At 54.6% G+C, this 71,477-nt stretch overlaps 2 protein-coding genes across 2 annotated transcripts in view; both read right to left on the bottom strand.

The window, feature by feature from the left end:
• lpcat3 (lysophosphatidylcholine acyltransferase 3) overlaps positions 1-20,185 on the bottom strand; it is a 90,768-nt gene extending 70,583 nt beyond the window's left edge. Inside the window, exon 1 of the mRNA XM_063040205.1 lies at positions 19,906-20,185. Within this exon, the coding sequence (XP_062896275.1) occupies positions 19,906-20,080 (175 nt within the window). The 5' untranslated portion in view covers positions 20,081-20,185. The remainder of the gene's footprint in view (positions 1-19,905) is intronic.
• Positions 20,186-40,328: 20,143 nt separating this feature from the next.
• LOC134342245 (complement C1s subcomponent-like) lies at positions 40,329-63,635 on the bottom strand. Its single transcript, XM_063040206.1, has 7 exons — positions 63,403-63,635; positions 60,109-60,325; positions 57,301-57,463; positions 55,953-56,072; positions 52,875-52,994; positions 47,383-47,460; positions 40,329-41,191 (listed from the first exon to the last, which is right to left on the bottom strand). Exons 1-7 carry the CDS (start codon positions 63,618-63,620, stop codon positions 40,413-40,415), a joined length of 1,695 nt encoding a protein of 564 aa, XP_062896276.1. The 5' UTR covers positions 63,621-63,635; the 3' UTR covers positions 40,329-40,412.
• Positions 63,636-71,477: the final 7,842 nt, after the last annotated feature.

The following is a 71,477-nucleotide window of genomic DNA, read 5'->3' as shown; positions in this document are numbered from 1 at the left end:
CTCACACACACAGTCCGTCTCTCTTTCACACACACTGTCGGTCTCTGTCTCTCTCACACACACAGTCCGTCTCTCTTTCACACACACTGTCGGTCTCTGTCTCTCTCACACACAGTCCGTCTCTCTTTCACACACACTGTCGGTCTCTGTCTCTCTCACACACAGTCCGTCTCTCTTTCACACACACTGTCGGTCTCTGTCTCTCTCACACACAGTCCGTCTCTCTTTCACACACACTGTCGGTCTCTGTCTCTCTCACACACAGTCCGTCTCTCTTTCACACACACTGTCGGTCTCTGTCTCTCTCACACACACAGTCCGTCTCTCTTTCACACACACTGTCGGTCTCTGTCTCTCTCACACACACAGTCCGTCTCTCTTTCACACACACTGTCGGTCTCTGTCTCTCTCACACACAGTCCGTCTCTCTTTCACACATAAGCACACACACACACACTCTGCCTGTGTGTCTGTCTCTCTCTCTCTCTCTCTCTCACACACACACACACACACACACACAGTCCCCCTCTTTCTCTCACACACAAACAGAAACACACATTTGTCATTCAAACTCTGTGGCCAAGTTTTTGGACAATACGAAGAGAGTTGGAGGAAAGGCAGGGAGCCCACATCCTGTTACTGCTGTCCCGTTCTGCCTCGACGTACTGTATCACGATCGGACCTGTGTGAACAGCGTGCAAAACAAGCTTTTTGCCGGCTGCCGTTCCCTGTGACCGCGGTACCAACCGTGCTCGTCCGCGGTCTCCCTTACCGCGAGTCTCAGAGCGCACAGCGGGGCCAGGTCCTTTAATAAACTGGAAAACCTCCTCCACCCCACCCCACACTCGTCAAGCGTCTCCCCGCAGCTTGCGTGGGGGGGGGGAGGGTCGGCGGGAAGGGAGGGGGTTGGAGGGAGGAAGCAGGGCTGGTGAAACCCTGGTACTGCAAACTGAGAAGCTCTCTCCATAACCTCTCACCACCCCCCCCCCCCACCGTAACTTCCTCGTCGATCCCACCCCTGACGCTCCTCCGAGACGCGGTCGGGTCTGGAGGCCCGCGTGCCTCGATGACCCGGAGAGGCGCGTCGGCTGGAGTCGGGGCCCCTGTGCCCTGTCTCCTCGTCGGGTCGCCCGCGCCAAACGGGTGAGAGGGTAGGCGGAGGCCAGACCACCCCCACCCCCCAGGGACCTGCGGCATTCTCCCACACCCTCTCCCTTCCTCGACCCTCGCAACGACCCGAACTGGACAGAACACGCCCAGTGCAGCCTGCTGAGAAGATGCCAGAGGACACACTCATCGATGGGAGGGGGATTTTGTACTTTCAGGGGATTTAAACCCAGACCCAAATCTGGGCCGTACCCTCCAAATATCCGGGCCTGCCTCTCAGTATTTTTTTTTTGCACTACCTTAAAACTTTCTATTTTCCATTTATGATTTATAACCCTATAACAATTACAGCACGGAAACAGGCCATCTCGGCCCTTCTAGTCCGTGCCGAACTCTTACTATAATTATATTTATAAATTTAAATTTTTAATGTTTACTATCGATTTGTACTCCAGGGAGTGGGAAGCGCAGGATCAAATATCGCTGTGATCATTGTACGTTCTAGTACGTGTTGTTTGGCGGCTATAAAGCATAAATCCCTTCACGGTTGCCTCTTCCCTGCGACAGGGCCGTTAGGGGCCACGACGTGCCCTGTGAAAGCAGGAACTCAAGAACGGTACAGTATAAAACAGGCCACTCGGCCCGCAATGTTGTACCGACCCTCTAACCTACTCCAAGGTCAATCTCGCCCTTCCCTGCCGCATAACACTCCCTTTTCAATCGTCCTTGTATCTACTTTATTGTCGCCAAACAATTGATACTAGAACGTACAATCATCACAGCGATATTTGATTCTGCGCTTCCCACTCCATGGAGTACAAATCGATAGTAAATCTTAAAAATTTAAATTATAAATCATAAATAGAAAATAGGAAAATGGTGTAGTAAGGTAGTGCAAAAAAACCGAGAGGCAGCTCCGGATATTTTGTGGGTACGGCCCAGAGTTTCTCAAATATCCTGAATATATCTGTCTCCAACATCGGCCCTGGTAGCACATTCCACGTATCGCCACTCTCTGTGTAATTAGTCATAGTCATACTTTATTGATCCCGTGGGAAACTGATTTTCGTTACCAAGAACAGAGTATAAATATAGCAATATAAAACCATAAATAGTTAAATAGTAATATGTAAATTATGTCAGGAAATAAGTCCAGGACCAGCCTATTGGCTCAGGATGTCTGACCCTCCAAGGGAGGAGTTGTAAAGTTTGACGGCCACGGGCAGGAATGACTTCCTATGACGCTCTGTGCTGCATCTCGGTGGAATGAGTCTCTGGCTGAATGTACTCCTGTGCCCACCCAGTACATTATGTAGTGGATGGGAGACATTGTCCAAGATGGCATGCAACTTGGACAGCATCCTCTTTTCAGACACCACCGTCAGAGAGTCCAGTTCCATCCCCACAACATCACTGGCCTTACGGATGAGTTTGTTGATTCTGTTGGTGTCTGCCACCCTCAGTCTGCTGCCCCAGCACACAACAGCAAACATGATCGCACTGGCCACCACAGACTCGTAGAACATCCTCAGCATCGTCCGGCAGATGTTAAAGGACCTCAGTCTCCTCAGGAAACTTCATGAGTGTATCTGCCTCCACCACTGACTCAGGCAGTGCATTCCACACACCAACCACTCTGAGTAAAAACCCTTCCTCTAATATCCCCCTTGAACTTCCCACCCCTCACCTTAAAACCATGTCCCCTTGTATTGAGCAGTGGTGCCCTGGGGAAGAGGCGCTGGCTGTCCACTCTATCTATTCCTCTTATTATCTTGTACACCTCTATCATGTCTCCTCTCATCCTCCTTCTCTCCAAAGAGTAAAGCCCTAGCTCCCTTAATCTCTGATCATAATGCATACTCTCTAAACCAGGCAGCATCCTGGTAAATCTCCTCTGTACCCTTTCCAATGCTTCCACATCCTTCCTATAGTGAGGCGACCAGAACTGGACACAATACTCCAAGTGTGGCCTAACCAGAGTTTTATAGAGCTGCATCATTACCTCGCGACTCTTAAACTGTATCCCTGCACCTATGAAAGCTAACACCCCATAAGCTTTCTTAACTATCCTATCCACCTGTGAGGCAACTTTCAGGGATCTGTGGACATGTACCCCCAGATCCCTCTGCTCCTCCACACTACCAAGTATCCTGCCATTTACTTTGTACTCTGCCTTGGAGTTTGTCCTTCCAAAGTGTCCCACCTCACACTTCTCCGGGTTGAACTCCATCTGCCACTTCTCAGCCCACTTCTGCGTCCTATCAATGTCTCTCTGCAATCTTCGACAATCCTCTACACTATCTACAACACCACCAACCTTTGTGTCGTCTGCAAACTTGCCAACCCGCCCGTCGCAAACCCTTTGCACAAAAGGGCAGGGTGTCCCCCCGGGGGGAGTTCGACAGGACCCCGGATGGGGTTGAGACGCAGCGGGAGACGGCGACCGGGCGTGGCCCATCCCGGTCAGTGCACGTCCCCCCACCCAACCAGCTCCTCAGCCGCGCACTCGACCGCCCTCATCCTCCCGCTCTCGCCCTCGCCGGCCAGCGGTCCGGAGGTGCCTTGCAGCTTCCTGCCCAACTCTCTCCACCCCCCCACAATCCTCTCCTCAGGACCCCCCCCCGCCCCCGTTTCCTACCCTCCCCCAGCGGCACGCAAAACCTGAGGGACGCGGGCAGAGGGGCGCTCCGCCCCAATTGAGGGGAACCGGCCTGCCAGAGGGGCCTCCGCAGTCTCCGTGTGCCCACCGGCTCTCGAAAGGCCCGAATTTATCTGCCTCCTGCACCACCCCAGGCAGGGCATTCCTGCGTCAAAAATATTCACCCCCTCTTCCATCTATACAAGATTCTGACCTGTCAGACATTACTTTAAAAATCAACCCTCCAGTGCAAGGTTTTATGGGGAAAATTTATAATTTACTATTTTACAGCAGGATAATTATCCTCTATTTAAGATTAAGCAAGATTGGGAAAGAGAGCTTAACATGACCTTGATAACAGAGACGAGAGGAAGTCTGCCGATGCTGGAAGTTCAAGCAACACACATCAAAGTTGCTGGTGAACGCAGCAGGCCAGGCAGCATCTCTAGGAAGAGGTACAGTCGACGTTTCAGGCCGAGACCCTTCGTCAGGACTAACTGAAGAGTGAGTAAGAGACACTTGATAACAGAGGATTGGTTGCGAATTTTGAAGTGGGTCAACTCTTCTTCGATTTGCGCCAGTCACTCTCTGATTCAATTTAAAATTGTACATCGTTATTATTTGGCAAAGGAGAGACTGTCTAAAATATTTCCTAATGTTAATAGTCAGTGTGGTAAGACGTAAAACTGAGATAGCTACATTGACACATATGTTTTGGTCGTGCTCTGTATTGAAACAGTTTTGGAAATCTGTTTTTTCTACAATTTCTAAAGCTTTAAAAATTAATTTACAACCTGATAAATTGACGGTTTTGTTCGGTATAATTCCTCAATATATTCATGGTATTTCTATATCAGACCAACATGTAATTGCATTTATCGCATTATTGGCTAGAAGGGCTATGGAAAGACACCTCTGCTCCCACTTTGATACAATGGTTCTCTCAGCTGATGTTATGTCTCAGTTTGGAAAAAAATTAGAAGCCAAACTTTCGATCCGCGATTTGACTTTGAGAAAAGGTGGGGCTCGTTTGCCCGCGAGTATCATTTGATTTGAGTTCATTAAGATGGTCCCCTTCTGATTCTTGGGTAAATGGATTTGGTTGGCCGATTGATGTCTTTTTTTGTGGAAGTTTGTATGGCGTATGGCTCCAGGGTTGTGCTCCAAATGGGTTTCTTCTCCTCGTTTTTTTTGTTAGCTGGGTTTTTTTTTTAAGTTAGTAGGGGTTCTTTTTTTCCTTTCTTTCTTTTTTCCAAAAAAAAGCTTCTTAATTATTATTATTGATATATTGTTTAGCTTGGTTAATAGTTTGACTCTTATTATCAATATTGATATAATAACTTGATTATTTCAATGTATTTTTTTTGTTATCGATTTTCAATAGTTAATAAAAACATTTAAAAACAAAAATCACTCCCCCTCATGTCCCCTTTGAGGCTACCCCCGCTCCCCTTCAACGCACGCCCTCTAGTAGCACGCATCGCAACCCCAGGAAACAGATACTCCCTGCCCTCTCATCACCTAACAAACCTCGATCGGATCCCCTCTCAGGCACCCCCCACCCCGCCGAAGGTGCAGGGAACACAACCCGGGTTTGGGTAGGTCACGGTCTCTCATCCACAATCGGCCACCACTCCTGTCACCCGGCCTCCCCGCGGTGGGGCAAGACCAGGAATGTGACGCGATACCCCAGACGCAGCCCGGCCAGAGTCTGACGAAGTTGCCGCGCGGCTTCCTGGCTTCCGAACTCGGCTCGCCCCGACTGACGTCGGCGAGCGAGCCCTACGCCACCCCGGCCGGCCTGCGCGGCCACGATCAGGGAAATCATCTCCGAGGACGGTGTGCGTTTATTAAAAACTCTACCTCAGTGTGCGCGACAGTAATCGACCGATTACCAATGAACCGACAGCCGTTCACTCTGGTTCGGCGTCGAGGTCGGGAGGACGGGTAAAACCCACGGAATGAATTACTGGGTCCCCCCCACTGCCCCACAACTCGTGACATTTACATCAGAAGACACAAAAGCAGAACGCGGCCGTTTGGCCCGTCGAGTCTGTTCCGCCGTTTCGTCATGGCTGATCATTTTACCCCCTCTCGGCTTCACTCTCCAAACTTCTCCCCGTGTTCTTCCACGCCCCAACTCATCAAGTATCTATCAAGCTCTGCCTTAAATATAGCCAGTGACTCGGCCCCCACAGATTCACCCACACTCTGGCCAAAAAAATTCCTCCTCATCTCCATTCGAAATGGACGTCCCTCTGGTCCCAGACTCCCCCACTACAGGAAACATCCTCTCCACATCCACTCTATCTGTGTCCTCTGGTCCGAGACTCCCCCACTACAGGAAACATCCTCTCCACATCCACTCTATCTGTGTCCTCTGGTCCTAGACTCCCCCACTACAGGAGACATCCTCTCCACATCCACTCTATCTGTGTCCTCTAGTCCGAGACTCCCCCCACTACAGGAAACATCCTCTCCACATCCACTCTATCTGTGTCCTCTGGTCCTAGACTCCCCCCACTACAGGAAACATCCTCTCCACATCCACTCTATCTGTGCCCTCTGGTCCTAGACTCCCCCACGACAGGAAACATCCTCTCCACATCCACTCTATCTGTGTCCTCTGGTCGTCGACTCCCCCACGACAGGAAACATCCTCTCCACATCCACTCTATCTGTGTCCTCTGGTCCTAGACTCCCCCACTACAGGAAAGATCCTCTCCACATCCACTCTGTCTGTGTCCTATGGGCCAAGACTCCCCCCACTATAGGAAACATCCTCTCCACATCCACTCTATCTTTGTCCTCTGGTCCTAGACTCCCGCACAATAGTAATCATGCTCTCCACATCCACTCTATCTGTGTCCTCTGGCCCTAGTCTCCCCCCACTACAGGAAACATCCTCTCCACATGCTCTCTATCTGTGTCCTCTGGTCCTAGACTCCCCCACTACAGGAAACATCCTCTCCACATCCACTCTATCTGTGTCCTCTGGTCCGAGACTCCCCCACTACAGGAAACATCCTCTCCACATCCACTCTATCTGTGTCCTCTGGTCCTAGACTCCCCCAATACAGGAAACATCCTCTCCACATCCACTCTATCTGTGTCCTCTGGTCCTAGACTCCCCCACTACAGGAAACATTCTCTCCACATCCACTCTATCTGTGTCCTCTGGTCCTAGACTCCCCCACTACAGGAAACATCCTCTCCACATCCACTCTATCTGTGTCCTCTGGTCCTAGACCCCCCACTGCCGGAAACATCCTCTCCACATCCACTCTGTCTGTGTCCTCTGGTCCTAGACTCCCCCACTATAGGAAACATCCTCTCCACATCCACTCTATCTGTGTCCTCTGGTCCGAGACTCCCCCCACTACAGGAAACATCATGTCCACTCTATCGAGACCTTGCACCATTCAACACAGCTTTCAATGAGATCCCTCCCAGATTCCAGTGAGTACAGGCCCAGGGCCATCAAACTCTCCTCACACGACAAAACAAGGGAAGATCCAGCTGGAAACCCGAGCCACACACGCAGAACGGTTTCGGCCCGAAACGCTGACTGCGCTTTTTTCTCCCCCCACCCCCCCCCCAAAGACGCTGCCTGGCCCGCCGAGTTCCTCCAGCATTTTGCGTGTGTTTTACTCCTCACGGGACAAGCCTTTCGACCCCTGAATCGTTTTCGTGATCCTCCCCCCGGACCCACTCCGACGCCAGCACGTCCTTTCGCCTCAACGTCACATCCTCCTCTTTAACACCCTCCCCCTTCCGGGAACGCTGCACGCGGAAGGCCCCGGGGCACCGCCGAGGGGAAGGTACGGGAGCATCTGGGCCGGGATGGCCAGGCTGGGGGGGGGAACTGGCTTCTTCCCTTGGGACGGCGAGATCAGTGAAGGCCCTGCCGCCACCCGGGACAGCGGGCTGCTCCCCGTTGACCCGTGCTCAGCTTTCCCGCATGCATTTTGAATTACATTCCATTAAATCATCGATGCGCTGTTTCACGATCTCCGTTCAGTGGGTGCGATGCGCCCGGAAGCCAAGTGGAAGATGGCGGGGCGCGTGCGGCCTCTCCGGTGGATGAATATCCGTCATCTGTCAAGTCGGGGACCGCGCGCAATCCTGATTTGATGGAGACGGACGTGAGAGTACAGAGGAACATCTGGAAAACTTCTGAAATGCCTGCTTCGCTGCTGCTGCTACCGTGTGGTGACCAGAATCTCCAGAGCAGAAGGCCCTGAAATCCTCGGCTTTGCTTGTTTCAGCAGCCGGGGATAAGTCGAAGGCGCTCGGCAGAGGCTGGCGCTCGCGAGGCTGTATTGGAGGGGCTGGTCGGAGGCTCGAAGTTTTCGGACGGATGGACTCAGTGTCGGCTGTGGTCGGCTGCTTCCAAGGCATCGGCAAGTTGACGGTGCCTGGAGGTTTATGGCAGGGAGTTTCTCCCTTTTGCCGCCTGCTATCGGGGACTCGGGAGTCGATCGACTCCGGGACTTTGAGACTATTTTTAACCGTGCCCATGGTCTGTTCTTCATCAAATTATGGTATTGCTTTGCACTGCTGTAACTATATGTTATAATTACGTGGTTCTGTCAGTGTTAGTCTTTGGTCTGTCCTGTTTTCTGTGATATCACGCCGGAGGAACATTGTATCATTTCTTAACGCATGCACGCATTTCTAAATGACAATAAACGAGGACTGAGTGTTCTCTTAATCTAATACTGGCTCTTAAAGGCTGTTAGAGACGGGGTTGGGACTGGGGACAAGCCCCCACCGCCTACTAAAAGCTCCCGCTGGCGTGCGGCTCAAATCGCAGCCACCCCACCCCCCGACAACCAAGTCCAGCTCCCGGCCTTCGCACGTGGCTTAGCTACCCAGCCTGGGGGAACCGTTCCTCATGACGGGAGACGGGGCGAAGGCGGGTTACCGGCGCCTTAAAACCAGTCGCTTCTGGCAGACGGGGCTCGTCCGGGAGAAGGAAAACTCCGATCTCCAATCTCCGCTGCCCTGAGGCTAGACCCGATCACGGGGGAAGGCTTCGGGAGCAAACCCCCGAGGGGTAAAAGCTTTAAGTTCCTCGGGGTCAAAATCACAAATGACCTGACTTGGTCCAACCAAGCAGAGTCCACTGCCAAGTAGGCCCACCAGCACCTTTACTTCCTGAGAAAACTAAAGAAATTTGTCCTGTCCCCTAAAACCCTCACTAATTTTTATAGATGCACCGTAGAAAGCATTCTCCTAGGGTGCATCACAACCTGGTGTGGAAGTTGTCCCGTCCAAGGCCGGAAGAAGCTGCAGAAGATCGTGACCACGGCCCAGCACATCACACAAACCAATCTTCCGTCCTTGGACTCACTTTACACCGCACGCTGTCGGAGCAGTGCTGCCAGGATAATCAAGGACACGACCCACCCAGCCAACACACTTTCCGTCCCTCTTCCCTCCGGGAGAAGGCTCAGGAGTTTGAAGACTCGTACGGCCAGATTTGGGAACAGCTTCTTTCCAACTGTGATAAGACTGCTGAACGGATCCTGACCCGGATCTGGGCCAAATATCCGGACCTGCCTCTCGGTCTTTTTGCACTATCTTACTTCCCATTTTCTATTTTCTGTTTATGATTTATAATTTAGATTTTTACTATTTACTATCGATTTGTACTCCAGGGAGTGTGAAGCGCAGAATCAAATATCGCTGTGATGATTGTATGTTCTGGTATCAATGGTTTGGCGACAATAACGTAATGTACAGTAAAGTAAAATCTGGAGCTGGGCACCCTACGTAGAGTTCAACGCCGACGGGCAACTCCCAGTGCTGAACCGTATCGGTCTCCACTGTTCCTTCGGGTTCATCAGCTGCGTGAAATCCAGAGCAACACACGCACGAAACGCAGGAGGAACTCCGCAGGCTGGGAAGCCTCTGCGGAAAAGAGCGAGCAGGCGACGTTTCGGGCCAAGACCCAGGCTGCCGGTCGCAACCCACGGGTTCCCTTCTCGAGGAGCATTCACGGCTCGTTTCTCAGCAATACTCCTATCTGCGCGGTCCGCCCTCTTCTGCACAGCGGTTGCCGGTCGGTCTAGATCCAGGCGCGGCTCGCCGTGAATCCTGTCGTGTTTCTCTGCTTTTCCTTCCCCCTGCACGGAAACAAACCTCTGGGGCAGCTTACGGCGCTGTGCGAGGGTCTTGGCCATGCGTAGATAGGCCGCGGGGGAAAAAAACGACTTTTATGACGTACGTGAGCGATGGTAAACCTGATTCTGATACGGGTCCCTGTTCTGGACTGAGAGTGGGAAAAGGGGACAGGGAGAGGGGAATCGTGGCTGGGAACAGGGAGCGGGAAGCACCAGAGGGACACTCTGTATTGATCAATAAACGACTGTGTTTGGAAATCAGATGACCTTGCCCGGTGTCTCAGAGCTGGGTGCATCTGCACCCGTCCCCCACACCGCCCCCCTCCCTCGCCATTCCCAGCATCCCTCGCACCCGCCAGACAGAGCCCTCCGCGAAAGCCCGAGGCGGGTGAGAGACGGAGAGCCCTGCGCGGCCACCGCGTGCCGGGTTCCGACCGCGGGTCAGAGGACCTTTGCTCCCTGCGCCACGTCGTGCTGTTTCTTCTCCCCGGTCAAACATTAACCCGGTGTCGACACTCACAAGCGACCTTGGACTCGTGTCGCACGGTAACTGCTTAAAGCAGCAAAAGATCAGACAGGGCTTTATCACCAAAGGGTGCTGAGCAGAGGCGGGAGGAAAACGTCCCGTCAGAACCAGGCGCGTCCCGGTTCGGGACGCAAACCGTCCCGCCCGTGATGGGGTCGCGGACACGGCTCAGCACGTCGCAGCCTCCCGGGACAATTCTTATCGGGCAGGAGATACAGGAGCCCGAACGCCCGTCCCACCAGGGTCAGGGACGGCTTCTAACCCCACAGCGATCGGACCATCGGACCGCTCCCCCCCCCCCGCCAGGACGATCAGCTGGACTCCTGACCTCACGATCCACCTCGCCGCGGCCCCCTTGCGCCCGATCGCCCGCCCCGCCCCGGCGCACTCTCTCTGTAACTGCGACTCTTCATTCTGCTCCCCGCTCCGCCTCGGCGTACCGGGTGACGACCTGGTCTGCGCGGGGCCGTGCACAATCCTGATTTGATGGAGACAGACGTGAGAAGCACAGAGGAACATCTGGAGGAACTTCTGAAATGCCCGCTTCGCTGCCGCTGCTACTGTGCGATCGAGAATCTCCGGAGGGGAAGACCCCAAATCCTCGGCTTTGCCTGCTGCTGGCGGCCGGGGCTGGGGTCGAAGCACTCAGCAGAGATGGTGCTCGGTGTCGGAGGCTCGAAGTTTTCGGACGGACTGAGAGTCGGACCGTGGACGGGTGCTTCCAGGGCGATGCATTGGCAAGTTTGCGGCACTGGAAGCTCATGGCAAGGAGAGTTTTCTTCCTTCTCCCGTCTTCTCGAGAGACTTCAAACTTTTTTTTTTTACCGTGTCCATGGCCTGTTCTTCATCAAGTTACGGTATTGCTTGCACTGTTGTAACTATAAAAGGCATCAGTTCGCCTTGCGAGACCATGGATCTGCGCCTGGGAAGTCTTCACTCCCCAGGGCGCAGGGCCTGGGCAAGGTTGTATGGAAGACCGGCAGTTGCCCGTGCTGCAAGTCTCCCTTCTCCACGACACTGATGTTGTCCAAGGGAAGGGCATTAGGACCCAGATGTTGTCCAAGGGAAGCGCACTAGGACCCAGATGCTGTCCAAGGGAAGGGCACTAGGACCCAGATGTTGTCCAAGGGAAGGGCATTAGGACCCAGATGTTGTCCAAGGGAAGGGCACTAGGACCCAGATGTTGTCCAAGGGAAGGTCACTAGGACCCAGATGTTGTCCAAGCGTAGGGCATTAGGACCCAGATGTTGTCCAAGGGAAGGTCACTAGGACCCAGATGTTGTCCAAGGGAAGGGCATTAGGACCCAGATGTTGTCCAAGGGAAGGGCATTAGGACCCAGATATTGTCCAAGGGAAGGGCATTAGGACCCAGATATTGTCCAAGGGAAGGGCATTAGGACCCATACAGCTTGGCACCGGTCTCGTCGCAGAGCAATGTGTGTGGTTAAGTGCCTTGCTGAAGGACACAACACCGCTGGGGCTCGAACTCACGACCTTCAGATCGCTAGTCGAAAGCCTTAACCACTAGGCCACGTGCCCACTATATGTTATAGTTATGTGGTTTTTGGCAGCTTTTCAGTCTTGGTCTGTCCTGTGTTTCTCTGATATCACACCGGAGGAACAGTGCATCATTTCTTAATGCCTGCATTACCAAATGACAATAAAAGAGGACTGCGCGTCCTCATAATCTAATCGTATCCGCCGTTTCTGCCCTGGGGAAAATGCCTCGATCCACGCCTCTCGTCATCGTGTGCTCCTCTACCAAGTCACCTGCGCTCCAAACGAGAAAAGCCCCAGAGCTCGCTCTGCCTTTCCACGTAAGACGCGCTCTCTAATCCGGGCATCATCCTGGCTGAATCTCAAACACAAGAGATCCCGCAGACGCCAGAAATTCCAGAGCAAAATGCTGGCGGAGCTCAGCGGGTCAGGCAGCATCTACAGGGAGGGGGGGAATAGATAGCTGGCGCTTCGGGACCGGGTAAGTCTCCTCTGCACCCGCTCCAAAGTTTCCGCGCCCTGATCTATCTGGACGGTTGGCAAGGCACATTTCTAAACCCTCTCCGTTTCCAACGCCGACTTCGCGGTTTGCTCCCCCCGGCGGATGCTCAACCGCCGATCGTCGCGGCTCAGCTTAAACCGCGCAGCCCCCTCCAGGAAAGGTCAGTGACCCTTCCCAAAAGTTCAAAGTTATCGGAGGGCCCCCCCGTCAGGCACACCCGCTCGCTGCCGCAAAGCCCTCAGCGGCCAATCACGTGGCCAGCAGCCCGACGCAGGGAAGCACGCCGGCGTGGGCAGGAGGTCCAGAAGTAGTGGCTCGGACCAAACGACGGAATGGGGGTGGGGGGGGGGTTTGCGGGGAAGAGACGGGATCGAAGTGACCACGCGGTGCCAGATGGGGTGGTTCGAGTACGCCAGAGACTGCTGGTCGCCTGGGACCGCCGCTCACACCGGTCCCTCGAGTTTACGGCGGACGGTGCGAGGGACAGTAAAACACCCGGCGAGCTGCAGTTCTGTGGGGGGGGGGAGGGCGAGGGGGAAACACCCCGTGAGTGAGAGAGGTCGGAGGAGAACGGCAGCCAGATTGGTTCAGGCTGACGGGAAGGCGACAGCAACTCAAATAAGCGCCCATTACAACAGCAGCGTGCAAAATGGCATCTCTAAACTCACAGTACATCAGACCCACACCACCAGGCTCAGGGACAGTTATCACCCCTCAACCATCAGGAAGGAGGTACAGGAGCCTCAGGACCCACACCACCAGGTTCAGGGACAGTTATCACCCCTCAACCATCAGGAAGGAGGTACAGGAGCCTCAGGACCCACACCACCAGGTTCAGGGACAGTTATCACCCCTCAACCATCAGGAAGGAGGTACAGGAGCCTCAGGACCCACACCACCAGGTTCAGGGACAGTTATCACCCCTCAACCATCAGGAAGGAGGTACAGGAGCCTCAGGACCCACACCACCAGGTTCAGGGACAGTTATCACCCCTCAACCATCAGGAAGGAGGTACAGGAGCCTCAGGACCCACACCACCAGGTTCAGGGACGGTTATCACCCCTCAACCATCAGGAAGGATGTACAGGAGCCTCAGGACCCACACCACCAGATGCAGGGACAGTTATCATCCCTCAACCATCAGGAAGGAGGTACAGGAGCCTCAGGACCCACACCACCAGGTTCAGGGACAGTTATCACCCCTCAACCATCAGGAAGGAGGTACAGGAGCCTCAGGACCCACACCACCAGGTTCAGAGACAGTTATCACCCCTCAACCATCAGGAAGGAGGTACAGGAGCCTCAGGACCCACACCACCAGGTTCAGGGACAGTTATCACCCCTCAACCATCAGGAAGGAGGTACAGGAGCCTCAGGACCCACACCACCAGGTTCAGGGACAGTTATCACCCCTCAACCATCAGGAAGGAGGTACAGGAGCCTCAGGACCCACACCACCAGGTTCAGGGACAGTTATCACCCCTCAACCATCAGGAAGGAGGTGGTACAGGAGCCTCAGGACCCACACCACCAGGTTCAGGGACAGTTATCACCCCTCAACCATCAGGAAGGAGGTACAGGAGCCTCAGGACCCACACCACCAGGTTCAGGAACAGTTATCACCCCTCAACCATCAGGAAGGAGGTACAGGAGCCTCAGGACCCACACCACCAGGTTCAGGGACAGTTATCACCCCTCAACCATCAGGAAGGAGGTACAGGAGCCTCAGGACCCACACCACCAGGTTCAGGAACAGTTATCAGCCCCTCAACCATCAGGAAGGAGGTACAGGAGCCTCAGGACCCACACCACCAGGTTCAGGGACAGTTATCACCCCTCAACCATCAGGAAGGAGGTACAGGAGCCTCAGGACCCACACCACCAGGTTCAGGGACAGTTATCACCCCTCAACCATCAGGAAGGAGGTACAGGAGCCTCAGGACCCACACCACCAGGTTCAGGGACAGTTATCACCCCTCAACCATCAGGAAGGAGGTACAGGAGCCTCAGGACCCACACCACCAGGTTCAGAGACAGTTATCACCCCTCAACCATCAGGAAGGAGGTACAGGAGCCTCAGGACCCACACCACCAGGTTCAGGGACAGTTATCACCCCTCAACCATCAGGAAGGAGGTACAGGAGCCTCAGGACCCACACCACCAGGTTCAGAGACAGTTATCACCCCTCAACCATCAGGAAGGAGGTACAGGAGCCTCAGGACCCACACCACCAGGTTCAGGGACAGTTATCACCCCTCAACCATCAGGAAGGAGGTACAGGAGCCTCAGGACCCACACCACCAGGTTCAGGGACAGTTATCACCCCTCAACCATCAGGAAGGAGGTACAGGAGCCTCAGGACCCACACCACCATGTTCAGGGACAGTTATCACCCCTCAACCATCAGGAAGGAGGTACAGGAGCCTCAGGACCCACACCACCATGTTCAGGGACAGTTATCACCCCTCAACCATCAGGAAGGAGGTACAGGAGCCTCAGGACCCACACCACCAGGTTCAGGGACAGTTATCACCCCTCAACCATCAGGAAGGAGGTACAGGAGCCTCAGGACCCACACCACCAGGTTCAGGGACAGTTATCACCCCTCAACCATCAGGAAGGAGCAGGTACAGGAGCCTCAGGACCCACACCACCAGGTTCAGGGACAGTTATCACCCCTCAACCATCAGGAAGGAGGTACAGGAGCCTCAGGTCCCACACCACCAGGTTCAGGAACAGTTATCACCCCTCAACCATCAGGAAGGAGGTACAGGAGCCTCAGGTCCCACACCACCAGTTTCAGGGACAGTTATCACCCCTCAACCATCAGGAAGGAGGTACAGGAGCCTCAGGACCCACACCACCAGGTTCAGGGACAGTTATCACCCCTCAACCATCAGGAAGGAGGGACAGGAGCCTCAGGACCCACACCACCAGGTTCAGGGACAGTTATCACCCCTCAACCATCAGGAAGGAGGGACAGGAGCCTCAGGACCCACACCACCAGGTTCAGGGACAGTTATCACCCCTCAACCATCAGGAAGGAGGTACAGGAGCCTCAGGACCCACACCACCAGGTTCAGGGACAGTTATCACCCCTCAACCATCAGGAAGGAGGTACAGGAGCCTCAGGACCCACACCACCAGGTTCAGGGACAGTTATCACCCCTCAACCATCAGGAAGGAGGGACAGGAGCCTCAGGACCCACACCACCAGGTTCAGGGACAGTTATCACCCCTCAACCATCAGGAAGGAGGGACAGGAGCCTCAGGACCCACACCACCAGGTTCAGGGACAGTTATCACCCCTCAACCATCAGGAAGGAGGTACAGGAGCCTCAGGACCCACACCACCAGGTTCAGGGACAGTTATCACCCCTCAACCATCAGGAAGGAGGTACAGGAGCCTCAGGACCCACACCACCAGGTTCAGGGACAGTTATCACCCCTCAACCATCAGGAAGGAGGTACAGGAGCCTCAGGACCCACACCACCAGGTTCAGGGACAGTTATCAGCCCCTCAACCATCAGGAAGGAGGTACAGGAGCCTCAGGACCCACACCACCAGGTTCAGGGACAGTTATCACCCCTCAACCATCAGGAAGGAGGTACAGGAGCCTCAGGACCCACACCACCAGGTTCAGGGACAGTTATCACCCCTCAACCATCAGGAAGGAGGTACAGGAGCCTCAGGACCCACACCACCAGGTTCAGGGACAGTTATCACCCCTCAACCATCAGGAAGGAGGTACAGGAGCCTCAGGACCCACACCACCAGGTTCAGGGACAGTTATCACCCCTCAACCATCAGGAAGGAGGTACAGGAGCCTCAGGACCCACACCACCAGGTTCAGGGACAGTTATCACCCCTCAACCATCAGGAAGGAGGTACAGGAGCCTCAGGACCCACACCACCAGGTTCAGGGACAGTTATCACCCCTCAACCATCAGGAAGGAGGTACAGGAGCCTCAGGACCCACACCACCAGGTTCAGGGACAGTTATCACCCCTCAACCATCAGGAAGGAGGTACAGGAGCCTCAGGATCCACACCACCAGGTTCAGGGACAGTTATCACCCCTCAACCATCAGGCTCCTCAACCAGATAACTTTACCCACCGCAACTCAGAACCGATTTCACAACCTGCAGGCGCAAGTCTCAACGACTCTGAACAACCCTCCCCACCCCCCTCGCTGTTATTTCCTTAATCTGCACATTTGCAGTTTTTCAGACTTTATCTGCAGCTTTTCAGAAATGTTATCTGCTTTCCTGTGAACGCCTATCTCTGAACCTCGAGGCAGCGAAGTCCCTGGCCTCCTGCCGCCGCGGCCCGTCAGGTCCAACCAGTCTGGCCGTTCTCCCCCCACCCCCGACCTCTCCCACTCACGGGGTGCTTTCGCCCACAGAAGTCTCGCTCACCTCCCCTCCCGTTTCCCGCCCCATTCTCCGTAAACCCCTTCTTTAAATGCCGCGGAGCGAAAGCTGGGAATCTCCCCCCCCCCAGTGAAAGTAAAGCGGATCGGCTGCAGCGATGGACCCCGAGGTGGATGCTGGGGAATGGGGGTGGGGGGGCGGGGGGACCGGCCCTGTCGGGCTGTACCCTCCTGCGATGGACGCAGATCGCGTAGAGCAGCGGTCTCCAACCACCGGGCCGCAGAGCATGTGCTACCGGGCCGCGAGGGAACGATACGAGTTCATTCCCCATCACGCACTGTTGAACCTGAACGTAGGGCTGCCAACTGTCCCGTGTTAGCCGGGACATCCCGTATATCGGGCTAAATTGGTTTGTCCCATACGGGACCGCCCTTGTCCCGTATTTCCCCCGCTCAGGTAGAGCGTCCCTATGAAACCGTTCGTAAGCCGAAATGGCGTAAAGTGAAGAAACAATCACCATTTGATGTACCATAAAATTTTTGAGCGTTCCCAGACTCAAAAGATAACCTACCAAATCATTCCAAATAACACGTAAAACTGAAAATAAATAACACTAACATATAGTCAGAGCAGGAATAATATGATAAATACACAGCCTATATAATGTATAAGTACTCTACGTACTGTATAGTCAGGAAGATTAAGCGCAAACCAATTTGTGTGGGAAAAATATCTGCACTTACGCACATAGACACGTCACGCATGTGCACACAGGTGCCCGCGCAAGGCTTCATGGTCGCGGTAGTCTTTCTCGGGATAGACACAAGTGTCCCGGGATTTGACGGCTACTTTTGTCTCTTATTTGGGAGTGAGACAGTTGGCAACCCTATCTGTAGAAGACATGTTGAGGTGAGTTTAACCCGATTTGAACAACCTCCCCGACCCCGGTCGGCCGGCCCGCAAGAACATCGTCAATATTAAACCGGTCCGCGGTGTGAAGAAGGTTGGGGACCCCTGGCGTAGAGGGCCAGAATCTTCCTCCCCCACACCCCCAATGCTCAGTTTATGGCAAGAGGCACGAGTTTTTACTTTACCGTGATTACGAAGCACTTACACGGGGTACTTAAACGAGACACACACACACATACTCAGCGTCCACGGTGTCAGGCGCACCTGCGCATCAAAGCAAGTATCAAACCGGCCAATCGCGGGGCAGCAACTCGACGCGGGACAGCACGCCCACACGGTCACTAGTTCCAGCTGTCGCTCAGACCAAACATCAGAACGGTGGCCAGGGAGGGTGTGGTGGTGAGGGGGGGGAATGTGGAATGAACCCGAGTATCTCGGAAACCGCTCACCGCCCGGGAGTTCCACGCCACGGCGGTCTCCGGGGTTTACGGAGGACGGTGCGAGCCAGACAGCGAGTAAACGGGCCCCCGCCGGCGGCAGCTCCGTGGGCGAAAGCGCCCCCGTTAATGAGGGAGGGAGGTCAGAGGGGAACAGCCGGACGGGTCCCAGCTGACGGGACGGGGTCCGGGACTCAAATAACCGCAGCAATGCACAGACGGGGCATCTCTGAGTGCACCGAGACGAGTGAAATTATTTCCTTAAATGGGGGGAATATATTTCAACTACTCCTTCAAATTAAAGTGCAAAACATTTTTGAATTACTTCCTTCAAAGCAGGGTGGTACACACATCCTAAATTAAAGGGAAACATGGATCTAAATTACTTTCTGACTATGGAGAGGAAAATATGATTACGTTGTTTACTTATAAATAAAAAGGCAAATGTCAGTTGCTTAAAAGAGGCTTTAAAATGCAATTAAACTCTTTACAGCAAATTAAATGGTTTTTTTTTTGAAAATTATTCACCCCAATGAAGAAATTTCTGAAAGAAATAAGTTACACAAACTTAAATGCTTTATAAATTAAATTATCGGTTCAAATTCTATTTTGGCAACATATTCAGAGAGGAAGCAGAATTGGTTCAGACATTTGCTTGGTAGCTTGTTCTATTTATCCAGGAAAAAGTTCATGGCACTGGGGTGCAGAACCGTACTGGCTCCATAATTCTCCCCTCACCCCCCCTTCCCTATCCCCTTCCACTTTCCCCTCCCCCTCAATATGCCTTCCGCTTTCCACCCCCAGCCTCACCTAAGGTCCCCATCCTATCCAACTCCCTTCCTTTTTCCAATCCCCTCCCCTTCCACTCCTCCTCAACTTGGCTTCCTCTTCATCCCCCTCCAACCTTGCCTGATGTCCCCACCCTCTCCCTCCTCCCTTCCTTTTCCCAATTTCCTCCCTTCCTGTCTCCCGTCTCCCCCTCACCTTGCCTGATGTCCCCACCATCTCCCTCCTCCCTTCCTTTTCCCAATTTCCTCCCTTCCTGTCTCCCGTCTCCCCCTCACCTTGCCTCGCCTGATGTCCCCACCATCTCCCTCCTCCCCTCCTTTTCCCAATTGCCTCCCTTCCTGTCTCCCGTCTCCCCCCACCTTGCCCTCTCCTGCTCACCTTGCCTTCCCCTCTCCACCCCAGCCTCGCCTGATATCCCCACCCTCTCCCCCTCCCTTCTTTGTCCCAATCCCCTCAACTTTTGCCTGTCTCCCCCTCTAACGTCGCCTGATGCCCCCACCTTCCTCTCTCCCCCTCACCTTGCCTTCCCCTTCTTCCACCCCTAACCTCGCCTCATCCCCCCACCCTCTCCCCCCCCCCTTTTCCCAATCCCCTCTCCTCCAGTCCCGCTGAAGGGGCTGGACACGTCTCTCCATTGCTGCTACTGCCTGGCCTGCTGACTGCCTCCGGCATTTTCCGTGTGTTGCCTCTCCTCCACCTGCCGCCCGCTCCTCCCCTCCCCCTGGGGGAGGGGAGGGCACTTTGGAACAAGGACCAAGGAACAGGCTCACGGTGCGCAGAATCCGAAATGCCGGCCGCCGGCGCCTCCACGAGAAACCCCGAGCGCGCAGACTCCCCCGGCAGAAGCCGGGGCACTGAAACCCACCGCGCATCCTCCGTTCCCGGCGCGCCGCCACTGCGCAGCCTCCCCGCTGCCGGCATTTCTTCTCCTTCGCTCTCTCTTCGCAACCCACTCCCTCCCTTCCCTCCAGCAGCGCCGCCGCCTGATGTCCTCACCGAGGATGATGGAGACGAAGAGCTTGAGCGCCGGTTCCGAGGCGCCGAGCTGCACGGCCGCCTCCTCCAGGCTCCACCAGCCGCCCGGCGCGGCGGCCCGGGAAGCCGCCGCTCCTGCTCCTTCCTCCGCCGCTGCCATTAACCTCGCGTCATCGTCAGTGCCGCCCAGCAGCATGGCAACGGGACCGGGCAGCAAGCCGCGGCCCGATTGGACCGCACGGAGACGGCTCTCGCGAGTGCACCCCGCCTCCGAGGGGAGAAGGGGGGCGGTTCCCGGAGGACCCAGAAACGGGCGGTGACTGGAGGACCAGCGAAGCGGCTGGTGATTGGATAGCCAAGGCAAGAGGGCGGGGCCTGGAGGACAAGCGGCCCGCGGGGGCGGGGCTTGCAGGGCAGAGGGTTACTTGCGGTTAAAACCTCTTAAAGCGAGGATACCTCGCCCTGACCTCTTAAAGCGAGGATGTGCCCAGTCAGGTTCTGCTTGGTAACATCTCCACCACTTCTGTGGTTTTTAACAAACCAACAATGCGTGGGCAGCCCTTTTTTTTATTTTAAAAGGCACCGTCCTTCTGGATCCCTGGAAAAAGGAGGAAGCTGTCGGAACTGGTTTTAAGTGTTAATTCGAGTTTATTGACGCGGGACCGGGTGCAAAGACCCAGAACATCGGAGACACCAGGAAAACAGCAGTTAGTAAGATCATACGAACATAGCAACAGGTTTCGCATTAGGGTGACTCCCCCAGTACAGGAAACATCCTCTCCACATCCACTCTATCTGTGTCCTCTGGTCCTAGACTCCCCGACTACAGGAAACATCCTCTCCACATCCACTCTATCTGTGTCCTCTGGTCCGAGACTCCCCCACTATAGGAAACATCTTCTCCACATCCATTCTATCTGTGTCCACTGGTCCTAGACTCCCCCACTACAGGAAACATCCTCTCCACATCCACTCTATCTGTGTCCTCTGGTCCTAGACTCCCCCACTACAGGAAACATCCTCTCCACATCCACTCTATCTGTGTCCTCTGCTCCTAGACTCCCCACACTACAGGAAATATCCTCTCCATATCCACTCTATCTGTGTCCTCTGGTCCTAGACTCCCCCACGATAGGTAAACGTCCTCCCCACATCCACTCTATCTGTGTCCTCTGGTCCTAGACTCCCCCACTACAGGAAACATCCTCTCCACATCCACTCTATCTGTGTCCTCTGGTCCTAGACTCCCCCACTACAGGAAACATCCTCTCCACATCCACTCTATCTGTGTCCTCTGGTCCTAGACTCCCCCAATACAGGAAACATCCTCTCCACATCCACTCTGTCTGTGTCCTCTGGTCCTAGACTCCCCACACTACAGGAAACATCCTCTCCATATCCACTCTATCTGTGTCCTCTGGTCCTAGACTCCCCCACTATAGGTAAACGTCCTCCCCACATCCACTCTATCTGTGTCCTCTGGTCCTAGACTCCCCCACTACAGGAAACATCCTCTCCACATCCACTCTATCTGTGTCCTCTGGTCCTAGACTCCCCCACTACAGGAAACATCCTCTCCACATCCACTCTATCTGTATCCTCTGGTCCTAGACTCCCCCACTATAGGAAACATCCTCTCCACATCCACTCTCTCTGTCTCCTGTGGTGCTAGACTCTCCCACTACAGGAAACATCCTCTCCACATCCACTCTATCTGTGTCCTCTGGTCCTAGACTCCCCCACTACAGGAAACATCCTCTCCACATCCACTCTAACTGTGTCCTCTGGTCCTAGACTCCCCCACTACAGGAAACATCCTCTCCACATGCACTCTATCTGTGTCCTCTGGTCCTAGACTCCCCTACTGCAGGAAACATCTTCTCCACATCCACTCTATCTGTGTCCTCTGGTCCTAGACTCCCCACACTACAGGAAACATCCTCTCCATATCCACTCTATCTGTGTCCTCTGGTCCTAGACTCCCCCACTATAGGTAAACGTCCTCCCCACATCCACTCTATCTGTGTCCTCTGGTCCTAGACTCCCCCACTACAGGAAACATCCTCTCAACATCCACTCTATCTGTGTCCTCTGGTCCTAGACTCCTCCACTGCAGGAAACATCCTCTCCACATCCACTCTATCTGTGTCCTCTGGTCCTAGACTCCCCGACTACAGGAAACATCCTCTCCACATCCACTCTATCTGTGTCCTCTGGTCCGAGACTCCCCCCACTACAGGAAACATCCTCTCCACATCCACTCTATCTGTGTCCTCTGGTCCGAGACTACCCACACTACAGGAAACATCCTCTCCATATCCACTCTATCTGTGTCCTCTGGTCCTAGACTCCCCCACTATAGGTAAACGTCCTCCCCACATCCACTCTATCTGTGTCCTCTGGTCCAAGACTCCCCCACTACAGGAAACATCCTCTCAACATCCACTCTATCTGTGTCCTCTGGTCCTAGACTCCTCCACTGCAGGAAACATCCTCTCCACATCCACTCTATCTGTGTCCTCTGGTCCTAGACTCCCCGACTACAGGAAACATCCTCTCCACATCCACTCTATCTGTGTCCTCTGGTCCGAGACTCCCCCCACTACAGGAAACATCCTCTCCACATCCACTCTATCTGTGTCCTCTGGTCCGAGACTACCCCCACTACAGGAAACATCCTCTCCACATCCACTCTATCTGTGTCCTCTGGTCCTGGACTCCCCCACTACAGAAAACATCCTCTCCACATCCACTCTATCTGTGTCCTCTGGTCCTAGACTTCCCCACTACAGGAAACATCCTCTCCACATGCACTCTATCTGTGTCCTCTGGTCCTAGACTCCCCTACTGCAGGAAACATCCTCTCCACATCCACTCTATCTGTGTCCTCTGGTCCTAGACTCCCCACACTACAGGAAACATCCTCTCCATATCCACTCTATCTGTGTCCTCTGGTCCTAGACTCCCCCAATACAGGAAACATCCTCTCCACATCCACTCTATCTGTGTCCTCTGGTCCTAGACTCCCCCACTACAGGAAACATCCTCTCCACATCCATTCTATCTGTGTCCACTGGTCCTAGACTCCCCCACTACAGGAAACATCCTCTCCACATCCACTCTATCTGTGTCCTCTGCTCCTAGACTCCCTCACTACAGGAAACATCCTCTCCACATCCACTCTATCTGTGTCCTCTGGTCCTAGACTCCCCTACTGCAGGAAACATCCTCTCCACATCCACTCTATCTGTGTCCTCTGGTCCTAGACTACCCACACTACAGGAAACATCCTCTCCATATCCACTCTATCTGTGTCCTCTGGTCCTAGACTCCCCCACTATAGGTAAACGTCCTCCCCACATCCACTCTATCTGTGACCTCTGGTCCTAGACTCCCCCACTACAGGAAACATCCTCTCCACATCCACTCTATCTGTGTCCTCTGGTCCTAGACTCCCCCACTACAGGAAACATCCTCTCCACATCCACTCTATCTGTGTCCTCTGGTCCTAGACTCCCCCAATACAGGAAACATCCTCTCCACATCCACTCTGTCTGTGTCCTCTGGTCCTAGACTCCCCACACTACAGGAAACATCCTCTCCATATCCACTCTATCTGTGTCCTCTGGTCCTAGACTCCCCCACTATAGGTAAACGTCCTCCCCACATCCACTCTATTTGTGTCCTCTGGTCCTAGACTCCCCCACTACAGGAAACATCCTCTCCACATCCACTCTATCTGTGTCCTCTGGTCCTAGACTCCCCCACTACAGGAAACATCCTCTCCACATCCACTCTATCTGTGTCCTCTGGTCCTAGACTCCCCCAATACAGGAAACATCCTCTCCACATCCACTCTGTCTGTGTCCTCTGGTCCTAGACACCCCCACTACAGGAAACATCCTCTCCACATCCACTCTATCTGTGTCCTCTGGTCCGAGACTCCCCCAATACAGGAAACATCCTCTCCACATCCACTCTATCTGTGTCCTCTGGTCCTAGACTCCCCCACTACAGGAAACATCCTCTCCACATCCACTCTATCTGTGTCCACTGGTCCTAGACTCCCCTACTACAGGAAACATCCTCTCCACATCCACTCTATCTGTGTCCTCTGGTCCTAGACTCCCCCAATACAGGAAACATCCTCTCCACATCCACTCTATCTGTGTCCTCTGGTCCTAGACTCCCCCACTACAGGAAACATCCTCTCCACATCCACTCTATCTGTGTCCACTGGTCCTAGACTCCCCCACTACAGGAAACATCCTCTCCACATCCTCTCTATCTGTGTCCTCTGGTCCTAGACTCCCTCACTACAGGAAACATCCTCTCCACATCAACTCTATCTGTGCCCTCTGGTCCGACACTCCCCCACTACAGGAAACATCATCTCCACATCCACTCTATCTGTGTCCTCTGGTCCTAGACTCCCCCACTACAGGAAACATCCTCTCCACATCCACTCTATCTGTGTCCTCTGGTCCTAGACTCCCCCACTACAGGAAACATCCTCTCCACATCCACTCTGTCTGTGTCCTCTGGTCCTAGACTCCCCCACTACAGGAAACATCCTCTCCACATCCACTCTATCTGTGTCCTCTGGTCCTAGACTCCCCCAATACAGGAAACATCCTCTCCACATCCACTCTATCTGTGTCCTCTGGTCCTAGACTCCCCCACTACAGGAAACATCCTCTCCACATCCACTTTATCTATGTCCTCTGGTCCTAGACTCCCCCACTATAGGAAACATCCTCTCCACATCCACTCTCTCTGTGTCCTCTGGTGCTAGACTCTCCCACTACAGGAAACATCCTCTCCACATCCACTCTATCTGTGTCCTCTGGTCCTAGACTCCCCCACTACAGGAAACATCCTCTCCACATCCACTCTATCTGTATCCTCTGGTCCTAGACTCCCCCACTACAGGAAACATCCTCTCCACATCCACTCTAACTGTGTCCTCTGGTCCTAGACTCCCCCACTACAGGAAACATCCTCTCCACATCCACTCTATCTGTGTCCTCTGGTCCTAGGCTCCCCCACTACAGGAAACATCCTCTCCACATGCACTCTATCTGTGTCCTCTGGTCCTAGACTCCCCTACTGCAGGAAACATCCTCTCCACATCCACTCTATCTGTGTCCTCTGGTCCTAGACTCCCCACACTACAGGAAACATCCTCTCCATATCCACTCTATCTGTGTCCTCTGGTCCTAGACTCCCCCACTATAGGTAAACGTCCTCCCCACATCCACTCTATCTGTGTCCTCTGGTCCTAGACTCCCCCACTACAGGAAACATCCTCTCCACATCCACTCTATCTGTGTCCTCTGGTCCTAGACTCCTCCACTGCAGGAAACATCCTCTCCACATCCACTCTATCTGTGTCCTCTGGTCCTAGACTCCCCCACTACAGGAAACATCCTCTCCACATCCACTCTATCTGTGTCCTCTGGTCCTAGACTCCCCCAATACAGGAAACATCCTCTCCACATCCACTCTGTCTGTGTCCTCTGGTCCTAGACTCCCCCACTACAGGAAACATCCTCTCCACATCCACTCTATCTGTGTCCTCTGGTCCTAGACTCCCCCAATACAGGAAACATCCTCTCCACATCCACTCTATCTGTGTCCTCTGGTCCTAGACTCCCCCACTACAGGAAACATCCTCTCCACATCCACTCTATCTGTGTCCACTGGTCCTAGACTCCCCCACTACAGGAAACATCCCCTCCACATCCACTCTATCTGTGTCCTCTGGTCCTAGACTCCCCCAATACAGGAAACATCCTCTCCACATCCACTCTATCTGTGTCCTCTGGTCCTAGACTCCCCCACTACAGGAAACATCCTCTCCACATCCATTCTATCTGTGTCCACTGGTCCTAGACTCCCCCACTACAGGAAACATCCTCTCCACATCCACTCTATCTGTGTCCTCTGGTCCTAGGCTCCCTCACTACAGGAAACATCCTCTCCACATCCACTCTATCTGTGCCCTCTGGTCCGACACTCCCCCACTACAGGAAACATCATCTCCACATCCACTCTATCTGTGCCCTCTGGTCCGACACTCCCCCACTACAGGAAACATCATCTCCACATCCACTCTATCTGTGTCCTCTGGTCCTAGACACCCCCACTACAGGAAACATCCTCTCCACATCCACTCTATCTGTGTCCTCTGGTCCTAGACTCCCCCAATACAGGAAACATCCTCTCCACGTCCACTCTGTCTGTGTCCTCTGGTCCTAGACTCCCCCACTACAGGAAACATCCTCTCCACATCCACTCTATCTGTGTCCTCTGGTCCTAGACTCCCCCAATACAGGAAACATCCTCTCCACATCCACTCTATCTGTGTCCTCTGGTCCTAGACTCCCCCACTACAGGAAACATCCTCTCCACATCTACTTTATCTGTGTGCTCTGGTCCTAGACTCCCCCACTATAGGAAACATCCTCTCCACATCCACTCTCTCTGTGTCCTCTGGTGCTAGACTCTCCCACTACAGGAAACATCCTCTCCACATCCACTCTATCTGTGTCCTCTGGTCCTAGACTCCCCCACTACAGGAAACATCCTCTCCACATCCACTCTATCTGTGTCCACTGGTCCTAGACTCCCCCACTACAGGAAACATCCTCTCCACATCCACTCTATCTGTGTCCTCTGGTCCTAGGCTCCCTCACTACAGGAAACATCCTCTCCACATCCACTCTATCTGTGCCCTCTGGTCCGACACTCCCCCACTACAGGAAACATCATCTCCACATCCACTCTATCTGTGCCCTCTGGTCCGACACTCCCCCACTACAGGAAACATCATCTCCACATCCACTCTATCTGTGTCCTCTGGTCCTAGACTCCCCCACTACAGGAAACATCCTCTCCACATCCACTCTATCTGTGTCCTCTGGTCCTAGACTCCCCCAATACAGGAAACATCCTCTCCACGTCCACTCTGTCTGTGTCCTCTGGTCCTAGACTCCCCCACTACAGGAAACATCCTCTCCACATCCACTCTATCTGTGTCCTCTGGTCCTAGACTCCCCCAATACAGGAAACATCCTCTCCACATCCACTCTATCTGTGTCCTCTGGTCCTAGACTCCCCTACTGCAGGAAACATCCTCTCCACATCCACTCTATCTGTGTCCTCTGGTCCTAGACTCCCCACACTACAGGAAACATCCTCTCCATATCCACTCTATCTGTGTCCTCTGGTCCTAGACTCCCCCACTATAGGTAAACGTCCTCCCCACATCCACTCTATCTGCGTCCTCTGGTCCTAGACTCCCCCACTACAGGAAACATCCTCTCCACATCCACTCTATCTGTGTCCTCTGGTCCTAGACTCCCCCACTACAGGAAACATCCTCTCCACATCCACTCTATCTGTGTCCTCTGGTCCTAGACTCCCCCAATACAGGAAACATCCTCTCCACATCCACTCTGTCTGTGTCCTCTGGTCCTAGACTCCCCCACTACAGGAAACATCCTCTCCACATCCACTCTATCTGTGTCCTCTGGTCCTAGACTCCCCCAATACAGGAAACATCCTCTCCACATCCACTCTATCTGTGTCCACTGGTCCTAGACTCCCCTACTACAGGAAACATCCTCTCCACATCCACTCTATCTGTGTCCACTGGTCCTAGACTCCCCCACTACAGGAAATATCCCCTCCACATCCACTCTATCTGTGTCCTCTGGTCCTAGACTCCCCCAATACAGGAAACATCCTCTCCACATCCACTCTATCTGTGTCCTCTGGTCCTAGACTCCCCCACTACAGGAAACATCCTCTCCACATCCATTCTATCTGTGTCCACTGGTCCTAGACTCCCCCACTACAGGAAACATCCTCTCCACATCCACTCTATCTGTGTCCTCTGGTCCTAGGCTCCCTCACTACAGGAAACATCCTCTCCACATCCACTCTATCTGTGCCCTCTGGTCCGACACTCCCCCACTACAGGAAACATCATCTCCACATCCACTCTATCTGTGCCCTCTGGTCCGACACTCCCCCACTACAGGAAACATCATCTCCACATCCACTCTATCTGTGTCCTCTGGTCCTAGACTCCCCCACTACAGGAAACATCCTCTCCACATCCACTCTATCTGTGTCCTCTGGTCCTAGACTCCCCCAATACAGGAAACATCCTCTCCACGTCCACTCTGTCTGTGTCCTCTGGTCCTAGACTCCCCCACTACAGGAAACATCCTCTCCACATCCACTCTATCTGTGTCCTCTGGTCCTAGACTCCCCCACTACAGGAAACATCCTCTCCACATCCACTTTATCTGTGTGCTCTGGTCCTAGACTCCCCCACTATAGGAAACATCCTCTCCACATCCACTCTCTCTGTGTCCTCTGGTGCTAGACTCTCCCACTACAGGAAACATCCTCTCCACATCCACTCTATCTGTGTCCTCTGGTCCTAGACTCCCCCACTACATGAAACATCCTCTCCACATCCACTCTATCTGTATCCTCTGGTCCTAGACTCCCCCACTACAGGAAACATCCTCTCCACATCCACTCTAACTGTGTCCTCTGGTCCTAGACTCCCCCACTACAGGAAACATCCTCTCCACATCCACTCTATCTGTGTCCTCTGGTCCTAGGCTCCCCCACTACAGGAAACATCCTCTCTACATGCACTCTATCTGTGTCCTCTGGTCCAAGACTCCCCTACTGCTGGAAACATCCTCTCCACATCCACTCTATCTGTGTCCTCTGGTCCTAGACTCCCCACACTACAGGAAACATCCTCTCCATATCCACTCTATCTGTGTCCTCTGGTCCTAGACTCCCCCACTATAGGTAAACGTCCTCCCCACATCCACTCTATCTGTGTCCTCTGGTCCTAGACTCCCCCACTACAGGAAACATCCTCTCCACATCCACTCTATCTGTGTCCTCTGGTCCTAGACTCCTCCACTGCAGGAAACATCCTCTCCACATCCACTCTATCTGTGTCCTCTGGTCCTAGACTCCCCCACTACAGGAAACATCCTCTCCACATCCACTCTATCTGTGTCCTCTGGTCCTAGACTCCCCCACTACAGGAAACATCCTCTCCACATCCACTTTATCTGTGTGCTCTGGTCCTAGACTCCCCCACTATAGGAAACATCCTCTCCACATCCACTCTCTCTGTGTCCTCTGGTGCTAGACTCTCCCACTACAGGAAACATCCTCTCCACATCCACTCTATCTGTGTCCTCTGGTCCTAGACTCCCCCACTACAGGAAACATCCTCTCCACATCCACTCTATCTGTATCCTCTGGTCCTAGACTCCCCCACTACAGGAAACATCCTCTCCACATCCACTCTAACTGTGTCCTCTGGTCCTAGACTCCCCCACTACAGGAAACATCCTCTCCACATCCACTCTATCTGTGTCCTCTGGTCCTAGGCTCCCCCACTACAGGAAACATCCTCTCCACATGCACTCTATCTGTGTCCTCTGGTCCAAGACTCCCCTACTGCTGGAAACATCCTCTCCACATCCACTCTATCTGTGTCCTCTGGTCCTAGACTCCCCACACTACAGGAAACATCCTCTCCATATCCACTCTATCTGTGTCCTCTGGTCCTAGACTCCCCCACTATAGGTAAACGTCCTCCCGACATCCACTCTATCTGTGTCCTCTGGTCCTAGACTCCCCCACTACAGGAAACATCCTCTCCACATCCACTCTATCTGTGTCCTCTGGTCCTAGACTCCTCCACTGCAGGAAACATCCTCTCCACATCCACTCTATCTGTGTCCTCTGGTCCTAGACTCCCCCACTACAGGAAACATCCTCTCCACATCCACTCTATCTGTGTCCTCTGGTCCGAGACTCCCCCCACTACAGGAAACATCCTCTGCACAGCCACTCTATCTGTGTCCTCTGGTCCGAGACTACCCCCACTACAGGAAACATCCTCTCCACATCCACTCTATCTGTGTCCTCTGGTCCTGGACTCCCCCACTACAAGAAACATCCTCTCCACATCCACTCTATCTGTGTCCTCTGGTCCTAGACTTCCCCACTACAGGAAACATCCTCTCCACATGCACTCTATCTGTGTCCTCTGGTCCTAGACTCCCCTACTGCAGGAAACATCCTCTCCACATCCACTCTATCTGTGTCCTCTGGTCCTAGACTCCCCACACTACAGGAAACATCCTCTCCATATCCACTCTATCTGTGTCCTCTGGTCCTAGACTCCCCCACTATAGGTAAACGTCCTCCCCACATCCACTCTATCTGTGTCCTCTGGTCCTAGACTCCCCCACTACAGGAAACATCCTCTCCACATCCACTCTATCTGTGTCCTCTGGTCCTAGACTCCCCCACTACAGGAAATATCCTCTCCACATCTACTCTTTCTGTGTCCTCTGGTCCTAGACTCCCCCAATACAGGAAACATCCTCTCCACATCCACTCTGTCTGTGTCCTCTGGTCCTAGACTCCCCCACTACAGGAAACATCCTCTCCACATCCACTCTATCTGTGTCCTCTGGTCCTAGACTCCCCCAATACAGGAAACATCCTCTCCACATCCACTCTATCTGTGTCCTCTGGTCCCAGACTCCCCCACTACAGGAAACATCCTCTCCACATCCACTCTATCTGTGTCCACTGGTCCTAGACTCCCCCACTACACGAAACATCCTCTCCACATCCACTCTATCTGTGTCCTCTGGTCCTAGACTCCCCCACTATAGGAAACATCCTCTCCACATCCACTCTATCTGTGCCCTCTGGTCCAACACTCCCCCACTACAGGAAACATCATCTCCACATCCACTCTATCTGTGTCCTCTGGTCCTAGACTCCCCCACTACAGGAAACATCCTCTCCACATCCAGTCTATCTGTGTCCTCTGGTCCTAGACTCCCCCAATACAGGAAACATCCTCTCCACATCCACTCTGTCTGTGTCCTCTGGTCCGAAACTTCCCCACTACAGGAAACATCCTCTCCACATCCACTCTATCTGTGTCCTCTGGTCCTAGACTCCCCCAATACAGGAAACATCCTCTCCACATCCACTCTATCTGTGTCCTCTGGTCCTAGACTCCTCCACTACAGGAAACATCCTCTCCACATCCACTTTATCTGTGTCCTCTGGTCCTAGACTCCCCCACTATAGGAAACATCCTCTCCACATCCACTCTCTCTGTGTCCTCTGGTCCTAGACTCTCCCACTACAGGAAACATCCTCTCCACATCCACTCTATCTGTCTCCTCTGGTCCTAGACTCCCCCACTACAGGAAACATCCTCTCCACATCCACTCTATCTGTGTCCTCTGGTCCTAGACTCCCCCAAAAAAGGAAACATCCTCTCCACATCCACTCTGTCTGTGTCCTCTGGTCCTAGACTCCCCCACTACAGGAAACATCCTCTCCACATCCACTCTATCTGTGTCCTCTGGTCCGAGACTCCCCCAATACAGGAAACATCCTCTCCACATCCACTCTATCTGTGTCCTCTGGTCCTAGACTCCCCCACTACAGGAAACATCCTCTCCACATCCACTTTATCTGTGTCCTCTGGTCCTAGACTCCCCCACTATAGGAAACATCCTCTCCACATCCACTCTCTCTGTGTCCTCTGGTCCTAGACTCTCCCACTACAGGAAACATCCTCTCCACGTCCACTCTATCTGTGTCCTCTGGTCCTAGACTCCCCCACTACAGGAAACATCCTCTCCACATCCACTCTATCTGTATCCTCTGGTCCTAGACTCCCCCACTACAGGAAACATCCTCTCCACATCCACTCTAACTGTGTCCTCTGGTCCTAGACTCCCCCACTACAGGAAACATCCTCTCCACATGCACTCTATCTGTGTCCTCTGGTCTTAGACTCCCCTACTGCAGGAAACATCCTCTCCACATCCACTCTATCTGTGTCCTCTGGTCCTAGACTCCCCACACTACAGGAAACATCCTCTCCATATCCACTCTATCTGTGTCCTCTGGTCCTAGACTCCCCCACTATAGGTAAACGTCCTCCCCACATCCACTCTATCTGTGTCCTCTGGTCCTAGACTCCCCCACTACAGGAAACATCCTCTCCACATCCACTCTATCTGTGTCCTCTGGTCCTAGACTCCTCCACTGCAGGAAACATCCTCTCCACATCCACTCTATCTGTGTCCTCTGGTCCTAGACTCCCCCACTACAGGAAACATCCTCTCCACATCCACTCTATCTGTGTCCTCTGGTCCGAGACTCCCCCCACTACAGGAAACATCCTCTCCACATCCACTCTATCTGTGTCCTCTGGTCCGAGACTACCCCCACTACAGGAAACATCCTCTCCACATCCACTCTATCTGTGTCCTCTGGTCCTGGACTCCCCCACTACAGGAAACATCCTCTCCACATCCACTCTATCTGTGTCCTCTGGTCCTAGACTTCCCCACTACAGGAAACATCCTCTCCACATGCACTCTATCTGTGTCCTCTGGTCCTAGACTCCCCTACTGCAGGAAACATCCTCTCCACATCCACTCTATCTGTGTCCTCTGGTCCTAGACTCCCCACACTACAGGAAACATCCTCTCCATATCCACTCTATCTGTGTCCTCTGGTCCTAGACTCCCCCACTACAGGAAACATACTCTCCACATCCACTCTATCTGTGTCCTCTGGTCCGAGACTCCCCCCACTACAGGAAACATCCTCTCCACATCCACTCTATCTGTGTCCTCTGGTCCGAGACTACCCCCACTACAGGAAACATCCTCTCCACATCCACTCTATCTGTGTCCTCTGGTCCTGGACTCCCCCACTACAGGAAATATCCTCTCCACATCCACTCTATCTGTGTCCTCTGGTCCTAGACTTCCCCACTACAGGAAACATCCTCTCCACATGCACTCTATCTGTGTCCTCTGGTCCTAGACTCCCCTACTGCAGGAAACATCCTCTCCACATCCACTCTATCTGTGTCCTCTGGTCCTAGACTCCCCACACTACAGGAAACATCCTCTCCATATCCACTCTATCTGTGTCCTCTGGTCCTAGACTCCCCCACTATAGGTAAACGTCCTCCCCACATCCACTCTATCTGTGTCCTCTGGTCCTAGACTCCCCCACTACAGGAAACATCCTCTCCACATCCACTCTATCTGTGTCCTCTGGTCCTAGACTCCCCCACTGCAGGAAACATCCTCTCCACATCCACTCTATCTGTGTCCTCTGGTCCTAGACTCCCCCAATACAGGAAACATCCTCTCCACATCCACTCTGTCTGTGTCCTCTGGTCCTAGACTCCCCCACTACAGGAAACATCCTCTCCACATCCACTCTATCTGTGTCCTCTGGTCCTAGACTCCCCGAATACAGGAAACATCCTCTCCACATCCACTCTATCTGTGTCCACTGGTCCTAGACTCCCCCACTACAGGAAACATCCTCTCCACATCCACTCTATCTGTGTCCTCTGGTCCTAGACTCCCCCACTACAGGAAACATCCTCTCCACATCCACTCTATCTGTGCCCTCTGGTCCGACACTCCCCCACTACAGGAAACATCATCTCCACATCCACTCCATCTGTGTCCTCTGGTCCTAGACTCCCCCACTACAGGAAACATCCTCTCCACATCCACTCTATCTGTGTCCTCTGGTCCTAGACTCCCCCAATACAGGAAACATCCTCTCCACATCCACTCTGTCTGTGTCCTCTGGTCCTAGACTCCCCCACTACAGGAAACATCCTCTCCACATCCACTCTATCTGTGTCCTCTGGTCCTAGACTCCCCCAATACAGGAAACATCCTCTCCACAGCCACTCTATCTGTGTCCTCTGGTCCGAGACTACCCCCACTACAGGAAACATCCTCTCCACATCCACTCTATCTGTGTCCTCTGGTCCTGGACTCCCCCACTACAAGAAACATCCTCTCCACATCCACTCTATCTGTGTCCTCTGGTCCTAGACTTCCCCACTACAGGAAACATCCTCTCCACATGCACTCTATCTGTGTCCTCTGGTCCTAGACTCCCCTACTGCAGGAAACATCCTCTCCACATCCACTCTATCTGTGTCCTCTGGTCCTAGACTCCCCACACTACAGGAAACATCCTCTCCATATCCACTCTATCTGTGTCCTCTGGTCCTAGACTCCCCCACTATAGGTAAACGTCCTCCCCACATCCACTCTATCTGTGTCCTCTGGTCCTAGACTCCCCCACTACAGGAAACATCCTCTCCACATCCACTCTATCTGTGTCCTCTGGTCCTAGACTCCCCCACTACAGGAAATATCCTCTCCACATCTACTCTTTCTGTGTCCTCTGGTCCTAGACTCCCCCAATACAGGAAACATCCTCTCCACATCCACTCTGTCTGTGTCCTCTGGTCCTAGACTCCCCCACTACAGGAAACATCCTCTCCACATCCACTCTATCTGTGTCCTCTGGTCCTAGACTCCCCCAATACAGGAAACATCCTCTCCACATCCACTCTATCTGTGTCCTCTGGTCCCAGACTCCCCCACTACAGGAAACATCCTCTCCACATCCACTCTATCTGTGTCCACTGGTCCTAGACTCCCCCACTACAGGAAACATCCTCTCCACATCCACTCTATCTGTGTCCTCTGGTCCTAGACTCCCCCACTATAGGAAACATCCTCTCCACATCCACTCTATCTGTGCCCTCTGGTCCAACACTCCCCCACTACAGGAAACATCATCTCCACATCCACTCTATCTGTGTCCTCTGGTCCTAGACTCCCCCACTACAGGAAACATCCTCTCCACATCCAGTCTATCTGTGTCCTCTGGTCCTAGACTCCCCCAATACAGGAAACATCCTCTCCACATCCACTCTGTCTGTGTCCTCTGGTCCTAGACTCCCCCACTACAGGAAACATCCTCTCCACATCCACTCTATCTGTGTCCTCTGGTCCGAGACTCCCCCCACTACAGGAAACATCCTCTCCACATCCACTCTATCTGTGTCCTCTGGTCCGAGACTACCCCCACTACAGGAAACATCCTCTCCACATCCACTCTATCTGTGTCCTCTGGTCCTGGACTCCCCCACTACAGGAAACATCCTCTCCACATCCACTCTATCTGTGTCCTCTGGTCCTAGACTTCCCCACTACAGGAAACATCCTCTCCACATGCACTCTATCTGTGTCCTCTGGTCCTAGACTCCCCTACTGCAGGAAACATCCTCTCCACATCCACTCTATCTGTGTCCTCTGGTCCTAGACTCCCCACACTACAGGAAACATCCTCTCCATATCCACTCTATCTGTGTCCTCTGGTCCTAGACTCCCCCACTACAGGAAACATCCTCTCCACATCCACTCTATCTGTGTCCTCTGGTCCGAGACTCCCCCCACTACAGGAAACATCCTCTCCACATCCACTCTATCTGTGTCCTCTGGTCCGAGACTACCCCCACTACAGGAAACATCCTCTCCACATCCACTCTATCTGTGTCCTCTGGTCCTGGACTCCCCCACTACAGGAAATATCCTCTCCACATCCACTCTATCTGTGTCCTCTGGTCCTAGACTTCCCCACTACAGGAAACATCCTCTCCACATGCACTCTATCTGTGTCCTCTGGTCCTAGACTCCCCTACTGCAGGAAACATCCTCTCCACATCCACTCTATCTGTGTCCTCTGGTCCTAGACTCCCCACACTACAGGAAACATCCTCTCCATATCCACTCTATCTGTGTCCTCTGGTCCTAGACTCCCCCACTATAGGTAAACGTCCTCCCCACATCCACTCTATCTGTGTCCTCTGGTCCTAGACTCCCCCACTACAGGAAACATCCTCTCCACATCCACTCTATCTGTGTCCTCTGGTCCTAGACTCCCCCACTGCAGGAAACATCCTCTCCACATCCACTCTATCTGTGTCCTCTGGTCCTAGACTCCCCCAATACAGGAAACATCCTCTCCACATCCACTCTGTCTGTGTCCTCTGGTCCTAGACTCCCCGAATACAGGAAACATCCTCTCCACATCCACTCTATCTGTGTCCTCTGGTCCTAGACTCCCCGAATACAGGAAACATCCTCTCCACATCCACTCTATCTGTGTCCACTGGTCCTAGACTCCCCCACTACAGGAAACATCCTCTCCACATCCACTCTATCTGTGTCCTCTGGTCCTAGACTCCCCCACTACAGGAAACATCCTCTCCACATCCACTCTATCTGTGCCCTCTGGTCCGACACTCCCCCACTACAGGAAACATCATCTCCACATCCACTCCATCTGTGTCCTCTGGTCCTAGACTCCCCCACTACAGGAAACATCCTCTCCACATCCAGTCTATCTGTGTCCTCTGGTCCTAGACTCCCCCAATACAGGAAACATCCTCTCCACATCCACTCTGTCTGTGTCCTCTGGTCCTAGACTCCCCCACTACAGGAAACATCCTCTCCACATCCACTCTATCTGTGTCCTCTGGTCCTAGACTCCCCCAATACAGGAAACATCCTCTCCACATCCACTCTATCTGTGTCCTCTGGTCCTAGACTCCCCCACTACAGGAAACATCCTCTCCACATCCACTCTATCTGTGTCCTCTGGTCCTAGACTTCCCCACTACAGGAAACATCCTCTCCACATGCACTCTATCTGTGTCCTCTGGTCCTAGACTCCCCTACTGCAGGAAACATCCTCTCCACATCCACTCTATCTGTGTCCTCTGGTCCTAGACTCCCCACACTACAGGAAACATCCTCTCCATATCCACTCTATCTGTGTCCTCTGGTCCTAGACTCCCCCACTATAGGTAAACGTCCTCCCCATATCCACTCTATCTGTGTCCTCTGGTCCTAGACTCCCCCACTACAGGAAACATCCTCTCCACATCCACTCTATCTGTGTCCTCTGGTCCTAGACTCCCCCACTGCAGGAAACATCCTCTCCACATCCACTCTATCTGTGTCCTCTGGTCCTAGACTCCCCCAATACAGGAAACATCCTCTCCACATCCACTCTGTCTGTGTCCTCTGGTCCTAGACTCCCCCACTACAGGAAACATCCTCTCCACATCCACTCTATCTGTGTCCTCTGGTCCTAGACTCCTCCACTGCAGGAAACATCCTCTCCACATCCACTCTATCTGTGTCCTCTGGTCCTAGACTCCCCCACTACAGGAAACATCCTCTCCACATCCACTCTATCTGTGTCCTCTGGTCCGAGACTCCCCCCACTACAGGAAACATCCTCTCCACATCCACTCTATCTGTGTCCTCTGGTCCGAGACTACCCCCACTACAGGAAACATCCTCTCCACATCCACTCTATCTGTGTCCTCTGGTCCTGGACTCCCCCACTACAGGAAACATCCTCTCCACATCCACTCTATCAATGTCCTCTGGTCCTAGACTTCCCCACTACAGGAAACATCCTCTCCACATGCACTCTATCTGTGTCCTCTGGTCCTAGACTCCCCTACTGCAGGAAACATCCTCTGCACATCCACTCTATCTGTGTCCTCTGGTCCTAGACTCCCCACACTACAGGAAACATCCTCTCCATATCCACTCTATCTGTGTCCTCTGGTCCTAGACTCCCCCACTATAGGTAAACGTCCTCCCCACATCCACTCTATCTGTGTCCTCTGGTCCTAGACTCCCCCACTACAGGAAACATCCTCTCCACATCCACTCTATCTGTGTCCTCTGGTCCCAGACTCACCCACTACAGGAAACATCCTCTCCACATCCACTCTATCTGTGTCCTCTGGTCCTAGACTCCCCCACTACATGAATCATCCTCTCCACATCCACTCTATCTGTGTCCTCTGGTCCCAGACTCACCCACTACAGGAAACATCCTCTCCACATCCACTCTATCTGTGTCCTCTGGTCCTAGACTTCCCCACTACAGGAAACATCCTCTCCACATCCACTCTATCTGTGTCCTCTGATCGTAGACTGCCCTACAATCGTGCCGTACTATGTTTGCCGTGAGCGTGTCTATTTTCTTGCTGTTTATAGTGTAACGCCCCGGGTACCATCTTTACTTTTATGCTGTATGTATTCCACTTCCACAGTTCTGTAAGAGCAGTCAGTTCCGCTGTTAGCGCGTTCGGGTTGTGTTCGAAGGTAAGGGAATGTGTGTCGTCCAATCAGGTTGGTGGAACCGGGGTGGAAGCGGGGCGGGGGGGGATTTCTTACTGGTCAGTGTCACTAAGGGTGGTCTTGGGGCTACTCTCCGGTGGGAGATGAAGAGAGGGAAGACGCCGGGGAGAACCGGTTGTCGGTCACGACCCGGCGGGAGGCCCGTTCGCTCGGGGTGGACTGCGAGCGGCGCTCCGGAGGTGTCGTGCGCGCTCACGCTGCCCGAGGGGCAGAGAAGTTCGCGACGAGCTCCCAACCTGCGCACCTCTGACTGCTTAATTAAAATGGGCCCTTTTCTGTTCGTTATTCTTCCGTGACCCTTTAGTTAAGATTCATGAATACAACTCCTTCAATCGTACGCACAGCGCTGTCTGGAGTTTCCTGGCCCCTGAGTTGTAACAGGGCGGCAGATTATACAGCTGCTTGGATTATTGGCGTTAATCAACTGAATTGGAGGCTGTGTTCGGAGGGAATAGGCGCCTGTAGTTTAATTAGATCCTGCAGGCTGCTGGTTGCGGGTAGATACGCCAGCCGTTGTCGGGTTAGACTCCGGAGACGGTCCGCCGCTTGGTTGCGACAAATTGCTGGTGTCCCGAGATACGGACTGCGTGGTTCGCACATGCGAATGGCACTGTTGTTACCATTCTTCTCTTTCCAATATTTTTATTGATTTAAATATAAGAATACAGATTACAGAAAAAATATATATAAATACATAGGTCAATACATTAAACTAAATCACACTCCTTGCCCTGTATTCGTACAGGTCACTAAGTTCGTAACATTGAAAAATAATCATTTTATTATATAAAGAAAATCTAACCCACCACCAAGACTGAAGCTGATTAGTAGCGAAAAAAAGGGGGGGACAAAAAGATTGTTGGTCATGATCTGTGCTTCAACAGCAAATCAAAGGTCTTGAAAACAATTCAGAAAAGCTCCCCACAATATTTTGAAAGTCTTGATTAGATTCGAAGATTGAACATCGAATCTTCTCTAAATTTAGTCATTATTGATCCCGGGGGAAATTGGTTTCCGTTACAGTTGCACCATAAATAATAAATAGTAATAGAAGCAAAAATAGTTAAATAGTAATATGTAAATGATGCCAGGAAATAAGTCCAGGACCAGCCTATTGGCTCAGGGTGTCTGACCCTCCAAGGGAGGAGTTGTAAAGTTTGATGGCCACAGGCAGGAATGAAATTTAAACATGACATCTCATCACGTAACCAGGAGGGGCCGCATCTTTCCATTTACAAATCTTCGGGAGCGAGATTTACAGACTTCGATTCCTGAGGAAACTTGGAATCAAAATTTTTTAATTGGTCAACCCCTCATCGTTATGTGCCCGTCACACTCTCCTTCAATTTAAAGTGGTCCTCAGGGCCCACATGACTAAGGATAAGTTGTCTCGTTTTTATTTAGATATATCTCCGTATTGTGATCGATGAAATAACGGAGAAGCTTCACTCTTTCATATGTTTTGGACATGCCCGAATCTTGAAAAATATTGGAAAGAAGTATTTCAAACTTTCTCAATACTTTTAAAAGTAAATTCAAGTCTAATCCTTTGACTGCTTGGTTTGGTATCGTTGGAGGAAAGAATATTATTTTGGAGCCATAAAACTGGACTGGTCAAAGAACACTGAGGCTGTCTACAAGAAGGGTCAGAGCTGTCTCTATTTCCTGAGGAGACTGAGGTCCTTTAACATCTGTCGGACGATGCTGAGGATGTTCTACGAGTCTGTGGTGGCCAGTGCGATCATGTTTGCTGTTGTGTGCTGGGGCAGCAGGCTGAGGGTAGCAGACACCAACAGAATCAACAAACTCATCCGTAAGACCAGTGATGTTGTGGGGACGGAACTGGACTCTCTGACGGCGGTGTCTGAAAAGAGGATGCTGTCCAAGTTGCATGCCATCTTGGACAATGTCTCCCATCCACTACATAATGTACTGGGTGGGCACAGGAGTACATCCAGCCAGAGACTCATTCCACCGAGATGCAGCACAGAGCGTCATAGGAAGTCATTCCTGCCTGTGGCCATCAAACTTTACAGCTCCTCCCTTGGAGGGTCAGACACCCTGAGCCAATAGGCTGGTCCTGGACTTATTTCCTGACATAATTTACATATTACTATTTAATTATTTATGGTTTTATATTGCTATATTTATACTCTGTTCTTGGTTGGTGCAACTGTAACGAAACCCAGTTTCCCTCGGGATCAATAAAGTATGTCTATCTATCTATCTGATTTGTACATTTTGGCTTTTATGTCTCTTATGGTCTCTTATGTCTTTTTGCTTAAGTGGAAAGATTATTAAGTTTAAATCGACTCTGTGGATGGTTCGCTTTCATTTTATTGAGAGAGGACGGTGAGGAGTCGTTTCTTCGCCCTACTCGTCGTCCTCCCACTGCCCGTTCTCCGCCATCACGTCCTGCAGCCAGTCCGCGTACTTCCCCAGCTGAGTGTACGCGCTGTAGCTCCCGCACTGCAGGGGCCCGAAGGAGACGATCCCGCGGGCCACGCACCGGCCGCCGGAGCCCAGGAAGACGTAGGCCCCGCCGCCGTCGCCCTGGCAGGAGTCGGTGCCGGGCAGTCCGGCGCACACCATGTTCTCCGTGAAGACGGGGGACTGGCCTGCGTAGTCGCCCCGCCGGCAGAGGTCCATGTCCACCACCGGGATCCGGGCCGAGAGGAGGTCGTAGGAGCGCCGGGAATTATTCTCCGTCCTGCCCCAGCCCGCGATCAGACCCAGGGTCCCGACCGAGGGTACCTCGATCTCCCCAGGCCCGGGCAGGCAGAGCGGGGCCACGGTGGGGCCCAACTTCGCCCTCCTCTTCAGCTTCACCAGGGCCACGTCGTTGTCGTAGTTCGGGTATCCCAGGACCTGCTTGCGGTAGCCCGGGTGGAGAAATACCTTCTCGGCCTCCAGCTCCTGCCGCTCCTCCCGCCCCGCGGTCCTAAGGTTGGTGACCCCGGCGATGATCAGGGGCCGGAGCGCCGTCTCGACGACGTGGGCGGCGGTCAGCACCCACCCGTCGCTCAGCAGCGCCCCGCCGCCCGCCATGGAGGGCAGCCGCAGGCGGACCTGCCACGGGATCTGGCCCGGCCGTGCGAGGGAGCCGCCGAAGATGCGGCCCGTGCCCGAGAGGACGTGGCAGGCCCCGCAGACTGGGAGGGAGGGAGGGCGGGGGCCAACAGATGGGGGCCACGGTGGAGGGTGGTGGGAAGGGGCGGAGGGAGAGAAGGAGGCGGGAGGGACAGAGAGAGAGAGGACGGGGGTAGGAGTAGGGAGGGACAGAAGGAACGGCGAGAGGGAATGATAGGGAGGTAAACGAACGGGAGAGGGGAAGGAGAGGAAATTGGTAGACGGAGAGAGGGGCAGCGGGGGTGGGGGTGGGAAGGAAGGGAAGGAGAGGGGGTCGGGGAAAAGTGAGAGTGATCGAGGCAGAGGAGAGAGGAGGCGCCAGGGAGGGAGAGCAAGTGGGGATGAGGGGTAGGGTGGAATTTCAGAGGGGAGGGGGCAGCGTGCCGACATAGGAAGGGGGAAGGGCAAGTGCGGGGGGAGGAAGGAGGGGAGAGGGGAGAGGGGCGCGGGGGGGGCAGATAGAGAAGCCGGGGATGGGGAGGTGGGGGGCGAACGAGAGCGCAAGGGGGGGCCGGGTAGAGGGGACGGTCAGGTGGGCGAGCACAGAGCAGGGGCCGGGAGAGAGAAAGAGGTGGTGGGGGTGGGGGGGGGAAGGTAGCGCCGGGGGGGGAGCGAGACGGCGGAAAGGAGAAAAGGAGAGGACGAGGGGGCAAGGGGCCGGGAGAGGTTGGAGGGAGAGGGGAAGGAAGATGAACGGGGTACGTGGAGGCCAGGAGCGATGGGGAGGGCGAGGGACGCAATAAATACATGGTGGGAGAGGGATGGACAGAGCGCGCAAAAGACAGAGAGAGAGAGGCAGGGTAAGAGGTGACCGGAATGAAGTGATAGACGGAGAGGGGTAATAAAGGTAGCGGGGACGGGAGGGGGCGGAGATAAAGGGAGAGAGGGACAGGGCGGAGGAGAGGAGGTGAATTTGGGGAGAAGCAAAGCGTGGAGGGCGAGGGGAAAGGACGGAGAAAACAGCGATACAGGGAAAGGAGGAAAGAGGGGCAGCGGGAAGGGGTGAAGGGGAGAGACAGAGAATAAGAAGGTCACGACACCAGCTTCGGATGGACCGAGACAAACAAGGTGTTAAAGGTGAGAGCGTGTTACACGGTCAGTGGTTGGGTAGTGTTGATGTTCAGGGTGTTACACGGTGAGTGATTGGGTAGTGTTGATGTTCAGGGTGTTACACGATGAGTGATTGGGTAGTGTCGATGATCAGGGTGTTACACGATCAGTGATTGGGTAGTGTTGATGTTCAGGGTGTCACACGGTCAGTGATTGGGTAGTGTTGATGTTCAGGGTGTTACACGGTCAGTGATTGGGTAGTGTTGATGTTCAGGGTGTTACACAATGAGTGATTGGGTAGTGTCGATGTTCGGGGTGTTACACGGTGAGTGATTGGGTAGTGTTGATGTTCAGGGTGTTACACAGTCAGTGATTGGGTGGTGTTGATGTTCAGGGTGTTACACGGTGAGTGATTGGGTAGTTTGATGTTCGGGGTGTTACACGGTGAGTGATTGGGTAGTGTTGATGTTCAGGGTGTTACACGGTGAGTGATTGGGTAGTGTCGATGTTCAGGGTGTTACACGGTCAGTGATTGGGTAGTGTTGATGTTCAGGGTGTTACACGGTCAGTGATTGGGTAGTGTTGATGTTCAGGGTGTTACACGGTCAGTGATCGGGTAGTGTTGATGTTCAGGGTGTTACACGGTGAGTGATTGGGTAGTGTCGATGTTCAGGGTGCTACACGGTGAGTGATTGGGTAGTGTTGATGTTCAGGGTGTTACACGGTCAGTGATTGGGTAGTGTTGATGTTCAGGGTGTTACACGGTCAGTGATTGGGTAGTGTTGATGTTCAGGGTGTTACACGGTGAATGATTGGGTAGTGTCGATGTTCAGGGTGTTACACGGTGAGTGATTGGGTAGTGTCGATGTTCAGGGTGTTACACGGTCAGTGATTGGGTAGTGTTGATGTTCAGGGTGTTACACGGTCAGTGATTGGGTAGTGTCGATGTTCAGGGTGTTACACGGTGAGTGATTGGGTAGTGTTGATGTTCAGGGTGTTACACGGTCAGTGATTGGGTAGTGTTGATGTTCAGGGTGTTACACGGTCAGTGATTGGGTAGCGTCGATGTTCAGGGTGTTACACGGTCAGTGATTGGGTAGTGTCGATGTTCAGGGTGTTACACGGTCAGTGATTGGGTAGTGTTGATGTTCAGGGTGTTACACGGTGAGTGATTGGGTAGTGTTGATGTTCAGGGTGTTACACGGTCAGTGATTGGGTAGTGTTGATGTTCAGGGTGTTACACGGTCAGTGATTGGGTAGTATTGATGTTCAGGGTGTTACACGGTGAGTGATTGGGTAGTTTCGATGTTCAGGGTGTTACATGGTGAGTGATTGGGTAGTGTCGATGTTCAGGGTGTTACATGGTCAGTGATTGGGTAGTGTTGATGTTCAGGGTGTTACACGGTCAGCGACTGGGTAGTGTTGATGTTCAGGGTGTTACACGGACAGTGATTGGGTAATGTTGATATTCACGGTGTTACAAGGTCAGTGATTGGGTAGTGTTGATGTTCAGGGTGTTACACGGACAGTGATTGGGTAGTTTGATGTTCAGGGTGTTACATGGTCAGTGATTGGGTAGTGTTGATGTTCAGGGTGTTACACGGTGAGTGATTGGGTAGTTTGATGTTCAGGGTGTTACACGGTCAGTGATTGGGTATTGTCGATGTTCAGGGTGTTACACGGTGAGTGATTGGGTAGTGTTGATGTTCAGGGTGTTACACGGACAGTGATTGGGTAATGTTGATATTCACGGTGTTACAAGGTCAGTGATTGGGTAGTGTTGATGGTCAGGGTGTTACACGGTCAGTGATTGGGTAGTGTCGATGATCAGGGTGTTACACGGACAGTGATTGGGTAGTTTGATGTTCAGGGTGTTACATGGTCAGTGATTGGGTAGTGTTGATGTTCAGGGTGTTACACGGTGAGTGATTGGGTAGTTTGATGTTCAGGGTGTTACACGGTCAGTGATTGGGTATTGTCGATGTTCAGGGTGTTACACGGTGAGTGATTGGGTAGTGTTGATGTTCAGGGTGTTACACGGACAGTGATTGGGTAATGTTGATATTCACGGTGTTACAAGGTCAGTGATTGGGTAGTGTTGATGGTCAGGGTGTTACACGGTCAGTGATTGGGTAGTGTCGATGATCAGGGTGTTACACGATCAGTGATTGGGTAGTGTTGATGTTCAGGGTGTTACACAGTCAGTGATTGGGTAGTGTTGATGTTCAGGGTGTTACATGGTCAGTGATTGGGTAGTGTTGATGTTCAGGGTGTTACACGGTCAGTGATTGGGTAGTGTCGATGTTCAGGGTGTTAAAGGGTGAGTGATTGGGTAGTGTTGATGTTCAGGGTGTTACACAGTCAGTGATTGGGTAGTGTTGATGTTCAGGGTGTTACACGGTCAGTGATTGGCTAGTGTTGATGTTCAGGGTGTTACGCGGTCAGTGATTGGGTAGTGTTGATGTTCAGGGTGTTACACGGTGAGTGATTGGGTAGTGTTGATGTTCAGGGTGTTACACGGTGAGTGATTGGGTAATGTTGATGTTCAGGGTGTTACACAGTCAGTGATTGGGTAGTGTTGATGGTCAGGGTGTTACACGGTCAGTGATTGGGTAGTGTCGATGATCAGGGTGTTACACGATCAGTGATTGGGTAGTGTTGATGTTCAGGGTGTCACACGGTCAGTGATTGGGTAGTGTTGATGTTCAGGGTGTTACACGGTCAGTGATTGGGTAGTGTTGATGTTCAGGGTGTTACACGGTGAGTGATTGGGTAGTGTTGATGTTCAGGGTGTTAAAGGGTGAATGATTGGGTAGTGTTGATGTTCAGGGTGTTACACGGTCAGTGATTGGGTAGTGTTGATGTTCAGGGTGTTACACGGTGAGTGATTGGGTAGTGTTGATGTTCAGGGTGTTACACGGTCAGTGATTGGGTAGTGTTGATGTTCAGGGTGTTACACTGTGAGTGATTGGGTAGTGTTGATGTTCAGGGTGTTACACGGTCAGTGATTGGGTAGTGTTGATGTTCAGGGTGTTACATGGTGAGTGATTGGGTAGTGTTGATGTTCAGGGTGTTACACGGTGAGTGATTGGGTAGTGTTGATGTTCTGGGTGTTACACAGTCAGTGATTGGGTAGTGTTGATGGTCAGGGTGTTACACGGTGAGTGATTGGGTAGTGTTGATGTTCAGGGTGTTACACGGTCAGTGATTGGGTATTGTCGATGTTCAGGGTGTTACACGGTGAGTGATTGGGTAGTGTTGATGTTCAGGGTGTTACACGGTCAGTGATTGGGTAGTGTTGATGTTCAGGGTGTTACATGGTGAGTGATTGGGTAGTGTTGATGTTCAGGGTGTTACACGGTGAGTGATTGGGTAGTGTTGATGTTCTGGGTGTTACACAGTCAGTGATTGGGTAGTGTTGATGGTCAGGGTGTTACACGGTGAGTGATTGGGTAGTGTTGATGTTCAGGGTGTTACACGGTCAGTGATTGGGTATTGTCGATGTTCAGGGTGTTACACGGTGAGTGATTGGGTAGTGTTGATGTTCAGGGTGTTACACGGTCAGTGATTGGGTATTGTCGATGTTCAGGGTGTTACACGGTGAGTGATTGGGTAGTGTTGATGTTCAGGGTGTTACATGATCAGTGATTGGGTAGTGTTGATGTTCAGGGTGTTACATGATCAGTGATTGGGTAGTGTTGATGTTCACGGTGTTACACGGTCAGTGATTGGGTAGTGTTGATGTTCAGGGTGTTACACGGTGAGTGATTGGGTAGTGTCGATGTTCAGGGTGTTACACGGTCAGTGATTGGGTAGTGTCGATGTTCAGGGTGTTACACGGTCAGTGATTGGGTAGTGTCGATGATCAGGGTGTTACACGATCAGTGATTGGGTAGTGTTGATGTTCAGGGTGTCACACGGTCAGTGATTGGGTAGTGTTGATGTTCAGGGTGTTACACGGTCAGTGATTGGGTAGTGTTGATGTTCAGGGTGTTACACGGTGAGTGATTGGGTAGTGTTGATGTTCAGGGTGTTAAAGGGTGAGTGATTGGATAGTGTTGATATTCAGGGTGTTACACGGTCAGTGATTGGGTAGTATTGATGTTCAGGGTGTTACACGGTCAGTGATTGGGTAGTGTTGATGTTCAGGGTGTCACACCGTCAGTGATTGGGTAGTGTTGATGTTCAGGGTGTTACACGGTCAGTGATTGGGTAGTGTTGATGTTCAGGGTGTTACACTGTGAGTGATTGGGTAGTGTTGATGTTCAGGGTGTTACACGGTCAGTGATTGGGTAGTGTTGATGTTCAGGGTGTTACACGGTCAGTGATTGGGTAGTGTTGATGTTCAGGGTGTTACAGGGTCAGTGATTGGGTAGTGTTGATGTTCAGGGTGTTACACGGTGAGTGATTGGGTAGTGTCGATGTTGAGGGTGTTACACGGTCAGTGATTGGGTAGTGTTGATGTTCAGAGTGTTACACTGTGAGTGATTGGGTAGTGTTGATGTTCAGGGTGTTACACGGTCAGTGATTGGGTAGTGTTGATGTTCAGGGTGCTACACGGTCAGTGATTGGGTAGTGTTGATGTTCAGGGTGTTACACGGTGAGTGATTGGGTAGTGTCGATGTTCAGGGTGTGACACTGTCAGTGATTGGGTAGTTTCGATGTTCAGGGTGTTACACGGTCAGTGATTGGCTATTGTCGATGTTCAGGGTGTTACACGGTCAGTGATTGGGTAGTGTTGATGTTCAGGGTGTTACACGGTGAGTGATTGGGTAGTGTTGATGTTCAGGGTGTTACACAGTCAGTGATTGGGTAGTGTTGATGTTCAGGGTGTTACACGGTGAGTGATTGGGTAGTGTTGATGTTCAGGGTGTTACACAGTCAGTGATTGGGTAGTGTTGATGTTCAGGGTATTACACGGTGAGTGATTGGGTGGTGTTGATGTTCAGGGTGTTACACGGTGAGTGATTGGGTAGTGTTGATGTTCAGGGTGTTACACGGTGAGTGATTGGGTAGTGTTGATGTTCAGGGTGTTACACGGTCAGTGATTGGGTAGTGTTGATGTTCAGGGTGTTACACGGTCAGTGATTGGGTCGTGTCGATTTAGAGTGTTACACTGTCAGTTACAAAGGGGACGGCCACAAATTGTCAAAAGTTTCGGTACCTGGCATGCATTTCGGCATCGTTGCCTCCCCGCTTTCAACGGCGACCCATTCTGCGCTGTCCGAGCATTCAAACTCCTCTGCGGCGGAGATGGGATGGTGGGGAGAGAGAGAGAGAGAGAGAGACGATAAAGAAAGGAGGCAACTGAGCTGGAGAAAGCAGTGTTTCCAACGCCACGCCAGCAATCCCAGACCACTTCCGCCGGGAGACCGGAGCCCTGCTGACCGACGGACGGGGCCAGACGGGGTCCGCTTAGGGAGGGGGGGTCGCCACTCACCGACGAGACCGTACGCGCCGTCTCCCGATAAAAAAAAGCAGGTGCACTTCTCCGACCCCCACCACCCCAGTCCCTTGCCGCCAAACAAAAAATTAGCCTGCTCTTATCGGGGGACGTCGCTGTGGTTTCGCTGGTGATTGGAGATGACTGAAGGCAGAGTTATATAAGATTCCCCCCCCCCGCACGCACACACGCCAACCCCACATACTCTACAAAGTACATAACGTATACTGTCTGCGCACGATGAGCCCAGCTCTGCTAGCCATGGCAAGCAGGTAGCCACGATTGCCCTGCTGATGAACTTAGCTGGTCGACGAGTCCCCTCGAATAGATTCTGTAGACTGTTTTGAGGGGCCGAAGTTTTCCAAAGATGCCGGAAAGATCAAGGCCGCAGCATTGCCGGTACTCACGGGGCGGCAGGCGGCGGCCCGATCCCGAGGGCGAGGAGCGGGCCGAGGCCTGACCGATTCAAGGCGCTGGAGCCCCCCTCTCCACCCCGGCGGGGCCAGGCGTGGGCCAGAAACGGGGGTCGGCGCGTTCCGGGGCCGCCGAGAGAGCGCATCGGGGCGGCGGGGCCTGAGATGCGGCCGGTTCAAGACCCGGTTACAGGTGGAGTTCGCCTCTGCGCTGAACTGAGGCGGTGGCCTGCAGCTACCGGGCTACTGGGGTGGCTGTTGTCTCACTGTCGCAAACTTTCGGCTCCAAATGTGATTTGCTTACAGTTACTGTTTGCATGATTTGATTATTTTTTTTTGTTTGTTTTTTCCCCCTCTCCACACTGAGACATCCTTTTTTAAAACGGGTTTTGCGGCTGTCTGGAGCAACATTCAAGAACAAAAATGCACCAATTAAAATAGATTCTGCGGACTGTCAGAGGCGGAGCCTTGTTTAAACAGACATTTTCACAAACTGCCGCCATTTGATAAATACCGCAGGGCGTGTATAAGACATTAAGATTTAGGAGCAGAAGTAGGCCATTCAGCCAATCGAATCTGCTCCGCCATTCCATAATGGGCTGATCCAATTCTTCCGGTCTTCCCCACTACCCTGCCTTCTCCCCGCACCCTTTGATGCCCTGGCGAATCTAACTCTGCTTTAAAAACACCCGATGACTTGGCCTCCACAGCCACTCGTGGCTACAAATTCCACAGATTTACCACTCTCCGACTAAAGTAATTTCTCCCCATCTCAGTTGCCGTCGGGAGTAGCATAGTACTGCGGTTCCGATGGAAGTAGATTCTGTAGACTGATTGCCGTCGGGATTAGCATAGTACTGCGGTTCCGATGGAAGTAGATTCTGTAGACTGATTGCTGTCGGGATTAGCATAGTACTGCGGTTCCGCTGGAAGTAGATTCTGTAGACTGATTGCCGTCGGGATTAGCATAGTACTGCGGTTCCGATGGAAGTAGATTCTGTAGACTGATTGCCGTCGGGATTAGCATAGTACTGCGGTTCCGATGGAAGTAGATTCTGTAGACTGACTGCTCTCGGGATTAGCATAGTACTGCGGTTCCGATGGAAGTAGATTCTGTAGACTGACTGCTCTCGGGATTAGCATAGTACTGCGGTTCCGATGGAAGTAGATTCTGTAGACTGACTGCTCTCGGGATTAGCATAGTACTGCGGTTCCGATGGAAGTAGATTCTGTAGACTGATTGCCGTCGGGATTAGCATAGTACTGCGGTTCCGATGGAAGTAGATTCTGTAGACTGATTGCCGTCGGGATTAGCATAGTACTGCGGTTCCGATGGAAGTAGATTCTGTAGACTGACTGCTCTCGGGATTAGCATAGTACTGCGGTTCCGATGGAAGTAGATTCTGTAGACTGACTGCTCTCGGGATTAGCATAGTACTGCGGTTCCGATGGAAGTAGATTCTGTAGACTGATTGCCGTCGGGATTAGCATAGTACTGCGGTTCCGATGGAAGTAGATTCTGTAGACTGACTGCTCTCGGGATTAGCATAGTACTGCGGTTCGGATGGAAGTAGATTCTGTAGACTGATTGCCGTCGGGATTAGCATAGTACTGCGGTTCCGGTGGAAGTAGATTCTGTAGACTGACTGCTCTCGGGAGTAGCATAGTACTGCGGTTCCGATGGAAGTAAATTCTGTAGACTGATTGCCGTCGGGATTAGCATAGGACTGCGGTTCCGATGGAAGTAGATTCTGTAGACTGACTGCTCTCGGAAGTAGCATAGTACTGTGGTTCCGATGGAAGTAGATTCTGTAGACTGATTGCCGTCGGGATTAGCATAGTACTGCGGTTCGGATGGAAGTAGATTCTGTAGACTGACTGCTCTCGGGATTAGCATAGTACTGCGGTTCCGATGGAAGTAGATTCTGTAGACTGATTGCCGTCGGGATTAGCATACTACTGCGGTTCGGATGGAAGTAGATTCTGTAGACTGACTGCTCTCGGGATTAGCATAGTACTGCGGTTCCGATGGAAGTAGATTCTGTAGACTGATTGCCGTCAGGATTAGCATAGTACTGCGGTTCCGATGGAAGTAGATTCTGTAGACTGATTGCCGTCGGGATTAGCATAGTACTGTGGTTCCGATGGAAGTAGATTCTGTAGACTGATTGCCGTCGGGATTAGCATAGTACTGCGGTTCCGATGGAAGTAGATTCTGTAGACTGATTGCCGTCCGGATTAGCACAGTACTGTGGTTCCGATGGAAGTAGATTCTGTAGACTGATTGCTGTCGGGAGTAGCATAGTACTGTGGTTCCGATGGAAGTAGATTCTGTAGACTGATTGCCGTCGGGATTAGCATAGTACTGCGGTTCCGATGGAAGTAGATTCTGTAGACTGATTGCCATCGGGATTAGCATAGTACTGCGGTTCCGATGGAAGTAGATTCTGTAGACTGACTGCTCTCGGGAGTAGCATAGTACTGTGGTTCCGATGGAAGTAGATTCTGTAGACTGACTGCTCTCGGGATTAGCATAGTACTGCGGTTCCGATGGAAGTAGATTCTGTAGACTGATTGCCGTCGGGATTAGCATAGTACTGCGGTTCCGATGGAAGTAGATTCTGTAGACTGATTGCCGTCGGGATTAGCATAGTACTGCGGTTCCGATGGAAGTAGATTCTGTAGACTGATTGCCGTCGGGATTAGCATAGTACTGCGGTTCCGATGGAAGTAGATTCTGTAGACTGATTGCCGTCCGGATTAGCATAGTACTGCGGTTCCGATGGAAGTAGATTCTGTAGACTGATTGCCGTCGGGATTAGCATAGTACTGTGGTTCCGATGGAAGTAGATTCTGTAGACTGATTGCCGTCGGGATTAGCATAGTACTGCGGTTCCGATGGAAGTAGATTCTGTAGACTGATTGCCGTCGGGATTAGCATAGTACTGCGGTTCCGATGGAAGTAGATTCTGTAGACTGACTGCCCTCGGGATTAGCATAGTACTGTGGTTCCGATGGAAGTAGATTCTGTAGACTGATTGCCGTCGGGATTAGCATAGTACTGCGGTTCCGATGGAAGTAGATTCTGTAGACTGACTGCTCTCGGGATTAGCATAGTACTGCGGTTCCGATGGAAGTAGATTCTGTAGACTGACTGCTCTCGGGATTAGCATAGTACTGCGGTTCCGATGGAAGTAGATTCTGTAGACTGATTGCCGTCGGGATTAGCATAGTACTGCGGTTCCGATGGAAGTAGATTCTGTAGACTGACTGCCGTCGGGATTAGCATAGTACTGCGATTCCGATGGAAGTAGATTCTGTAGACTGATTGCCGTCCGGATTAGCATAGTACTGCGGTTCCGATGGAAGTAGATTCTGTAGACTGATTGCCGTCGGGATTAGCATAGTACTGCGGTTCCGATGGAAGTAGATTCTGTAGACTGATTGCCGTCGGGATTAGCATAGTACTGCGGTTCCGATGGAAGTAGATTCTGTAGACTGATTGCCGTCGGGATTAGCATAGTACTGCGGTTCCGATGGAAGTAGATTCTGTAGACTGATTGCCGTCGGGATTAGCATAGTACTGCGGTTCCGATGGAAGTAGATTCTGTAGACTGACTGCCGTCGGGATTAGCATAGTACTGCGGTTCCGATGGAAGTAGATTCTGTAGACTGACTGCCGTCGGGATTAGCATAGTACTGCGGTTCCGATGGAAGTAGATTCTGTAGACTGATTGCCGTCGGGATTAGCATAGTACTGCGGTTCCGATGGAAGTAGATTCTGTAGACTGATTGCCGTCGGGATTAGCATAGTACTGCGGTTCCGATGGAAGTATATTCTGTAGACTGACTGCTCTCGGGAGTAGCATAGTACTGTGGTTCCGATGGAAGTAGATTCTGTAGACTGACTGCTCTCGGGATTAGCATAGTACTGCGGTTCCGATGGAAGTAGATTCTGTAGACTGATTGCCGTCGGGATTAGCATAGTACTGTGGTTCCGATGGAAGTAGATTCTGTAGACTGATTGCCGTCGGGATTAGCATAGTACTGTGGTTCCGATGGAAGTAGATTCTGTGGACTGATTGCCGTCGGGATTAGCATAGTACTGCGGTTCCGATGGAAATAGATTCTGTAGACTGATTGCCATCGAGCTCAGCATCATAAGACCTTAAGACCATAAGACAGAGGTGCAGAAGTAGGCCATTCGGCCTATCGATTCTGCTCCGCCATTCAATCGTGGGCTGATCCAATTCTTCCAGTCATCCCCACTCCTCTACTTCCTCTGCATACCCTTTGATGCCCTGGCGAATCTATCTCTGCCTTAAGTACACCCAATGACTTGGCCTCCACAGCCGCTCATGGCAGCAAATGCACAGATTTACCACCCTCTGACGAAAATCATTTCTCTGCATCTTAGTTATAAATGGACGTCGTTCAATCCTGAAGTCGTGCCCTCTTGTCCTATACTCCACTACCATGGGAAATAACTTTGCCATACCTAATCTGTTCAGGTCTTTTAACACTCGGAATGTTTCTATGAAATTCCCCCCTCCCCCCGGCATTCTCCTGAACTCCAGCGAATACAGCCCAAGAGCTGCCAGATGATCCTCATATGGTAACCCTTTCATTCCTGGGTTCATTTTCGTGAATCTTCCCTGATCCCTCTCCAATGACAGTAGATATGGAGATTTGGAACAAGTGGATTCGGTGGACTATAGGGAGAGGCCCGGCGAGGGAGCAGCTGAAACGACAGGCGCGAACGGTCCCGTTCTGACCTCCGGCGGAGGGAGACAGGCTTACCGGCGCCCTCCAGGGCGTAATAGGGCTCCTCACAGCTGTACTTGACGCGGCTTTGCAGGAGAGTGGAGGTAAAATTCGTCACTCCGTTCCTGAGGCGCCGGGGAGCCCCACAGTCCACGACTGTAGGGCAGAAGGGAGGGCGGTTATTAGGGGTGACGGTCGTCGTAGGAATCGGGCGATAGGAGCTGCGAGCCCCACGTTCCGTCCCTGTGATACCCCGTCTCCGTCACCCCTCCCTCCCCTACAACCCGCAGTCTCGGTCACCTCCTCCCTCCCTTACACCCCTTCCCGTCTCGGTCACCCCGTCCCTCCCCTACACCCCTCCCCATCTCCGTCACCCCCTCCCTCCCCTAGACCCCTCCCCATCTCCGTCACCCCCTCCCTCCCCTATAATCTTCCCATCTCCGCGATCCCCTCCTACCCTCTCAATCCTCCGCGTCTCCGTCGCTCCCTCCCTCCTCAACGCCCCTCCCGGTCTCCGTCACCCACTCCCACACCTATACCCTTCCCCGTCTCCATCATCCCCTCTCTGCCCTACACTCCTCCCTGTCTCCGTCACCCCCTCCCACCGCTACACCCCTCCCTGTCTCTGTCACCCCCTCCCTCCTCTACAACCCTTCCCCGTCTCCGTCACCCCCCCCTCCCCTACACCCCTCCCCGTCTCCATCACCCCCTCCCTTCCCTACACCCGTCCCCGTCTCCGTCACCCCCTCCCTCCCCTACAATGTTCCCATCTCCGCGATCCCCTCCTACCCTTTCAACCCTCCCCGTCTCCGTCACTCCCTCCCTCCTCAACGCCCCTCCCCGTCTCCGTCACCCACTCCCACACCTATACCCTTACCCGTCTTCATCATCCCCTCTCTGCTCTACACTCCTCCCTGTCTCCGTCACCCCCTCCCTCCCCTACACCCCTTCCCCGTCTCCGTCACCCCCTCCCTCCCCTACGCCCCTCCCCGTCTCCGTCACCCCCTCCCTCCCCTACGCCCCTCCCCGTCTCCGTCACCCCCTCCCGCCCCTACACCCCTCCCAGTCTCCGTTACCCCCTCCCTCCCCTACACCCCTCCCTGTCTCCGTCACCCCTACCCTCCCCTACACCCCTCCCCGTCTCCATCACCCGCTCCCACCCCTACTCCCCTCCCTGTCTCCGTCACCCCCTCCCTCCCCTACACCCCTCCCTGTCTCCGTCACACCCTCCCTCCCCTACACCCCTCCCCGTCTCCGTCACCCCCTCCCTCCCCTACACCCCACCCAGTCTCCGTCACCCCCTCCCTCCCCTACACCCCTCCCTGTCTCCGTCACCCCCTCCCTCCCCTACACCCCTCCCTGTCTCCGTCACCCCCTCCCTCCCCTACACCCCTCCCCGTCTCCGTCACCCCCTCCCTCCCCTACACCCCACCCAGTCTCCGTCACCCCCTCCCTCCCCTACACCCCTCCCCGTCTCCGTCACCCCCTCCCTCCCCTACACCCCTCCCTGTCTCCGTCACCCCCTCCCTCCCCTACACCCCTCCCCGTCTCCGTCACCCCCTCCCTCCCCTACACCCCACCCAGTCTCCGTCACCCCCTCCCTCCCCTACACCCTCCCTGTCTCCGTCACCCCCTCCCTCCCCTACACCCCTTCCCCCCTTCCCCGTCTCCGTCACCCCCTCCCTCCCCTACGCCCCTCCCCGTCTCCGTCACCCCCTCCCGCCCCTACACTCGTCCCCATCTCCGTCACCCCCTCCCTCCCCTACACTCCTCCCCGTCTCCGTCACTCCCTCCCTCCCCTACTCCCCTCCCCGTCTCTGTCAAGCCCTCCCTCCCCTACACTCCTCCCCGTCTCCGTCACCCCCTCCCTCCCCTACACCCCTCCCCGTCTCCGTCACCCCCTCCCCTCCCCGTCTCTGTCAACCCCTCCCTCCCCGACATCCCTCCCCAGTCTCCGTCACCCCCTCCCTCCTCGACAATCCTCCGCATCTCCGTCATCCCCTCCTACCCCTCCTCCTCTCTCCCACCGTGCACCCTCCCGCCCCGTGACGCTGCCTCGTCCTTTTACACCTAGGCTAACCATTATCTCCACCTTCGCTATCTCCGCTCTCACACTCTCCCTCTCTCTCCCACTCACTCTCCCCCCACCTCTCTCTCTCTCTCTCTCTCTCTCTCTCTCTCTCTCTCTCTCTCTCTCTCTCTCTCTCTCTCTCTCTCTCTCTCTCTATCCGTCATATCCCCTCCTCGCCTGGTAGCCTCTCTAAAGAGGCGCTCTCTCTCTCTCATCAGCATTCGGCCCCCCACCCCCAGAGCGCTCCCTCCTCACCGCGCCCCAGCTGTACCCACGGTCCTCTCTCTCTCCCCCTCCCCCCACTGTGACGCTCCCTCCTCATAGTCCAACCTCTCTCACACTGCGCTCCTGTCTCGCCTGTGGCCCGTGTCCTGTGCAGCGCCCCCTCTTTCTCCGGTGGCGACCCCTCGCCGTCGCCATGCCTCTTTCTAACGCGCCCTTCTCCCGCTTCGACTTCCCGCCCACGGCACTCCCCCGTCAACAGATTCCTCTCCCTCCCGTCGCGCTCCCTGTACGGCCGGACACTCCTTCCATCGGCGGCTCTCCCGGCCTCCGCGCCGTAGGCAGCCCTGAACCAATCTCACCCTCTCGCCTCCGATGCTCCACTCCCTCGCCAGCCCGACTTCCCTCCTCGCCACACGCCGACTCCCCGCCGTCCAAGTCCCTCCCCGCCTCCGCCATCCCTACGTTCGCCCTCCCCGCCCCTTCCTCGCCTCTCCCGACGAAACCCTCCCTCTTCGCCGCCCCTACACCCTCGCGCCTCCCTCCTCGCGGGCACCACCCCCACCCACTTCCTCCTCACCGACACCCTCCCTCCTCGTCCCTCTTCCCTCTTCGGTTCGCTCCCGCCCCCTGCCGTCCCCCATCCCCAACGCCCCCTCGCCGCTCTCCGTCCCTCCTCGCCATCCCTCCCTCTTTGCCTTCACTCCCGCCCCTCCCCGATCCCCAACCCTCTCGCCGCTCCCTCCCTCCATCCTCCAGACACCCCCCACCCTCCCTCCTCTATCCCTACACCCTCGACCCCACCCCCCCCCGATTCTCACCCCCGCAGCTCACGCCGTCCTCCAGCAACCGGTACCCGAAGCCGCAGGTACAAAGGAAGCCCCCGATGTAGTTAACGCAGAACTGGCCGCAGGGCCTGCCTTCCGCGCACTCGTCGATATCTGGGGGGAGAGGCCGATACTTGAGGGGGGGCGGTTCAGGAGGCCAGAGGAGAGGGGTGGGGGAGAGGAGAGAGGGGCGACTGAGGCGAAGCGAGGCGATGAGGGAGGGAAGGGGAGAAAAGATGGGGAAGAAATGGCGAGAAAGGAGGGGCGAGGGGAAGAGGGGGTCGGAGAGGGGAGGGGTAGAGAGAAAGGGGGAAGAGAGGGCGAGAGAGGGGAAAGGGGAGAGGAGTGGGAGGGAGGTGGAGGGGAGAGAGAGAGGGGGTGAAAGAGAGCGGAAGGGAGCCAGCAGAGCGGAGTGGGAGGGGAGAGAGAAAGGGCGAGAGAGGGGTTGAGAAAGGAAGGAGGAGAAGATGGCGGTGTGACACAGCTCGCAGTGGCCACTCCGGTGGTGATGCCTGTTATCTGTCAAGTAGGGTGGCCGTGCACAATCCTGATTTGATGGAGACGGACGTGAGAGCACTGGGGAACATCTGGTGAAACTTCTGAAATGTCCGGTCTCGCTGCTGCTGCTACTGTGCGGTCCGGAATCTCCGGAGGGCAGAGGATGGTGCTCGATGTCGGAGGGCTCGTCGGAGGCTCGAAGTTTTAGACGGACTCAGAGTCCGCTGCGGTGGGGTGCTTCATCGGCAAGTTGTCGGCGCTGGGAGGTTCATGGCGGCGAGAGTTTCTCCCTTCTACTGCCTGCGTGAGATGATGAGGCTATCGGGACTTCGAGACTTTTTTTTTACCGTGCCCATGGTCTGCTCTTTATCAAATTACAGTATTGCTTTGCACTGTTGTAACTATATGTTATAATTATGTGGTTTTGTCAGCTTTAGTCTTGGTTTGTCCTGTGTTTCTGTGATATCTTTCTGGAGGAACATAGTATCATTTTTTAATGCATGCGTTTCTAAATGACAATAAACGAGGACTGAGTGTCCTCATAATCGAAGAGGGGAAGGGAAGAACGGGAGAGAGGGGGTGGGAGAGCGTGAGAGAGGGGTGGAAGAGCCGGGGAAGAGAGCAAGCAGAGAGGAGTGGGAGAGATGTGGGAGGGGAGAGAGGAAGGGGAGAGGAGTGGGACAGAGGTATGAGAGGGGTGGGAGAGGGAGTGAAAGAGAGGGAACACTGCAAGAGGAAAGGGGTGGGAGGGGAGAGAGAGGAAGGGGGACGGGGAGTGGGACAGAGGTGGGAGGGGAGGGGTCGGGGGGGAGAGCAGGACTGGCGGAGAACAGGCGCCCCTCACCCACGGCGCTGTAGTAGGCCAGGAACCCGGTGCGCCGCCGGGCGTTGGAGAGCTTCGAGGTGAAGGAGACGACCATCCGAGGACCGGACGTTCGGAAGAAGAGGGGGAGCGAGAGGTTGCCGGAGCCGCAGACGGGGCCCGGGATCTCGTCCTGCGACAGGACCTGGAAGGGGGGGGCGGCGGGCGGGAAGGTGAGGGGAGAGAGATGGACAGGGAAAGCAGAGGGAGGGTTGGGGGGGAGACGGGGTGAGGAGACAGAAGAAAATACATCAGAAACCTCCCCCCCTTCCGACTCCACCCCCTCCCCCTACTCCCCAGCCTTCTACCACCACCCCCTCTCTCTTTCCCCAATTCCCCACCCCGTCAACTCTCCTCCCTCTCGGCCCGCATCCCTCCCACCCAGCGCTCGCCACACTGCCGCCCCTCGTCTCACCTTCTCGACAACATTCAATCCCCTCTGATCTCTCTCCTCACTCCGTCCCCTCAACGTCCCCCTTTGCCCCTCCCCTGAGAAGATAAGAAATAAGGTCAGGAGCCGGCCGACCGGACCGACGGTCCTGCTCCGCCGTTCAATGAGATCTCGGCTGGTCTGGCGATGGACTCGTCTACCGCCTCCCTTTCCCCCATAATCCTTAATACCGCTACTATTCCCCTCCTCTATCTCTCCCAACTCCCCTTCTCCCTCTCCTTTCCTCCCCCCTCCTTCCCTCCCCTCTCCTTCCCTCCCCCCTCCTTCCCTCCCTTCTCCTCCATCTCTCCCTTCTCCTTCCCTCCCCCTCTCCTACTCTCCTCACTCCTTCCCTCCCCTCTCCTTCCCTCCCACCTTCCCTCCCCCTCCTTCCCTCCTCTCTCCTTCCCTCCCCTCTCCTTCCCTCCCCCTCTCCTTCCTTCCCCCTCTCCTACTCTCCTCTCTCCTACTCTCCTCTCTCCTTCCCTCCCCTCTCCTTCCCTCCCACCTTCCCTCCCCCCTCCTTCCCTCCTCTCTCCTTCCCTCCCCTCTCCTTCCCTCCCCTCTCCTTCCCTCCCCCTCTCCTACTCTCCCCTCTCCTTCCCTCCCTTCTCCTTTCTTCCCCCCTCCTTCCCTCCCCCCTCCTTCCCTCCCCTCTCCTTTCTTCCCCCCTCCTTCCCTCCCCCTCCTTCCCTCCCCTCTCCTTCCCTCCCCCCTCCTTCCCTCCCCTCTCCTTTCTTCCCCCTCCTTCCCTCCCACCTTCCCTCCCCTCTCCATCCCTCCCCTCCCCTTCCCCCCTCCTTCCCTCCCCCTTTCCTACTCTGCTCTCTCCTTCCCTCCCCTCTCCTTCCCTTCCCTCTCCTTCCCTCCCCTCTCCTTCACTCCCCCTCTCCTACTCTCCTCTCTCCTTCACTCCCCCTCTCCTACTCTCCTCTCTCCTTCACTCCCCTCTCCTTCCCTCCCCCTCTCCTACTCTCCCCTCTCCTTCCCTCCCCTCTCCTTCCCTCCCCTCTCCTTCCCTCCCCCTCTCCTATTCTCCCCTCTCCATCCCTCCCCTCCCCTTCCCCCCTCCTTCCCTCCCCCTTTCCTACTCTGCTCTCTCCTTCCCTCCCCTCTCCTTCCCTTCCCTCTCCTTCCCTCCCCTCTCCTTCACTCCCCCTCTCCTACTCTCCTCTCTCCTTCACTCCCCCTCTCCTACTCTCCTCTCTCCTTCACTCCCCTCTCCTTCCCTCCCCCTCTCCTACTCGCCCCTCTCCTTCCCTCCCCTCTCCTTCCCTTCCCTCTCCTTCCCTCCCCTCTCCTTCCCTCCCCTCTCCTTCCCTCCCCCTCTCCTACTCTCCCCCTCTCCTTCCCTCCCCTCTCCTTCCCTCCCCCTCTCCTACTCTCCTCTCTCCTACTCTCCTCTCTCTTTCCCTCCCCGCTCCTTCCCTCCCCCTCTCCTACTCTCCTCTCTCCTTCCCTCCCCTCTCCTTCCCTCCCCCTCTCCTACTCTCCCCTCTCCTTCCCTCCCATCTCCTTCCCTCCCCCTCTCCTACTCTCCCCTCTCCTTCCCTCCCCTCTCCTTCCCTCCCCTCTCCTACTCTCCTCTCTCCTTCCCTACCCTCTCCTTCCCTCCCCTCTCCTTCCCTCCCCCTCTCCTACTCTCCTCTCTCCTTCCCTCCCCCTCCCCTACTCTCCTCTCTCCTTCCCTCCCCTCTCCTTCCCTCCCCCTCTCCTACTCTCCCCCTCTCCTTCCCTCCCCTCTCCTTCCCTCCCCCTCTCCTACTCTCCTCTCTCCTTCCCTCCCCTCTCCTTCCCTCCCCTCTCCTTCCCTCCCCCTCTCCTACTCTCCCCTCTCCTTCCCTCCCCTCTCCTTCCCTCCCCTCTCCTTCCCTCCCCCTCTCCTACTCTCCCCTCTCCTTCCCTCCCCTCTCCTTCCCTCCCCCTCTCCTACTCTCCCCCCTCTCCTTCCCTCCCCTCTCCTTCCCTCCCCCTCTCCTACTCTCCTCTCTCCTTCCCTCCCCTCTCCTTCCCTCCCCCTCCCCTACTCTCCTCTCTCCTTCCCTCCGCCTCTCCTACTCTCCCCTCTCCTTCCCTCCCCTCTCCTTCCCTCCCCTCTCCTTCCCTCCCCTCTCCTTCCCTCCCCCTCTCCTACTCTCCCCTCTCCTTCCCTCCCCTCTCCTTCCCTCCCCTCTCCTTCCCTTCCCCTCTCCTACTCTCCCCTCTCCTTCCCTCCCCTCTCCTTCCCTCCCCCTCTCCTACTCTCCCCCCTCCTTCCCTCCCCCCTCCTTCCCTCCCCTCTCCTACTCTCCCCTCTCCTTCCCTCCCCCTCTCCTACTCTCCCCTCTCCTTCCCTCCCCTCTCCCCGATCGGACGGTAACCTGCAGATGATCGTCGGCGCAGTCCCGCGACGGCTCGATGTTGACGTGCGTGACGCGCAGCTCGACCCCGTACCCCGGGGGTAGCCGGATCTCCCACGTCAGGTTTACGTCACCGGGGTACCCCTGCGGGTATCCCGGCGAGTGGAAGTGGCCCCGGATTCCGGTCAGAACGGTGGACCCGGAGCCCGGAGGGGCCAGGAGCAGGCACAGGATGAGCCTGGAGGCGGGGGGGGGGGGAGAGAGAGAGAGAGAGAGAGAGAGAGAGAGAGAGAGAGAGAGAGAGAGAGAGAGAAAGAAAGGAGGGATGGGGAAAGAGAGGGAAGAGGGAGGGCGAGAGAGAGAGAGAGAGAGAGAGAGAGAGGGATGAGAGAGAGAGAGAGAGAGGGATGAGAGAGAAAGGAGGGATGGGAAAAGAGAGGAAAGAGGGAGGGCGAGAGAGAGAGAGAGAGAGGGATGAGAGAGAGAGAGAGGGATGGGGAAAGAGAGGGAAGAGGGAGGGCGAGAGAGAGAGAGAGAGAGAGGGGGGGAGGGGGAGAGAGAGAGAGAGAGAGGGGGGGATGAGAGAGAGAGAGAGAGAGGGATGAGAGAGAAAGGAGGGATGGGGAAAGAGAGGGAAGAGGGAGGGCGAGAGAGAGAGAGAGGGGGGGATGAGAGAGAGAGAGAGGGATGAGAGAGAAAGGAGGGATGGGGAAAGAGAGGGAAGAGGGAGGGCGAGAGAGAGAGGGTCGATAGAGGGAGGAGCGAGCGGGGGGAAAGAAAGGAGGGGGAAAGAGGGGGAGGAGAGAGGGATGAGAGGCGGCGTGAAGGGGAGAACATGGAGTAAGGGTGAACGGGAGGGGGGGAATGTGTGGTGGAGAACGGAGGGGGAGACGGGGAGGCGATTCGGGGGCAGAGTGTGGTACGGGAGCCGGAGGGGGCGACGGGGAGAGTGAGGGGCATTAGAGAAGGGGGAGGGGAGAGAGAGGGTAATAGGGGGCGGGGAGAGGGTCAGGAGAGGAGCGAAGGGAGAGGGGCAGTCGAGAAGGGGGTGGGGAGAGGGAGGGGTGAGAGAGAGGGTAACAGAGAGCGGAGAGAGGGTCGGGAGAGGGGGAGAACAGAGAAAGAGGAGAGGGAGGGGGAGAGGCGGGAAGAAAGGTGGAGAGAGGGATGGGGGTAGGGAGAGAGGCGTGGGGAGACAGAGGGGACAGTGGGGAAGAGAGGAGAGGGAGCGGAACGAGCGGGGAGAGAGGGAAGAGAGAGGAGGAGAAAGAAGGAACAAGCGGTGGGGGGGAGATTTGGGGCAGCGGGTGTGGGAATAGAGGGTATGCGAGTAAGTGAGTTGGGCATGGTGGGGGACGGGTGGAGAGCGGGAGGGAGTGAGGGGGAGAGAGGAGCAGAGGGAGAGGGGGGTGAAGTGAGAGAAAGGGAGCGACAATGAGGATTTTACCGTGCGCCCTCGGTACAATCTCCAAGAGGTCTCACACCTTCCCTCTCTCCACCGCCTTCTCCTCCCTTCCTGCTGCCTTATAAACCCTCCTTCTCAGTCTCCTACTCCCCCTCTCCTTTCCCTCCACCCTCCACACCGCCAACTCTTCCTCCTCCTCCAGCCGAACCCCTCCCGCCACCCACCGCGCATTCACCGCAAAAATTCTTTAAACCGGCATCATTTACAGCAGCAGCTTTTGTGGGCCGAAAGTCCTGTCTCTGTGCGGTACGGTTCTGTGTTCGGCTTGCAGGCGGGCTGGGTGTAAGTTCGGCGCGAAACGGGGTCCCGGTGGGTTTGACGGGAGAGGGAGACGGGGTCCCGGTGGGTCTGACGGGAGCGGGAGACGGGGTCCCAGTGGGTCTGACGGGAGCGGGAGACGGGGTCCCAGTGGGTCTGACGGGAGCGGGAGACGGGGTCCCGGTGGATCTGACGGGAGAGGGAGACGGAGTCCAGGTGGGTTTGACGGGAGCGGGAGACGGGGTCCCGGTGGGTTTGAAGGGAGCGGGAGACGGGGTCCCGGTGGGTTTGACGGGAGCGGGAGACGGGGTCCCGGTGGGTCTGACGGGAGCGGGAGACGGGGTCCCGGTGGGTCTGAAGGGAGCGGGAGACGGGGTCCCGGTGGGTCTGACGGGAGCGGGAGACGGGGTCCCGGTGGGTTTGACGGGAGCGGGAGACGGGGTCCCGGTGGGTTTAACGGGAGAGGGAGACCGGGTCCCGGTGGGTTTAACGGGAGCGGGAGACCGGGTCCCGGTGGGTTTAACGGGAGCGGGAGACCGGGTCCCGGTGGGTCTGACGGCAGCGGGGGACGGGGTCCAGGTGGGTCTGACGGCAGCGGGAGACGGGGTCCCGGTGGGTCTGACGGGAGCGGGGGACGGGGTCCAGGTGGGTCTGACGGGAGCGGGAGACGGGGTCCCGGTGGGTTTAACGGGAGCGGGAGACGGGGTCCCGGTGGGTTTGAGGGGAGCGGGAGACCGGGTCCCGGTGGGTTTAACGGGAGCGGGAGACGGGGTCCCGGTGGGTTTAACGGGAGAGGGAGACCGGGTCCCGGTGGGTCTGACGGGAGCGGGGGACGGGGTCCCGCTGGGTCTGACGGGAGCGGGAGACGGGGTCCCGGTGGGTTTAACGGGAGCGGGAGACCGGGTCCCGGTGGGTCTGACGGGAGCGGGGGACGGGGTCCAGATGGGTTTAAGGGGAGCCGGAGATGGGGTCCCGGTGGGTTTAACGGGAGCGGGAGACCGGGTCCAGGTGGGTTTAACGGGAGCGGGAGACCGGGTCCCGGTGGGTTTAACGGGAGAGGGAGACGGGGCCCCGGTGGGTCTGACGGGAGCGGGGGACGGGGTCCAGGTGGGTCTGACGGGAGCCGGAGACGGGGTCCCGGTGGGTTTGACGGGAGCCGGAGATGGGGTCATGGTCGGTTGAAAAGAATGGTTTTGCAACAGCTGAGTCGGAAAGCACTGGAAAATTCTCGGTAACTGTTGTTGACCCGTTCCCACAGATAATCGTTTGTAATCATTTCGGGATCTGCGCAATACGCCCTCCACTTCCCACCTCCTACCCCCTCCTCCCTATCCCTCCACCTCACCCGTTCTCCCTCTCTCTCTCTCTCTGTCTGCCCGTTCTCCCACGTTCTCTCTCCCCTCAAGTTCTCTCCTCTCTCTTCCCCATCTGTCCCCCACTCCTTTACTGCCCGCCCCTCTCATCCCTCTGTCTCGTCTCTTTATTTTCTCTCCCCCCCCACCTTCACTCATTGCCCCCCCCCCCACCCCGCTTCCTCTCCGTCGTCTTGTCTCTTCACCGCCCTGTCCCTTCCAGCCCCCGGCCCCTCTCACCACATCTCCACCGGCGCCGCCGCCGGCAGAATCTCCAGTCTTCCCCCTTTCACCCCCCTCGGGGTCTGCGCGCCGCTCCGGGACACAGTTTGTTCGGCTTCGACCGTCCGCTCTCCCCGGCGGCTGGACTGCGACGAGGGAACCGGTCCAAGCCTCGCCCCTTCCCTTCCTCCCTCCTCCCCTCCTCCCTTCCGCTCCCTCCTTACCTCCCCTCTCATTCTCACCCTCGTTCCTACTTCCCCTCCTCCCCTTCCCTCCTACTCCCACCCTCATTCCTACCTTCCCTCCTCCACTTCCCCTCTCACTGCCACCCTCATTCCTACCTTCCCTCCTCCCCTTCCCTCCTTACCTCCCCCTCACTCCCACCCTCATTCCTACCTTCCCTCCTCCCCTTCCCTCCTTACCACTCCCTCTCTCACTCCCACCCTCATTCCTACCTTCCCTCCTCCCCTTCCCTCCTTACCTCCCCTCTCACTCCCACCCTCATTCCTACCTTCCCTCCTCCCCTTCCCTCCTTACCACTCCCTCTCTCACTCCCACCCTCATTCCTACCTTCCCTCCTTACCACCCTCTCTCACTCCCACCCTCATTCCTACATTCCCTCCTCCCCTTCGCTCCTTACCTCCCCTCTCATCCCCACCCTCATTCCTACCTTCCCTCCTCCCCTTCCCTCCTTACCACTCCCTCTTACTCCCACCCTCATTCCTACCTTCCCTCCTCCCCTTCGCTCCTTACCTCCCCTCTCACCCCCACCCTCATTCCTACCTTCCCTCCTCCCCTTCCCTCCTTACCACTCCCTCTTACTCCCACCCTCATTCCTACATTCCCTCCTCCCCTTCCCTCCTTACCTCCCCTCTCACTCCCACCCTCATTCCTACCTTCCCTCCTCCCCTTCCCTCCTTACCTCCCCTCTCACTCCCACCCTCATTCCTACCTTCCCTCCTCCCCTTCCCTCCTTACCACTCCCTCTTACTCCCACCCTCATTCCTACCTTCCCTCCTCCCCTTCGCTCCTTACCTCCCCTCTCACTCCCACCCTCATTCCTACCTTCCCTCCTCCCCTTCCCTCCTTACCTCCCCTCTCACTCCCACCCTCATTCCTACCTTCCCTCCTCCCCTTCCCTCCTTACCACTCCCTCTCTCACTCCCACCCTCATTCCTACCTTCCCTCCTCCCCTTCCCTCCTTACCACTCCCTCTCACCCCCACCCTCATTCCTACCTTCCCTCCTCCCCTTCCCTCCTTACCACTCCCTCTTACTCCCACCCTCATTCCTACCTTCCCTCCTCCCCTTCGCTCCTTACCTCCCCTCTCACTCCCACCCTCATTCCTACCTTCCCTCCTCCCCTTCCCTCCTTACCACTCCCTCTTACTCCCACCATCATTCCTACCTTCCCTCCTCTCCTTCGCTCCTTACCACCCTCTCTCACTCCCACCCTCATTCCTACCTTCCCTCCTTACCACCCTCTCTCACTCCCACCCTCATTCCTACCTTCTCTCCTCCCCTTCTCCTTACCTCCCCCTCTCAGTCCCATCCTGATTCCTACATTCCCTCCTCCCCTTCCCTCCTTACCTCCCCTCTCACCCCCACCCTCATTCCTACCTTCCCTCCTCCCCTTCCCTCCTTACCCTCCCCTCCCTCATTTCCTCTCCCTGCATCACATCCCTCCCTCCTTCTCACCTGTCCCCTCTCCCCCCCCCGCCCCCGAATTCCCGACAGACGCCACCCTCTGGGATTAACCCCCTGCCCCCTCTGGAGAGGAGGGCGGGGAGGGAGAACAGAGGGGGCGTTTTTGTTGTGGAGGGTTTTCGGCGGAGGGGCCAGTTGCAACCCGCCCTCCCCACTCCTCCCCCTACCACCCCCGAACCGGGGACGCTGGGCGGACAGTTGATCTGGTTTAAAGATTAACTGTGGCTTCCTGGCCGGGCTTTCTTGTTAGCTGACCGGGCTGACGGTAAACAGCTTTGGGACGTAATTCAGGGGAGGGAGATCGCGTCGGGGATAGGAGGGGAGGGAGAGGCCGTGAGAGAGGGTGGATAGTCATGGGAAAGAGGGGATAGGGGAGGGAGAGGGTAGGGAGAGGGGGAGGCAGAGAGAGGAGGAGGGAGAGCTGGGGAGGAGAGAGTGACGAGGGATAGGAGACGGAGGGGAAGGAGGGAGAGCGAGAGAAGGGAGGGATGGGGAGGAGACGGAGATGAGGTGAGATAGGGTGGATAGAAACGGGAGAGAGGGGGTAGGGAAGGGGACGGAAGAGAGGGGAGGGGGCGAGGGGAGAGAAAGGGGGTGGGAGAGGGTGGATAGTCATGGGAAAGGGGGTAGGGGAGGGAGGGGTAGGGACGAGGGGAGGGAGAGGGGGAGACAAACAGAGAGGCGAAGGGAGAGATGGGTAGGAGACGGAGAGGAACGAGGGGGATAAGGATAAGGGGAGGGAGAGGGGGAAGGGATGGGGAGGAGATGGGAATGAGTGGAGGGAGATGAGTGAAGATAGTGTGGATAGAAACGGGAGAGGGGGGTAGGGAAGGGACGGAAGAGAGGGGAAGGTGCGGGGGGAGAGAGGGGTGGGAGAGGGTGGATAGTCATGGGAAAGGGGTAGGGGAGGGAGAGGGGGAGAGAGAGAGTGCGGAGGAGGGAGAGATGGGGAGGAGAGAAGGTCAAGGAGAGGGAGATGAGGGTGGTTAGAAATGGGAGCGAGGGGTAGGGGAGGGAGGGGGAGGGATGAGGGCAGGGAGACGAGAGAGAGAGAGAGAGAAAGGATAGAGAGATGAGGAGGATAGGGGCTCGATGGGAGGGTGGATAGAAATGGCAGAGGGGGTAGGGGCGGAGGGAAGGGAGGTGGAGGGGGACGAGGGGAAGGAGATGGGCGGAGAGAGAGGGAGGACGGAGAGATGGGGAGGAGGGAGGGAGGGGGCGGCAGACGGTGGATAGTGGAGGGAGAGAGGGGTAGGGGAGGGAGGGGGAGATGGGGAGGACAGAGGGGCAGGGGAGGGCGGATAGAAGTGGCAGAGGGGGTAGGGGACGGAGGGAAGGGAGGTGGAGGGGGAGAGGGGGAGAGAGACGGGGGAAAGAGGAGCGGGGAAGGAGAGGGGGAGAGAGAGGAGGGAGAAATTTGGAGGAGAGAGGGGCAGGGGTGGGGGGCGAGAGGGGTGGAGGTCGGGGAGGGAGGAGAGAGAGAGAACGGTGCGGAGAGGCGGTGAGATGCGGAGAGAGGGACAGAGTAGGGCCATTCAGCCCATCGAGTCTGCTCCGCCATTCCGTCACGGCTGATTTACTATCCCTCTCGGCCCCACTCTCCTGCCGTCAGTTCCTCCCCGCCGCCCCCGACCAATGAAGAACCTATCCACCTCCGCTTTAAGTACACCCAGCGACTCGTCCTCCACGGCCGCCTGTGGTGAGGAATTCCACAGATTCATCGCCCCTCCGGCTAAAGAAATTCCCCCCTCATCTCCGTCCTAACCGGACGTCCCACTACCCTGAGTTTACACCCCGGTTAACCGTGTAAAAGGGCGCTCCCATTCAACACAGTTCACAGTCACGCACACGGACGGCTCTGTGGGCAAAGGGACACCGAGTTGATGTGTAGGTCGCGGTGGTGGGCGGTGGGAGGGGGATGGCTTACCGGGTGGGGGCGCCGCTCAGGCTGAGTAGCCCTTCCCGGGACGGGAATCTTCCGAGGCGTTCAACGTGCGGGAAGAGGGTCTGGGTCGGCCCGGGGGCCGCTGTTAGAATTGGTCCGGCCCACAGTGGTGAGCCGGAAGGACACGTCTCTCTGGCTTGGAGTGGAGTAGTGTCTTGTTGTGCTCTGGTCAATGTCCTAAACGACCCCCCCCCCTCTTCTCTCTCTCCATCACTCTCTCTCTCACACTCTCTCTCTCACACTCTCTCTCTCCATCACTCTCTCTCTCACACTCTCTCTCTCACACTCTCTCTCTCACATTCTCTCTCTCCATCACTCTCTCTCTCTCACACTCTCTCTCTCCATCACTCTCTCTCTCACATTCTCTCTCTCTCACACTCTCTCTCTCCATCACTCTCTCTCTCACATTCTCTCTCTCTCACACTCTCTCTCTCCATCACTCTCTCTCTCACACTCTCTCTCTCCATCACTCTCTCTCTCACATTCTCTCTCTCCATCACTCTCTCTCTCTCACACTCTCTCTCTCCATCACTCTCTCTCTCACACTCTCTCTCTCTCCATCACTCTCTCTCTCACACATTCTCTCTCTCTCACACTCTCTCTCTCCATCACTCTCTCTCTCTCACACTCTCTCTCTCCATCACTCTCTCTCTCACACTCTCTCTCTCTCCATCACTCTCTCTCTCTCACATTCTCTCTCTCTCACACTCTCTCTCTCTCCATCACTCTCTCTCTCACACTCTCTCTCTCTCCATCACTCTCTCTCTCTCACATTCTCTCTCTCTCACACTCTCTCTCTCTCCATCACTCTCTCTCTCTCACACTCTCTCTCTCCATCACTCTTTCCATCACTCTCTCTCTCTCACATTCTCTCTCTTTCACACTCTCTCTCTCTCCATCACTCTCTCTCTCTCACACTCTCTCTCTCACATTCTCTCTCTCCATCACTCTCTCTCTCACACTCTCTCTCTCCATCACTCTCTCTCTCACACACTCTCTCTCTCCATCACTCTCTCTCTCACACTCTCTCTCTCACACTCTCTCTCTCACATTCTCTCTCTCCATCACTCTCTCTCTCACACTCTCTCTCTCCATCACTCTCTCTCTCACATTCTCTCTCTCTCACACTCTCTCTCTCCATCACTCTCTCTCTCACATTCTCTCTCTCTCACACTCTCTCTCTCCATCACTCTCTCTCTCACACTCTCTCTCTCCATCACTCTCTCTCTCACATTCTCTCTCTCCATCACTCTCTCTCTCTCACACTCTCTCTCTCCATCACTCTCTCTCTCTCCATCACTCTCTCTCTCACACTCTCTCTCTCTCCATCACTCTCTCTCTCACACATTCTCTCTCTCTCACACTCTCTCTCTCCATCACTCTCTCTCTCTCACACTCTCTCTCTCCATCACTCTCTCTCTCACACACTCTCTCTCTCCATCACTCTCTCTCTCTCACATTCTCTCTCTCTCACACTCTCTCTCTCTCCATCACTCTCTCTCTCACACTCTCTCTCTCTCCATCACTCTCTCTCTCTCACATTCTCTCTCTTTCACACTCTCTCTCTCTCCATCACTCTCTCTCTCTCACACTCTCTCTCTCCATCACTCTCTCCATCACTCTCTCTCTCTCACATTCTCTCTCTTTCACACTCTCTCTCTCTCCATCACTCTCTCTCTCTCACACTCTCTCTCTCACATTCTCTCTCTCCATCACTCTCTCTCTCACACTCTCTCTCTCCATCACTCTCTCTCTCACACACTCTCTCTCTCACATTCTCTCTCTCTCACACTCTCTCTCTCCATCACTCTCTCTCTCACACTCTCTCTCTCTCACACTCTCTCTCTCTCCATCACTCTCTCACTCACACTCTCTCTCTCTCCATCACTCTCTCTCTCACACTCTCTCTCTCCATCACTCTCTCTCTCTCACACCCTCTCTCTCACATTCTCTCTCTCTCCATCACTCTCTCTCTCCATCACTCTCTCTCTCACATTCTCTCTCTCTCCATCACTCTCTCTCTCACACTCTCTCTCTCTCCATCACTCTCTCTCTCCATCACTCTCTCTCTCTCCATCACTCTCTCTCTCACACTCTCTCTCTCCATCACTCTCTCTCTCTCACACTCTCTCTCTCACATTCTCTCTCCATCACTCTCTCTCTCCATCACTCTCTCTCTCACATTCTCTCTCTCTCCATCACTCTCTCTCTCACACTCTCTCTCTCCATCACTCTCTCTCTCACACTCTCTCTCTCCATCACTCTCTCTCTCTCACATTCTCTCTCTCCATCACTCTCTCTCTCTCCATCACTCTCTCTCTCACACTCTCTCTCTCTCCATCACTCTCTCTCTCTCCATCACTCTCTCTCTCACACTCTCTCTCTCTCCATCACTCTCTCTCTCTCACATTCTCTCTCTCACACTCTCTCTCTCCATCACTCTCTCTCTCACACTCTCTCTCTCCATCACTCTCTCTCTCTCACACTCTCTCTCTCACATTCTCTCTCTCCATCACTCTCTCTCTCACACTCTCTCTCTCCATCACTCTCTCTCTCACATTCTCTCTCTCTCACACTCTCTCTCTCCATCACTCTCTCTCTCACACTCTCTCTCTCCATCACTCTCTCTCTCACACTCTCTCTCTCCATCACTCTCTCTCTCTCACACTCTCTCTCTCTCCATCACTCTCTCTCTCTCACATTCTCTCTCTCTCACACTCTCTCTCTCCATCACTCTCTCTCTCACACTCTCTCTCTCCATCACTCTCTCCATCACTCTCTCTCTCACACTCTCTCGCTCTCCCTCCCTTATCTCTCTCCATCACTCTCTCTCTCACACTCTCTCTCTCTATCATTCTCTCTATCACATTCTCTCTCTCTCCATCACTCTCTCTATCACACTCTCTCTCTCTCCATCACTCTCTCTATCACTCTCTCTCCATCACTCTCTCTATCACACACTCTCTCTCTCCATCACTCTCTCTATCACACTCTCTCTCTCCATCACTCTATCACATTCTCTCTCTCTCCATCACTCTCTCACTCACACACTCTCTCTCTCTCCATCACTCTCTCTCTCTCATACTCTCTCTCTCTCCCTTCTCTCTCTCCATCACTCTTTCTCACACTCTCTCTTTCCATCACTCTCTCTCTCACACACTCTCTCTCTCTCCGTCACTCTCTCTCTCCATCACTCTCTCTCTCACACATTCTCTCTCTCTCACACTCTCTCTCTCCATCACTCTCTCTCTCTCACACTCTCTCTCTCCATCACTCTCTCTCTCACACTCTCTCTCTCTCCATCACTCTCTCTCTCTCACATTCTCTCTCTCTCACACTCTCTCTCTCTCCATCACTCTCTCTCTCACACTCTCTCTCTCTCCATCACTCTCTCTCTCTCACACTCTCTCTCTTTCACACTCTCTCTCTCTCCATCACTCTCTCTCTCTCACACTCTCTCTCTCCATCACTCTTTCCATCACTCTCTCTCTCTCACATTCTCTCTCTTTCACACTCTCTCTCTCTCCATCACTCTCTCTCTCTCACACTCTCTCTCTCACATTCTCTCTCTCCATCACTCTCTCTCTCACACTCTCTCTCTCCATCACTCTCTCTCTCACACACTCTCTCTCTCCATCACTCTCTCTCTCACACTCTCTCTCTCACACTCTCTCTCTCACATTCTCTCTCTCCATCACTCTCTCTCTCACACTCTCTCTCTCCATCACTCTCTCTCTCACATTCTCTCTCTCTCACACTCTCTCTCTCCATCACTCTCTCTCTCACATTCTCTCTCTCTCACACTCTCTCTCTCCATCACTCTCTCTCTCACACTCTCTCTCTCCATCACTCTCTCTCTCACATTCTCTCTCTCCATCACTCTCTCTCTCTCACACTCTCTCTCTCCATCACTCTCTCTCTCTCCATCACTCTCTCTCTCACACTCTCTCTCTCTCCATCACTCTCTCTCTCACACATTCTCTCTCTCTCACACTCTCTCTCTCCATCACTCTCTCTCTCTCACACTCTCTCTCTCCATCACTCTCTCTCTCACACACTCTCTCTCTCCATCACTCTCTCTCTCTCACATTCTCTCTCTCTCACACTCTCTCTCTCTCCATCACTCTCTCTCTCACACTCTCTCTCTCTCCATCACTCTCTCTCTCTCACATTCTCTCTCTTTCACACTCTCTCTCTCTCCATCACTCTCTCTCTCTCACACTCTCTCTCTCCATCACTCTCTCCATCACTCTCTCTCTCTCACATTCTCTCTCTTTCACACTCTCTCTCTCTCCATCACTCTCTCTCTCTCACACTCTCTCTCTCACATTCTCTCTCTCCATCACTCTCTCTCTCACACTCTCTCTCTCCATCACTCTCTCTCTCACACACTCTCTCTCTCACATTCTCTCTCTCTCACACTCTCTCTCTCCATCACTCTC

The sequence above is a fragment of the Mobula hypostoma genome, unplaced genomic scaffold (genome assembly GCF_963921235.1).
Source record: "Mobula hypostoma unplaced genomic scaffold, sMobHyp1.1 scaffold_87, whole genome shotgun sequence".
Lineage (NCBI taxonomy): Eukaryota > Metazoa > Chordata > Chondrichthyes > Myliobatiformes > Myliobatidae > Mobula > Mobula hypostoma.
This window is presented reverse-complemented; position numbering and strand designations above follow the sequence as displayed.

Excerpts from the sequence above, each read along its gene's own strand:
- LOC134342245 (XM_063040206.1), bottom strand. The coding sequence starts at position 63,620 with ATGAGAGGGGAGGTAAGGAGGGAGCGGAAGGGAGGAGGGGAGGAGGGA. Across the intron at positions 47,461-52,874 it reads TTACGCCCTGGAGGGCGCCG|AGGAGTTTGAATGCTCGGAC; the intron begins GTAAGCCTGTCT and ends TCTCCGCCGCAG. Across the intron at positions 41,192-47,382 it reads GATGCCGAAATGCATGCCAG|TCTGCGGGGCCTGCCACGTC; the intron begins GTACCGAAACTT and ends CCTCCCTCCCAG.